The 72,089-nt window shown below is 45.3% G+C and overlaps 1 protein-coding gene across 1 annotated transcript; it reads right to left on the bottom strand.

Moving 5' to 3' along the window:
• Positions 1-21,412: 21,412 nt before the first annotated feature.
• On the bottom strand, positions 21,413-45,751 carry LOC119175453 (forkhead box protein L1). The gene is made up of 2 exons (XM_037426399.2): positions 45,653-45,751; positions 21,413-22,837 (listed from the first exon to the last, which is right to left on the bottom strand). The coding sequence occupies exon 2, from the start codon at positions 22,825-22,827 to the stop codon at positions 21,703-21,705; it is 1,125 nt and encodes a 374-aa protein (XP_037282296.2). The 5' UTR covers positions 22,828-22,837; positions 45,653-45,751; the 3' UTR covers positions 21,413-21,702.
• Positions 45,752-72,089: the final 26,338 nt, after the last annotated feature.

Genomic DNA, 72,089 nt, shown 5'->3' with positions numbered 1-72,089 from the left:
TGTTGTACTTTGGAGACCTTATAAATGTCAAACTTGATTCGGTTTGATATTTTGCAGACGCCCACCATGATAGTCTTGTCGTTTTTATGCTCGGCGGCTGACCAGAAGGTCGCTCGTTCGAATCCCTACCGAGGGGGCCGAATTTCGATGGAGGCGAAAGGCTACAGGCCAATGTACCCCAAAGTTATCATTATGGTTGTATTTTTCAGACGGTTCCTTTGCGGTCGATACGCTTGGCCATAGTCTAGGCATTCTCGCTTCGGCACCACCGGCCATAACTCGGCTATGTTCATGCTTACTCTTTCATGCTGCACGTATGTGCGCTCGGCGCGGCTGCTTAGGATCGAGTTTCCAGCTCAAGTCACCGCTGCAGGGACGGGAAAGGGCACTGCTGGCGCCTAGGTTGAAGGTATGAGTATGGAATCGTGTCTGCAGCTGGCGTTCTGAATCACGTCCCGTATCTGCGAGCGTGATTGAGGCTGACACCCACCACGACGTATTAGAGTGGGCATGCCGACAAAGGACGAAAAGAGCGCGACAAGTGGAGACTGCCTGAATGCGCGCTTTCATACAACACGGCCTCTTAATCAGCTTTCTATAGTATCATTCCTTACTTACATAAACGTCCGTGATTATTCACAGACAGGAATGTATTAAACGTATGGCGTCGACAACGGACACGCAACAAATATTCAGTAAATCATCCAATATTGATTTATATGTGGGGTTTAACGTCCCCAAACCACCATATGAATATGAGAGACGCCGTAGTGGAGGGCTGCGGAAATTTCGGCCACCTGGGGTTCTTTAACGTGCACCCAAATCTGAAACCATCCAATATTTATATGCCATGAAATCGAATAATTGATACTTTAGTTAGGCAGCACCACAGGAATATGTTAGGAATCTCGCTAAGCTTAAGGCATCTAAAAATCTAACGCATGCAATACCATTATTTTTTTTCTTAACGAAGCCTATACATATATTTTGTAATGACGATATGTTCATTGATAATCTATACAAGGAAAAGTGTTCACCCCTGCAAAAGTATTTTACAGCAAAGCTGTTTATGCATCAAATTGCTCAAAAGCATTATACGTATTTTATAGATGTTCTAGTAAAAATATTATGTAAATAATAAATACATGTGAAAATTTGTAAATATACTTTAAAGTGTGCGAGTTCAGTGAAGAGCTTGTAAAAAATTAATTAGACGCACTGACAACCAACGGCTTTGTTAAAACAGATTATACGCTATTTTTCATCACAACAAGTATTTTTCACTGTTTTTACAAAATGAAAGAAAAATTAAGGCACCTTCACACTTGGGGTGTCAAGCCCAAAGGAAGTGTGGATCTGCGAAGCTTTCATTGGTTCTCATCGCTTTTTTTCTCCTGTACTTCTCTCTGACCCGCCGGTCACGGGATCAAATCCCGGCTGCGGCGGCTGCATTTGCGATGGAGGCGAAAATGCCGTAGGCTCATGTGCTCAGATTTGGATGCACGTTAAGGAACCCCTGCTGGTCGAAATTTTCAGAGTCCTCCACTACGGCGTCTCTCATAATCATGTGATGGTTTGGGACGTTAAACCCCATATATCAATCAATCCTATACTTCTATATTTCTATTTTTTCTAATTTCCCTTTATTTTTTGTCGTTTTTCTTCCTATGTTTTATTCATCTTTCTCTTTTTTATCTGTCTTTCTTGATTGATTGATATGTGGGGTTTACCGTCCCAAAACCACCATATGATTATGAGAGACGCCGTAGTGGAGGGCTCCGGAAATTTCGACCACCTGGGGTTCTTTAACATGCACCCAAATCTGAGCACACGGGCCTACAACATTTCCGCCTCCATCAAAACTGCAGCCGCCGCAGCCGGGATCCGAACCCGCAACCTGCGGGTCAGCAGCCGAGTACCTTAGGCACTAGACCACCGCGGTGGGGTTATTCATGTCTTTCTCTTTCTAGCTATTTTTACAAGTGGATTTGCCTGTGTAACGTCAAGTGCACTAATTGTTTCTTTTACTGATTATGATAAGCGATCGTCATCAAGGCACCCGAAGAACAAGAAGAAGAATATTTTTCCCTTGCATCAGCGTGCTAAATATGCTACACGTGAAGCTATGAGCGTGCGCAGAATGCACCTAAGGGATGATGGTAAGAGGTGAAGGTTCGTCGCAGCATATTAAGTCAATTAAAGCGAAACCCCAACTCTTCTTGCCCTCTTTTAGATATGAGAGTGGCTCCGCATTTAAAGGGCCCCTTAACCACACCGAATTCACATAGGCGAAGCAGTAGCTTCTTAATCACCTTTGTTACCCTTTTCACAAGCGCTCTCTCTTATACACCTCCTATTCCTTCAGTAAACACAGGGAATGTGAGCAATAAGCGTTAGGCCAGTCGAGATTTCGTGCCTGAACATATATACTCTGCTGTTTCCGTTGGCGCTGTCGCAAACGCAGAAAACGAAGTGAAATCCGTTTATCGCGCACGATTGTCATGCGAATCAAGGAGAACGGTCATGTGATTGTATGGCAAAGCATGTAGTAGTGGTCACAATTCGCAACACACACCTCTCGTATATTGCCCAATCGAGAACTCATTTCACCCTGACGTCACTTGAGCAAACTGCTGGCATCACGAATGGTGCCGCAAAGGCGGGAAATACCAGGAGAAAATAACTCGCTTCTTTTTGGTATTTTTTGAGGATGTTTAGGGGCCCTTTGAAAGAAACTTAGTACTATCACATACGATAGAATGCCTCAGAATAAATAGATATAAACATCTGAAAGCACGGGTCGCGTGAATTAGAAATGGAACTAAGAAGTTTTATCCATTAATCATACGTGCTTGGAGAGAAAGTATTGCTGAGTTAATTTTACATAGCTTTCTTGAATGCCAAGTGTATACTATAGGGTGAGTGTATGAGCAATGTACGAGAGTATAACGCCTAAAAAAGTCGTAGCTTCAATAGTAGGCACATTTTCGATCCGTATAGCGAAGAAATAATTATTGTTTTTTTCATACGTTACCACGAAATCTTTGGAGAACACTTGAGATTCGCCTTCAAAAGTATAACGCGTTTGCGTAATCGGCCCCGTGTACTGGTGAAGTTGAGGGATTTATGGCGCAAAGGCCATTGATGGCCGAAGAGCGCCAGGCCCCGTGCGAACCAACGTTTCTAGAATAGGTAAGTTGCAAAACTGAGCGATGTTGCGCGGCGGCGCCGCTGCCAGCGACAAATGTGGCGCTGCTGTCGCATCCGGATTCACTCACTGCATGCTCGCTCACAGAACACCTAGCTCGCTCGTGTCATTCCCGTAACATCCATCGCCTGTGCATGTTGCAGTGCGTCGATAACTGTGGGGGTTTCTTTCTGCGTGAACAGTTTTGTGCTTCAGCGCGCCCTGTTCTGCTTTGTATGTGTTGCGTGTTTTCATCATGCCCGGATGTTGCGTTCTCGGCTGTAGAGTAGCTACAGGAAATGAGAGACAACACGACATTTCTTTTGTGGTCACGTGTACCTGAGCAGCGAGAGGTATGGGACCACGCTATTCCTCGTGCGGATAAGAAACTGCCCAGCACCTCACGTGTGTGTGATATGCACTTTCATGAGAAGGACATCCTGAAGACTTTCACTCATGTCATATGGTAAGAATGTACAAATCGCAAGAGGAAAGTGGTACCTCGTCGAAGGATGCGTTCCACGAATATTCCCGAATTTGTCCGCTTACCTTTGTCGTGGGGCCCGCGACAAAGAAGCGAAAGCTGCCCGATAAGAGTGGGGTATTTTCCAGAATATCATCAGCGAAAAATTATAGACTATCTCCGAGCACTGAGCTCGAAGACAGTGAAATAAGTCCCCACATGCCGTCAACTAGTGGCGTCATTTCGCTTCAAGACATAGAAAACGCTTGTTTGCATGCTGGCGGAAAGTTGAGAATGGCGAGAAACACCACAAGACGTCTTGTCTTGTGGTGTTTCTAGGGCTCAAAGAAAAGAAAAAGAGCGCTATTTGTGGAGAAATGCGCTGTGGTCGCCGAAGACATGATAGTCACCATTAGCAGCCGTCACCATCTCTTAGCCAAGTCGCCGGGCAATGCAGATACCATAACCCAATGGGCCGAACTCCTGGAGGGCATAGAAAAGCTGCAAGTGTGTTCATTTTGTCCCAATGCGTCAGCAGGCAGACTCGTGAGTAATGACTACGATGTGCTCACCGATACCCCAATGTGCGGTCTCTTCTCGAAGCTTTGGCTGCAGCTGTGTTAACAGGTTTCATTAGAGGAACTCCAGAAGAAGCAGAAGGAAGACATGCTCGAGAAAATGGCCGCAGGCGTAACTTTTCGACGGTCTAAGTTGCTAAAGAATGTGACTGACATGAAAAAAAAAAAACCTGACTACACAACCAGACAAAAGCCACGAGATTGCGCCACATAGTTGTAATTTATTTTCAAGCCCGAAAAACACAGCCACAAAAAGGATGCCAGACATTGTAATTTGGTTTTTCGCGTCTAAAAATCTATTGCGAACGTACACCAACTAGCAACTAACCGACAGACTCGTATGTTATGCTATACATATCAAACATTGTTTATTGTGGGCAGTTCAGAAAACCATAATTATACTGTATTTGCCCTACACCACTAAATATTCCGCAGTATTAAGTTTCTGTGACAGGACAACACATCTCGATAATATACTGTTGGCAAAGCTCTTTCAGAACGATAGTTATGGCGCGAAAACAAAACGACGACACAGAGACAAGAAGGACACGAAGGACACCTTCGTGTCCTTCTTGTCTCTGTGTCGTCATTTTGTTCGCGCGCTACAACTATCGTCATGCCATATCAGCTAGCCCAAGCTGCCACACTTCTAAGTTACATTTCAGAACGGCCGCCACGGCGTCTTGCCACGACGACTACGTGTTTTTGTCTGCTAGAGGAAGCTTGTTGCGCCGCCAGTGCCACCAAACCGGAAGCTGTCTCGGCGTCGTGTGACGAGTAGTCTGACGCGGAGAGTTTTGTAACTTACCTAGTCTAGAAACGTTGGTGCGAACGACCTTCTCAATTGCTACTCTAACTTCGGCTCTCCGTGCATGCATGCCTCAACCATGCCACAAGGATGTGAACGTCTGAACACGTAAGAGTGGCAGTTTCAAATTTTCCCAGAATGCCTACTGCAAGTACAGTAGGAAGATGCCCACAACGCTATAGTTCTTCCGAAGGACCCACGCGTACTCGTAATAAGGCGACACGATTTTCCTGATGGCGATGATTCAATATGTCTGAGTGCTTTGTCATGGGTGGGCCTTTCAAGGGCATCTAAACAGCCTCTGCAAATACAGGAAACGAGCATCTTATTATCTTCCGGCGTTTTCCGTCCTCGCGGCACTATTCACGACGTCAACAGTTTGTTGACGTGACGCTATTAGCCCCGAGAAGTGTGTGGCGCCACCTGGTTGAAGGCTTGCATGACGTCACGGCATGGACTCTGCTATCTTGCTGTGCGTGCCGGCGTGCGTATACATAACACGTGCTCGGTTCAAACGACGTTGCGCTACCACCATTCACTTTTTGCTTATCTCACGCTTAAAATAAATTACGTAAGCAGCATTGATGATGTTCCCGATAAAACAATGAACAACTAAACATTACTTTTTTTTTCCAGTAGAATCGCCAACAGTGCCTGTGCTCCAGCGTACACGCTTTGATGAGGTTTGTTATGGTGTCGCGCTGCTTACCTCGAAGATGGGTTTGATTTTCGGCAACGGTAGCCGCACTCCTACGGCGGTGAACAGCAAGACAATGCATGTGCAGCGGGTTAAAAAATGTGAGGTGACCACAATTACTCTGCAGCGTGCACGCAATCATGTCGCGCTTCTCAAACGTACACGACAGCGAACTTCTATTTCAGGTTGCGTTGTTCACGGGCGATTGCTTTAAAAAGATGTGATTGTCTCGATTCCACAATTGGTATCTGTATTAGACACATTGGAGTAACTGCTGGCAGCGTTTCTTTCTTTCTTCCCCCCCCCCCCCCCCCCTGAGGGCACGTAGTATCGAGTGTCGCAAAATATCTCGAATGCGCTCGCTTCAGAATGCCGCCGCAGCTGTTGCGTTGGATTTTCTTGTTTGTAGTTGCTCATATTTTATCACGTTATTTAGCTTCACGTTCTTGGGAATAATTTAGGCGCTCCGTTTCACTAGAAAAACAAGTTGAGGTTAGTTGTAGCAACTGCTATACTGATTTCAGATAGTGTTTACGTACAACATCCTAGCAGCTGTGTTGTAACGCTTGTAAGTGCCAGTTTAGATAGCCACTTGACGAATTCATTTTCCCCACGGTTGATTACCCCAGAACAGTATCAATCTGTATATGAACATTACGTGCGAGACCAATCGTTGCTTCACTGAAGCAAAGGGCGTTTCATTATCACGTAAGTCACGAAGCGGCGTGCGCCATCTAAACAGTTCATTTCAACCTTCTGGCGTTTGTTTTACAAACGACTGCTATCAGCAGCGCTCCTACGAGAAGTGAACATTACTGTTTATGAAGTGATGGTATATCGAGTCAGCTGTTCGCGTAAATCAGGGTATGCGACTGCATAATCCTGACGACTGGTGAGAAGAGATTTGTACATGAGATGCGAGTATACCGATTTCTCAGAATTCCGGAAACCATTCTGTGGTTTGCAGTGTTACTTTTATTTCTCACCCTTATAGCTGATTGTTTACAAAAGACAGGTCTGTCTAAAGTTTCCTGCATCCCAAAGCGTAATTCCGTCTAATGAGCTACATTATTTGCAGAGGCAGACATTACTTACATGTTAAATTGCAATGATGTGAGTAAACTGAAAACGTCCTAGTTTCTATTGTAATACTTCGACACAAATGTTTGAATGTTTGATCGCGTGGTCTATGTCACGTTATAATGACGTCCAACCCTCTTAGCACGAATATTTTCTTAGCATTCATTTCGTAGAGTACGTGCATGGTGAAAACTACTGATGTCTCGCTGTCCTGAACCTTCATTTTCAAAGTGGATCCATACTTTCTGCAGCTTAGTTAACTTTTAACAGCAATAAGTACCTTTACTTTGTACCTTTGGTAATCTACTACCCGAAATTGGGAAGAAATCACCTCCGTATCGCTGAAGAGCAGGTACACAACGGGCTCAGAGAGAAGCGACCATCGGCATGCGTCAGTGGCGGAGCAGGCGAGTCCGTGCCATGACGTCAGTTCGCCGCGACTGAAGCGACACCAGTGTTCGTTCACGGTGCTAATACGATGAAATAGGCTCCTGATTATTCAATATACAAGAGATGTGTTGTGTGAATTGTTTCATATTCTGCTTTACCATGCAGTCTCATGCACGTTCCTCCTTGTGTTATATCATGCCCGATGAACTGATGTATCTTCGCTTTCCGGAATCGTGACTGCGCAAGTAGAGACAGCAGCGGGCAGTCGAAAAGCACGAAATTCCAACTGCGTCAACGCTTAGTGGTGAAATCCCACGTGTTTCATGAATAAATAAGTGGCGAGAAGGAGATAGCGCCTGTAGGGAGGGTAGTGAAGGTGAAAAAGAAACTACTGTCTCGCCTTTGAACTCGGGGGTGGTTTAGGGGCCCTTCAGAATTATCTTCCCATTACATGACATCTATAGAGTGTTTATTTTAGAGGCGAATCTCCTTAGCATCGAGTCTAGTGCCCTGTACGTCCGCGTGACACGCTATGGATATATTCATACGAATACTTCTATGAATATCTATATGAATACTCATATGAATATCCATATGGATATTAGTGTGATTATCCATGTGAAAATCTATTCAATCAATCAGTTATAAATGAGTTACAGACTACACTCTGACGTGTAAAGGACAGAGTAGGCAAAAAGGCAAATCAATGCCTAAAAAGGCACCTTCACCCACCCCAGTCAATAAGGCACAAAATGAGCAGTAATGTACATACGTTAAAACACTATTAAACAAAGAATTAGCGAGTTTCACACTTTTCATAACAATTCATTAAACATTGTTAGAAAACACTTATGCTTCGAGACCTCTCTTTAAGACTTAATTCATAGTAATGGTGTAGTGTAAATATATTTTCAGACACAAAAATAGGGAATGCATAGAAATACCCAGACTTTTGAAATAACAACCATGGAAAACAATTCACTATATTAAAATGTGACAGATATTTATATACTTCAATCTTTACCAAAACCTGTGTAATTTCATAAGGAGAGGAAAATTATTTTTGAATCATTACGAAATATGTGTATTTTCTTTTTAAACAGAATTACTGAGCGGATCTCTTTCACTATAACGGTAATTGCGGAATATGCATTCAGAAGTTCGAGGATGATATGCTGTAGCCTTTGTGTACCGCAGTTCGTTCATATTCTTTCGCTGCAGCATGGTATGCGTCTAAAGCTGTATGTATTCTGTCTTCGAGAATATGCATCGTGAAATGCGACCGCGTTACATTTCAATTTATCTCATATGATCATCGATTTGTTTTGTTTAGGAAACTCTCAAACTTTAATATGTGGTGTTTGTGAAAGAGTGGAGTAGAATGCGCTCTAGAATGAGCCCCTTCGATTATTCGTACTATTTTTTTCTGAAGTCTATGAATGCAATATTTGTTTGTCATAGTAGTCTTACACCATATTAATAAACATTAATGTATACGCGAATATACTAAAACTAATAGAGTAGCTTCGCTACCCAAATAGGTAAGAAAACATCTCATTTTTCCAATTACCCAGTTGAGCGTTAAAGACTATAGCGCAAACTTTGTTTACGTGGTGTGTCTAGTCGAGTATTTTATGAAAAATAATACCAAGACACTTTTGGTATATGATCTGTTCAAACAAATCATCTCGAAAGTTTACTTCGATGTCATGGGATATAGATTTTTTTGGCCGAACAATAACATATTTTGTTTTTTGGTGATCAGTTGGTGTTGAGTGTTGTTATTAACCATACTGATAGGTGCTTGAGCCATCTGTTTGCTTGTTGTTCTAGGCTGTCAATATATTTGCTAGAGAAAAAGAGACGTTTGGGTCGTCAGCGTATAAAACCATGTCTGCAGTTTCTGGTATGTTAACAATATCATTTACATATAAAAAACACAGGAGTGGAACTATGACAGATTCTTGAGGTATGCCATACTTCATCTTATTCATTTCTAATACTGCATGCTGCGTTTCACAATACTGAAATCGATTTGTTAGATAGCTACCTATTTATTTAAAGGAAATACCTCTTGGGCCATATTGATTTATTTTATCAAAAGAATTTCATGTTTGATCGAATCGAAAGCCAACTCGAAATCCAGGAATATTCCAAGGGTGTAAGATTTCTTTTAAAAATTGTCTATTATTTTCTCCTTGATAGACCGCGAAGCCTGCTCTGTACTTTTTTCTTCTGAAAGCCATATTGCTGTTTTGTTATTATATTTTCTTGGCTACAAAAGGGTGAGATTCAGAGGTATGAGACTCGTTCTATAACTTTTGAAAATATGGGAAAGACAGATATGGGTCTATAATCATTTAGATCATTTTTATTACCACCTTTTTGAATGATTGAGAACCTGGCTATCTTTAGCTTATCAGGAAATATCCAGGTGCTTAAAATCAAATTACATATATGTGACATTGGCCTACTAATATACTGCAAGATTGCTTTTATTGGCCCTGCTTTAATACCGTCAACACCTGCGGCAGAGTCGTTAGAAAAATTCATAATGAAGGAATGTATTTCAGATTCATCAGTGGGGGACAAAAAATAAAAAATTGTGATATTTTGAGTAATGTATGGTCCACAGCCTGTTTTGGTACTAGCGCAGATTTCGCAAGCACCAGACATAAAAAAATGGTAGTTAAACATGTCAGCGAGTAATGTACCAGAGAAAAATTTGCCTTCTATCATATACTCGTTGATAGTCTTTTTTATTTGATGAAAACAAAAACTCGTTCATAGTATTACAGAGTGTCTTCGGGTCATTCATAATAGCTGCAAGTTTCTGTTCGCAGTACTTACGTTCCCGCTTTATATCAGAGCCTAATTTACTTCTAAACTGCTTAAACTGACGCAAGTATTCAATTTTCACAAGTATTCAATTCGCTTTGTTTTAATTAATTTCCTAAATAGTTGATTCTTTTCTTTCACTCATTTTGGAAGTGATGCGTCTTGGCTTCCTAGCTTTTTTGTTTGTTTAGAGCAATACAACGGGAAAGGTGGGGTCATAGAGTTGTGTTATTTTCACAATAATTGTAGCACAAGCACGTACAGGTTCAGTGATTTGTAATTTTTCACTTGGATCTGTCGCAACAACTATTATTTGAAAAGTTTGAATTTTCTTAGTAGACAATTTTTTGTAATAAGTAGGGTTGATTTTTTTGGCTCCGTTTTAAGTGACTTTATGAATGCAAAGCTTGGAAAGTGGCCCCTAATACAAGGTATAACAACACCAGCACATATTTCATTTTTAAAGTTGCTGAAGCACAAATTAAGAAGAGTTTCAGACACTTCTGTCACCCGGGTAGGCACGTGAGTTTCGTTTTCATAGCCAAAACAGAGCATAGTGTGAAGAAGGTTTTGCTTGTTAACAGAGGTGGATAACATATCTATGTTGAAATTACCATACGCGGATTGTGATTAATGAACAGCTTTGTATAAACTGTACCCATGTGTTGTCACGCATTTGCATGATCAAGTGGGCAATGTAAGAGGGGTTAATAATTGCTCAGAGCTTCGCCCACTCGTCATCATTCACTTCGCACATATACTATGCACTTTTTTTAAAAAATACTTTCACTGTGGGATAGAACACCTGCTTTCAAAGCAGGCGGCCTCGGCTTGATACACAAAGCAAAGATATTTAATATTACGCTGATTTTTCACTCACAAACTATCACTCCCAGGCTGACAGCTGAATACCTGAATTTCTGCGAAACGTGCGTTTTAACGCTATCGTGTCAATACGTTCATAGTTCAATTATGACGGTGAAACAAGTCGGTCATCATGGAGATATTGAGCAATTAAGTTATCCTTCTTGGTTTCTTTTTAGGTAAGCGAATGAGAAAGTCTCATGAAATTGTGATTTCTTTATTTCTCCATGAAAGGGGGGGGGGGGGGAGATTCGGCAAAGATGTCTACTTTGATAACGTATTTTTGCTGTGATATAAGGATAGTAATTTCCTAAAAGATAGTTGCTGGCAGCAACAAAATATTTAGTCTGATCATAATTTATAGCAAGCATAATAAAGACGCAGTGTACTACGCTCCACGAAAAAGCTACAAATAAGTAACAAGTAGAAGCGCGAATGTGATCTCGTTTTCTGTGTTGTTTTTTTAACTGATAATATTTTCACGTTGACGTATCCTCCAAATATATATGTGCTTCCAATATCTTCAGAAAATGTAGAATTCATTGTAAACATAGAAAAAAATTACATATTATGTAATTACAAAGTTTAACAATGTCACAATCTATGTGTGATTAGCATGAATAATTTATTTTAAACCTATTTTGCTACACAAAGCACGCAGTACAATCCCATTTTCAAAGGTGAGACACCTTATGTGGTTCGCACTAGTCTTGCATTAAATGTTATTTTTAAAGCCCTACGGACGATTATCGTCTCCTGCACCAATTTTAATGATCGCATCGCACCCGACATATCCGCCGACTTTGAAGGCTGCGCAATAATTAAATTATGAACGCCTTAGGAAGCTGAAAAGCATAATATGGTGTCAGATTGCACCAAACAGGGGCAACATAGTTCGTTGGGAGAACCTACGTGATGCAGCGGACACAAAGTGACATTAGTGTTATCATATTATTATTGAGATAAAAAATAACAGTTTATTACGTTCTAAATTTCTTCCTCAGGCAACCATGTGACCTAGCCTCCTCAAAAACAACTAAATGGTGTGAAAAGATACTTAATACCTTAATTTTCTACCACAAACACATGTCTTCGTCCCTTGTGCCGAGTTCACTAAAAATGAACAAACAAACAAATTGAATAATTTATTTATATGGCTATTGAACCTGTGGGTAATACACAGCCGACCTTCGCATACGCACTTTTGTTGATGTACGACTTCAATTGAAATGCATGGATGGTGGGGGAGGTCATTTCAGTAGCTTCGCAGATGTGCTTTCAAACTAATAGAAGTTCATTATCCAGACCATAAAATTATAAACGCTTTTTCAGCACTATTGTATCTTCGAGCTTAATTAAAAATGTCGTAAATCTCTAAGAGGAGTCTCGGGGCCTCCTTTGTTCTTTAAGTGGCCCCGCCGCGGTGGTCTAGTGGCTAAGGTATTCGGTTGCTGACCCGCAGGTCGCGGGTTCGAATCCCGGCTGTGGCGGCTGCATTTCCGATGGAGGCGGAAATGTTGTAGGCCCGTGTGCTCAGATTTGGGTGCACGTTAAAGAACACCAGGTGGTCAAAATTTCCGGAGCCCTCCACTACGGCGTCTCTCATAATCATATGGTGGTTTTGGGACGTTAAACCCCACATATCATTTGTTCTTTAAGTGTACTTTGAAAATATACGTAACGCTCGTTTCAGGAAAATTTGCTCAATACTCCGCAGATTGAGTTGATAGTGGGGTCACCATCCTGGACTCAACGCAGAGATAAAAACGTTGACTCCTGGATGGTCATCCTGGAGCACCGACCTCAGAAATTGTAAGCGCACAAAAAAATCAAGCCGATGCTGCCGTATACTTACGGCTATTGAACTTCAAAAGTGAGGAAAAGACAAGGAAAGAAAAGAGCGGAGATTAGATAAGCTTAGCGTCAGCAGTTTTCTACCCTGCACGTAGGAAAAACAAGAATTGGGTGAAAGAGGCAGAAAACACAGTTTATGATCAACCACGCTTGTCATTGTACCAGGGTACCTATACGAGTGCATTCATATGTTAGAGTGCTCAGTTGTAGCGTGCCCTCTTTCTATGCTCGTTCTCTAGCTTGTTCTGTTCTCTTGTTTATATTGCTGTGTTTTATTATCGCAGCGGTGGTCAAGCGCCAGAACGTCCGCCTCCAGTGCTGGAGGTACTGGCTGCAATTCAAGAGTTCTTGAGCACACATTGTATTTTTTAAATCTGCTTTCTGACATTTATTGATGTCACTAATGCGCGGCTTGCATCATACTTCAAAATTAAGGGTCCGTCTCGTACTCTTACAACCCTTTATTTTGTAACAGAAATAAATACACTACAATACACAATCAATGCATTATAAAAATAATAAATACACTATAATAACGGATCCACAGTATATACAATATATATAGCCAGGCCGTCAAATGTTTGTTTTCTCTCAAACGGACGATGAGTGGTTGCTGTGTACCTTTCCGATGTAAACAAATATATAGCTGTTTCTGTTGGATGTAGCCAGCGTTATACCGGGTAAAAGGTGCATATGAGTAAAACACTTTTCTAGTAGGCCGAATGATTCTTGAAAAGGGTAAAAACAAACACATGCTATTGAAGTCTGTGTGTAGGGCTACCCTTGGCATTCATGAATTACGGCGGGGGATGCGGCGCTCAGCTACCGGTGTCTTGAGCTCCTGTTCAGCGAGCCGTATGCGACTGGCAATGATTGCTGAATTCGTCGATATCGCAGCTATCGCTGCAGGTAGATTCGAAGTCATGGATGTGTCGCAGGGCTTGATTGATACGTATAAGGTTTAACAACCCAAAACCACCAGATGATTATGAGAGACGCTGTATTGGAGTGCTCCGAAAATTTCGATCACCTGGTGTTCTTTAACGTGCACCCAAATCTGAGCACACGGGCCTACAGCATTTCCACCCCCATCGAAAATGCAGCCACCGCAGCAGGGATTCAACCACGCGACCTGCAGGTCAGCAGCCGAGTAGTACCTTATAGCCACTAGACCACTGCGGCGGGGCTATGTCGTATACGGAGCGGCCACTGTTCAACAGCGTTTCTCGTTTACTGCACTGGCCGGTCCTGCATGCTCTTAAGCGCCTTCCCACCATCTGAGCACTTGTAAGACACACGATCGGGTGCGGTTGAGTTCGGGTTCTGTTTTTGCACTATATAGCCCCGCCGCGGTGGTCTAGTGGCTAAGGTACTCGGCTGCTGACCCGCAGGTTGCGGGATTGAATCCCGGCTGCGGCGGCTGCATTTCCGATGGAGGCGGGAATTACAAGTTTTAGGCCCATGTGCTCAGATTTGGGTACACGTTAAAGAACCCCAGGTGGTCAAAATTTCCGAAGTCCTCCACTACGGCGTCTCTCATAATCATATGGTGGTTTTGGGACGTTAAACCCCACAAATCAAATCAATCATTTTTGCACTATATAACCTATTTATAAATTATTTCCACGTTTTCTGTGCATATATTATGAATTATAATACCAGTCACAGAAGCGTCTCGGGAACATCGAAATACCGTTATCTTGTCATGGTGAAAAAAATCACTGGAGTTAGGCTTGAACAAACCAAACGCCATATTTTTGAAGTCAAACTATTGAGTGATGTTAGAATATTGAAAAATGGAACTGTCCATCAGGAGTTTGTAGAATGCACAGAGCTACGAGGAAAGACTGTGTGCACTACAAACAGATTTCTCAGAAAGACTGCGTCTTAGTTGAAGAAAAAATCGGTTGGGTCTGGTTATGTAACCTGGACCTAAACCTTTCTTGAAGTATTGATTAAGCTCACCAGGATGCTTTCCTATTAGTTGGCTCAGGTGATGAATTATGAAAGGAAGAAGTGACAACCACTCGGCTACTTGTCAGTTTTCCGTTTCACAACCCAACCGACACCTTGCGGGATTAGGCAGAACCGATCTACGATATGTTAAAACATCGCCGCGTTTGATATTAGAACACGGGCAACGTGATGCTGAAAATTACCCTTTAATACGCCTTCTAATGGCAGGAAACCGCACATCCTTAAGCTTTTAAATGATCCGAAGGCCGTGACTAACAAGTATACTTCAGAGACAAATAACAGTGACTACAGCTTTCGAGAAGGGAGTTCTATTGTTGGGAAGAACTTATTGGCAGTTCATATACATTTGTGCTTCCCCAGTGCATTCGGATTTCTTTGGCGCATAGTGATTGCGCGTCGTGATTTCCGCGTTTCCTTCATGTATGAACCTGTTTCAAAGTTTCATCGTATATGCATTATGCGACCTGTAGTTTTAGCTGTATTTTGCGCATTTATATAGACACACTTCCCAACGTGTTTTGTGTGATTCGTCGGCTGGTCTATTCAGCGCGCTTTTGTCATTTCACTGTCTTACGCTCTCGTTTTTTATCACTTGGTTTCTTAATTGCGAGATTTTTAAGGATTAATTTATACCACTGTGCTAGAAGCAGCAGCTGAAACCACGTAAAGACAAAACATATCCTAAAGAATGTATACAAAAATACAGAGCAGCTGAGCAGTCCGAAGTCGATGAATGTGCCAAGCAGTTCCGCTGAATCAAACCCTCAAGATGACTCAGCCCCAAAACTAATGTTTACATAAGCAAGGGCTCGAGATTGATTTTCACTTTTTTACAGCGTTGTGAGGCTAATATGGACTGAATGGAAACACGTGGTTTGCGAGAGAAAAGCGGATTTGGAGGAATAAATTGATAACTAATGCAACAAAGAACATTAAGAAGAATCCAAAGCCATTGCGTGGTGCGCCTTCCTGCCTTGCTGACCTCACAAACAAGTTATATTTGGTCAGAGACTACAACAAGAGATAAGACGACGAGACGCGTTGTAATTATTTAATGTTACATCGTATAGAAAAAGAAGAATTTGTAGCATTTATTGCAGTTACTAATTGAAACCGACATTCTATTAATAAATATGATATCAACCTCCATGAGTCTATAAAACTTTTTTCGCCAAATCTGTCGTTATAACATTCATCTTTAATGTTTATTTTTGCTTCAATCTAACACATCTACCTAAACGTTTTTACCGCTTCACCACTAAACATATTTGTATTTCCGAGCACCTACTTTGTGCACTGTGTTTTTTAACGAAATATTTTGAATGAATCCTAACTAGGCCGTTGTCCAAGGATGCGGATGTCCGCGTACAGTTTGGAAACATTTCATTAAAGACGATTTCTTGGGGACCTTCGACGAAAAAATTTTGGTCTGTCTGTCTGTCTTTCTGTCTGTATGTACATTTGTCTGTTTGTCTACCCTGTAGCGATACCTCAAACGGGACCAAACGGCCAACCCCATCCGCAGCGCCCACCAATATTGCTCAAGGTTTAGCGTTCATAGTTGTGCGATTGTCAATTAAAAAGCGATTATTGCGCATATCTGAGGCGCCACAACAGTGCTTCGATGTTTTCTATGTCTGCATTTATACTAGAAGAGACACACACAAGTAACTCTAAGGAATGTAGCGTTTAATCGCGCTGCGCTGACAGTGCGACGCGATGCTCAAAAATGTGTTTCCAACGCTTTGCAACGATGTCACGGTGGTGGCACCTGCCCGTCGCTTTGCGTTCTACAACTCATCACCTCCGAGACTGGCGCGCATCTTTCTCCGCGGGCTGCACGCCTTCGTTTTCGAGGATAAGTGCCAGAAGGCACTTGCGTCTAACGTGCATCGATGCGCTCGTTCACCTCCGCTACACGCTCGAGGCAATCTAACGCAGCGCCTGCAGAATATCATTCACCAATTTTCTTGCACAGAACATCGAATAAACGTTTTGTTCACTCTCTCCAGACGCAAGACTATCGTCTTTCGACGACATTTGCGGTGTAACATGCAGATTTGGAAACATTTTTTTTCTAAGAAATTATGAGGAAGATTATAATAATAATAATCAGTCAGCAGTACACTCACAATGATAGTGTACAGATTACATAGATTACGTGCATGCACTGCACACATAAAACGTATGAAATAGGTCGGTCTGAAGGTGTGCCATTTTCAGTAACCGAAGATAGAGAACACCCTTTGATGCACTGAATTATGAAGCCTCAAGCCGTAACAAATGAAGGGACTAATTCAGGCTTTGTACAAAAGGCTTCTCTCATTAGACAAGCATATTAGTGCTATGTATTTCAACAGAAGTGCGGATAGATGGACGGACGGACGGGCCTACCGACGGATGGGCCTACCGACGGACGGACACAGATTTACGGATGAACGGGCAGATGGCCGGCACAGGTGCTCATGTATTGTGCTGTCGTATACTTTATGCACACATAAAGTCGCTTTTTTACACAGATATGTTCTTGTTTTTGCAAGTGTTCAGTTTCAGTTTTGATCTAATGGAGCATAACGGTCAACAAGGCTTGGCTATGCAGTTTGGCCTTTAGGAGCTCCTCCCTTAAAGCTTTCAAGCTCACGAAGTGCGCGTGACTTACTTTCTTCCATCGTGTCATATCTCCCACTGCTTAGCTCTCAGCGCTTTCGTCGCGACGAGATGAGAGAAAAAGCCTTTACAGCATGCGACACATATTTATAATACTGCTCGTAGCGGATGGATGCACAAACGTTTTGCGATGGTCGATTAGTGAGGAAATAGGCTCGTTTAATAAAGCAATTTTACGGCTACGCATAAAGGTGTTGCAGGGCCCCTCTAACATCCACTAACATAGCACAGTTCAAGGGCATCTACAATTTTGACTTTATCGAAATGCGACCACCGCAGCTGGATCGAAACCCCGGCTTTCAAATCAGCAGTCTAGCACCGTAACTACTGTACCAATGAGGCGGATAGCCATAATTAACTGATATTGCAACTATTAATAACGTAGAACTCACCCACTGTTGTGATCAGTTTTATGCGAGGCGTCTCACACAGCAGCAGAAGGCGTTAGCTGCCGCGAGGAAAGAATGGAGAAAGCTGGCACCCTATTCGTACCGTATGCACCAAGCGCCTCAATACACAATAGCAGACTCAAGTATGATCCAAGTAAAACGACGTAGTGCCACTTGATTTGCATTTGCAGACAATTTACAACTTGAAGTGTTATTTTGAGTGACCCTTGAAGCATGCGCAACAAGATGTTTGATGGAGACCATGACTGCGTGCTGAAGTTGCTTTTGCGCAGAAATGATTGATTGATTTGTGGAGTTTAACGTTCCAAAACAACCATATGATTATTAGAGACGCGGTGGTGGAGAGCTTCAGAAATTTTGACCACCTGGGGTTCTTTAACATGAACCCAAATCACGTTTTGCGAAGTATACAAATGTGCTTGTGAGAATAATGCTGGATTTCAGCTTAATGTCGTATTTTCGTATGTTTTGAGTGTGCTTTCTATAGCTTTCTTGTTATAAACATGTACAGCTCTCTTGTTTCATCTCTGCCTCTCTACTGCACCTGCTGCAGTAGTGAAATAGATGGCCAGTTGACAGGTGGAGAGTTTAGCCCAGCCAATTATCATTCGCCGCCATCTCTCCTCTCAGTTCTGATTCGAAGTGTGTAACTTGTGTTCAGCAATAAGCCGGAAAATGAAAAGAAACTCAAATAAGTTTGTCTCAACGAACTATTGGGTGATATGTAACATTTACTCATTCTGCGATGTGTTCAGACGTCATTTTATGATTACAGCACTACTTACGTTCCCCTCCAAGTTCGAGAGGGTCATTCTACCTTTCTTCACTGGTGCCGCCACTTCAACCTAGTAAACCAACAAAAATGAAAGGGAAAATACTTTTAGGACTATTTACATCAAGAACAAAAAAGCGGGAGGAAACGCGCACGTGCACATGTTTTAGCTAAGGGGGGCGACCTACATTAGGGGTGGACCAAGTTTTACTGCAGCGCCCTTCCTCTCACCTCACATTAGTCCAGTCCATAAAAACAAAAAATATAATGGTCTAATCGATGCATGAAAAATTAAAATTTAGGGACAACATGCATCTCACAACGCCTCATCGACAATAAGCAATTTGCGCAATCAATAAATCACGATTTCTTGCAGGTGAATGTGGGTGAAGCTGACACAATGCTTGCCTCTCTTTGTAAGTGTCAACACTGGAGAAAACTATTGTGCAGTATTTAATTTTAGGCAAACATTAAGAAATGGTACCTATACAAGCGTTGAATCTGATGGCGCTCAACTGGCCATGGTGGCCACATTTCACTCGGAGTAAAAATAAAAAGTGCCTTTTCATTTGGTTAAAAACCTTAAGTAATCAAAGAAAATCACAGCATATCCACGAAGTGAATGATGATGAGTGGGGCGAAGCGTCCATCAGCCTGTCCCTGCTTCCGTCCGTACATTCGTTCTTGCTTCCGTCCGTCCGCGCGACCATCCGTGCGTCCATCTATGCGCCCGTCCATCTGTCCATCCGTCCGTGCGTACACCTAGTGAACGCTCCAAGTACCGCCACCTCGCATCTCGCATCCGCTGTGGCACATACCCGCTCTGCGCGTCCATCCATCCATCCATACGTCTGCTAGACCATCCGTGCGTCCGTCCGTGCGTTTATCTAGTGAACACTCCAAGTACCGCCATCTCCCATCTCGCATCCCGGTGGCTACGTACGACAACGATGGAGGATGGACAGACCCGCACCTTCAAGAGCTTCGCCCCTAAAATGAATCCGAAGCCTTTCCGCTCTCCATGCCTCATGATATAATGATTCATCATCGACATCAGCCCGACTACACCTACTGCAGGAGAAATGCCTCTCCCATGTTCCACCAGTCAACTTGGTCCTATGCTATGCTGCTGCCACTTTATACCCGCAAACTTCCTAATCTCACATGCCCACCTGCTTTCTGTCTTCCCCTCACCCACTTGCCTTTTCTTGGAATTCAGTCTGTGGTACTTAATGACCAGCGGTTATTTTGCTTTCGCGCTGCGTGCCCTGCCCATGACCATTTCTTCTTCTTCATTTGGACTATAATGTCAACACCCGTTTTTTTCCTGATTCCCCGTGCTTTCTTCGTGTCCCTTGAATAACACCTATCATTTTTTTTACATTGCTCGATGCGTCGTCCTCAACTTAAATTCAACCCTCTTTGTAATCCTCCAGGTATCTGCTCCGCAATTAAGTACTTGTAAGGTGCAGCTGTTATATACCTTCCTGTTGAGGAATAGTGGCAATCTACCATTCAACAGTGAAATAGGCTTGCCGATTGTGATCCACCCCATCCTTATTCTTCTAGTTATCTCGCTATGGTGATTCAGCTCTACGGTTGCTACCTGTCCTAAGTAGACGTACTTCTTTACAACTTCAAGCGCGCTGCTACTTAACTCGAAGCGCTGTCCTCTTCCGAGGTTGTTGTACATTAGTTTCGTTTCCTTCAGACTAATTTCAAGAACTACCTTCCTGATCTTTTTTTCTAATTCAGTAATCACGAATTGAGATTCGTTCCCTGAGTTACTCAGTAATGCAATGTCATCAGTGAAGTGCAGGTTACTAAGGTACTCTCCATTAACCCGTGTCTATAACTCTCTTCCAATTCTAGGCCTCTGAAAATCTCCTCTAAGCACGCGCTAAATAGCACTGGGGAGATCGTGTCTGCTTGTCTTACAACCTTCTATATTGGTATTACGTTGCTTTTTTTATGGAGCACCATAGTGGCAGTTCATCATCCGCAATATGCTTCGTCGACGCCCTGATTCAGCTGTGTCTGCATGACTGCTGATATCTTTATGAACTGAACTGAATCATATATATATATATATATATATATATATATATATATATATATATATATATATATATTGTGGTAGGGTGTATTTTGAGCATTTTTCTATCACCTGATTGATAGCATGAATGTGATCGATTGTTGAGTACTGTACGAAATCCTCCTTGATTCTTTGGTTGATGATATAATTCTAATTCTGTTAGCAGAATCAATTCTAATTCTGTTATATGTCTTAATTCTCTTATCAATTACCCTTGTAAGTAGCTTGTACACAATGGAGAGCAAGCTGATCGGCCTGTAATTCTTTATGTTCTTGTCGTCCCCTTTCTAAAGGATTAGGATGATGTTATCATTCTTCCATGTCGCTTCAAATCCAGAATTTTTTAGTATTTTGGGCCGAGACCCCTGCAAGCTGCTCGTTTTGTACGGCTACTCTTTTCGCCTGCGTGCTCATTCCAAGATTTACGGCCCACTCAGGCACTCATTTACGCATATTGTGCGTTGAAAGTAGCAACGTGAAAGTAAAGCGGTCATGGCGGAGGTTAAGAAAGCTAGAACACAAAGTCTGTGCCATGTGCAACCACAACGATAGCTGTGTTCGCGTGTTTTCTCCTGCACTACTGCGCCTTCAGCCGCTGACTTCATGTGAATCTGAGGTGACAGATTAGAGACCGTAAAAAGTATCAAAGGACTCTTGTGTGGGGCAGACTGGGCGAAGCTCTTCGATAGCTAGGGGTGTAGTGGTATACCCACATATAGTGGCTGAGACAAATACAAAAAATCAATTTATTGCCATTTCAAATCAATTGGATTGCATTCTTTCTTTTATTATGATGGGCTATATCTGTCGTTTCTTCTTGTGTGCTTTAATTGATTTTGAATGCAAGCCTGGTTCTAAAACTTGCGGTGCCTCTCGTTGGAGCGACTGATACTGATTGTTCAGGATCCGACTACGCGTCAGTTACCTTTATTCTGGTTGAAGACACACCTTCAGGAATATATCATAAATAAATCACATCATAACGAAAAGCGCATATTTTAAATGCACAAACTCCGTGCACGTCACGGCGTGGGAGTTCTTTCTTCACCAAGTTCGACCTTCAGTAGCGGCGGGAAGGCATTGAAGGTCGCCTCCGTGTCAGCTGAGACGAGTGAGCGCTTGCAACTCGGGAGCACCTCGTACCTACTCAGAGGAGAGAACAAGGAAACGCCAGGCTGCTGTTCTTGCATTTGACCAAAGCGCTCCGACGTCAACCAGCTTTTTTCTAAATACATCGGTAACGAGAAAGAGGGCAAACGGTCGAACAACGTGCTGCCCCCGCAGCCGGCGCCCAGTCGCGGTACGTGTAGTAGCGGCGCACCCATTTCCGTTCGATTCGACGTTGCTCTCGAAGGCCGCCTCATGATACTATCAATGGTAAAAGAGCTGTTGAGCCGTCCGTCAGCTTTCGCCGTGTCTGCGGGCGTCGCCGGTGGGCCAAGTTCAGGCCGCGCGAGCATCTCGGGAGACCGCAGCGCGCTAGTCGGTAGCGGCAATCTGACGGGTGTTGACAGGTCAAGCTCGTGGTACGGTCGCCCCGCCACGGCGGCTGCTGCTGCGGCGGCGAAGAGTCGTTCATGCTTAGTAAAGGTGACCTCGGCCGGGCTATCCATATCAATCGCGGGCTGTTTCTTCCTGCGTTTCCTGCGCCTGAAGTTTCCGTTCTCGAACATGGACTCGCAGTTGGCGCCCAACGTCCAGTAATGACCCTTTCCTGGTTTGCCCTTCTCGCGCGGCAGTTTGACGAAGCAGTCGTTGAGGGACAAATTGTGTCTGATGGAATTCTGCCAGCCTTGCTTGTTGTGGTGATAGAAGGGAAACCGGTCCATGATGAACTTGTAGATGCCACTGAGCGTTATCTTCTGCTCAGGAGTGCTGCGAATGGCCATCGTGATAAGAGCGATGTACGAGTACGGAGGCTTCATGGCCCCTTCGGCGACAGCCAGACTCGTGATTTCAGAGAGAGCGCCGACTTCTGGGCGGTAGTAGGAGCCGAGTGGATAAGAGAGAGAGTCCACTCGTTCTGTCGACGAGAGACAGTGCCGGAAGCTTTCGGACGCTGGAAGCAGGCACTCGGGTGGATAGAAAAATTCAGAACTGCAGGCACCTGCATGGTCCATCGCCTGGGTATCAATTGACGACTTCATAGGTGTATGTCTGCAATGAAAGCAAAAATTTTTTAACAATGAAGCCCTGCGCTAGATTAAGGGGAGGGAGGTGGCTATAAAAGGTCTGAAAGAAAAGTGCAGAATTTCGAAACACAAAACAAGTGTGGTGAAAGGACGCTCAAGGGCACCAATGCTTCAAGAAAAGTAAAAAGGAAGTGTTAAGGCACCATCAGCTGCCTCCCTTAGGGATTACTTGATCCTGTTCCCATTAAAGTCAGAAGTAAAATTCACGTACCAGGCTAGCAATTACGTATTATTTTCATGTTTTAGATGCAAAGGAGCTTAGGGTCGAGCTCAATCCTGCAAACAAAGTGAACGCCCTTACTGCGCATGCATGTCCGCTCCTCCTCTCTTGCCTGCTAACCTACTCTCGCTCCCCCTCTCTCTTCTCATATACGCTCCCCCTCTCACCTCGCTACGCCGACGCAGGCAGCGTCTGTTAGCGTTCTTCTTGATTAAGAAAAAACGAATTCTCGAGCTGCAAGACTGGTCACTGGCCACCCGTATATATATGCACTGAATCTTGACACTGCTGCATGTAACCATTGCGGCAGTGACGAAACAACTAGGCATATTCTGCGTGAATGCCCACAATACTGCTCGCAGAGACAGTCACTCTCCAACGCACTAGACGAACTAGACAACCAGACTCTTTCGGAAGAAAAAATCCTGTGCTACCGACAAGACGTTATGTCACAGAAGAAGACTGTGAAGGTGCTCCTGCACTTCTTGCGTTCAACCGGCCTCTCCAAACGACTGCGATCGTAAGGCCCTGCATGTGTGTGCATAAGTAATTTTCTTCCTAATCTATTTAATATCCGTCTATCTGCATCCTATTTTCAACCCTTACTTCCCTACCACCGTACAAAGTAGCAAACCAGTTCTTCTAGGTTAACCTCCCTTTCTCTTTCTTTTATTTATTTATCTCTTGGATTGACCTCCAAGGTAGTGCCGGTGGGAGATTTCTGCTGTACATTGTTGAACAATAAGAGTTCATAGCGTGCGTGTTAAGTAAAAGCGGACTGCGGGTCTCTATATCCAATTGGAGTATTCTGCCTCGGATTACCTATTAGCAGCGATTGGCATGTTCCAGTAGGAAACATCGGTACATTACTGCGAGCTTTGCGCCTCCCCAGGTTTCTCTCCTGCGCAACGTCCCGATGACTGCCAGCGTCAACACAACCGCCAGTGTAAGCGTTAGCACCCGCTGCTTCGCTTCTAGACACGGTTCCCTTTAGCAGGCGATGGTACAATTTTTTTTCTATACTGCGGGGACTTTTTTCTTAGTTCTCCGTTGAATTTATTCATGTTCCAGCTGTAACTTCGTGTTTCACAGGAATGAGGACACAGGCAAAATGCAACGATATCTACACGACTAAAGAGTATGTTATTTGATGGCTTACATTTCCAAAAAGAGTAAAAAGCACACGTTCGTATAGCAGTACTCGAAACAATTCATTCCGCAAGGTCATTCCAAACTATAAATTTTATGCCAGACTGCTGAAATATGAATAACTTGCGAAAGGTGCACTCCACTTTCATTATTTTTGAAACAAGTGCGTTGCACGTCTTCGTAGAGCCGGGAGTTGGAAAGACAGCATCACGAGCTCTTCGCGTCGTATTCTGAAGTGCGAAAAAAAAAAAGATGGCAATCTATCAAGCATCCAGCTAAAAAAAAGAAAAAAAAACAACAACACGGTGGACCCACAGTTTGCTCGTATACTGAGTCTGGACAGTCATCATGAGTTCTCTTAAACAAGAGAGTCCCTTCGCTATTTTTCAGGGGACAGTTAGAAATTAAGATGATCGCCGTTATCTGTGTATATTAAAGGTATCACCTGCTTTTATTGAAGAACAGAAAACCTAATTGGCACAAGTATGCTTCGAAGTATGGTTTGAGTAAACAAGCGAAGGTTATCTCATACGTCGCGTGTTCCTAAAAGAAGGACTTGGCTATACGCCCACGGCAATCTCTGATAAGAAAGTGAAAAACACACCATCTTGTATGATATGTGTCACTCGGGTGTCCAATATGTTGATCAGGGCGTTTAGCACTGATATCTTAGATCTTGTGGCGACACTTCCAACGATAATCCGCCTCATGCGCTGCTGCTGCTTTGAGGGGTACCGTTGGCGCCACCAACAGCGAATGGTGGCGAAAAGCGGATCGCGCTGCTTAACTTTGCGCAAAGTGCCCACTATACTAACCGTATTTTTTTTTAAAATTCACTTTATGTCCTGATTTAATATTTTCGCTGCCGTCACTGCTCCACTAGACAGCCATGACGTTTGTTACGTCGATGGTTCTCTTATATTTGTTTGAAGATTACGGGGTTGTTTTTTATTACTGTGCGCGAGCGCTGTGCGATGCATGCGTTTCTAACGTGCATGCGTTGAATATGTTTGCGTGACCAGCTAACACAAGCGAAACAAAAGCTGTTGCAACGCAGAAATGCTTTTTCGTTTCATTGAACAACCTGAACAGTCCAACAACAATGCAGATCATGGTATTATGCATGCTTAAGAAACGCACAAAAGACACATTTTCATCTTCGTCCAGCACTTTCACCTTGACCGAGCTAACTGTGAATAAGAACAACAAAGGGAAAGCTACGCAACGTTTTAACATGCGTCACAGATGCATAATAATGTATGACAGCGCTAGAGAATATGAGTAACAAACATTCACATTTTTTTTTTATTTCACAGACCGTAGAAACATTATGCGGAACTTCAAACTGTAGTACGATCACGTACTTCTGAATATCCCATCAATAACACTGCTGAAGCCACAGTTCTCCATCAAATGCCTTTCAAATTAAGCACAAAAAACTGAGGCTTGTGCAGGAAGTTCGCACGCGTGGAATGACTCAGATATAAATAGGAAATGCGCACGTGCGAAGTATGTACGCATCGTATGCTAGATTCTCCTCTGGTAGGTGAAAATCCACATAACACGTGATTCCAGAATTAATGTTTCGTGGAATAGCGAGCATCTAGAAGAGCGACTTACAGGCTCACTCACTTTTGAAAAAACAAAGTATTTAACCTGCAACTCAACACTTACCAACACAACAATGATAACAACGCACTTGTTACCGAACACTGGTGTCAAGTAGACGCACAAGGCCGAGCGTGGTGTTTAAATTGTAGCACAATCGTGCGCGTACAGTAACATCTCAAAAGTAGCCGTCATACGAGCGGTACCCAAGATGTAGCGCCTGTTTTCCTCGTCGGGTCAACAAACTGCCACGACGCCGAAAGCTACACACACAGCTGACTCACAAGAAAAACCGCGGTCTTGTAGGAGGACATCTTGCACAGCGACCAACAAACAAAAGTGCACGTCGGAATCTGAAGCGTTTCCGTGGATGCAATGGCAGCTGAGCGAAATCAGGGCTCATATTCCAATGTGTGGCCTCGACCTTTAGGCAATTTAAACGTTGCAATGTCCAAGAAGGACGCGACCGCGACGAAAGCGACGAGCCGCCGGTCTTGTTGGGAACGCTGCCGTTAGGGTGCCTCGATGCCAACTAGTTGCCGCACCTTATGGCTGCCACCTGCAAAGCACGCGGTCCGAAGTCAAGCAAAATAAATTTTAAAAAGTGGAAAGAAGGATTAACTTGGAGCATGCCAAGGGCATAAAGGCGAAAGAGTCTCGTTGGTGTGAGAAACCTGCGAGAAATGGTGCTCGGTTGTTTTTTTACAATGAATGCGCAAATTTAATTCGGAATGCATGGAATTCTATAGGGGTTGGGAGAGTCTGCAACCGCTTTCTCCGCACTATACGAGCGGCAAGACGAGCAGTGGCGCCACCATAGCAAAACACAAGGCGGATAAGATACACATAAATTGGCCTATGTGAACAGCCCTTGCGTAAAAATAAAGTGATGAAAACGCAAAAAACGGGAGCGGTAGGATGTATGGTCCGGTGGATATTCCTTAAATGAGAACATTTAACATTCAGCAACTGCGACACAACGCCTTTGCATAATTAATCGATATCTAGACTGGCGTCAGCCTATAAATCTGCGGACAACAGCTGCGAAACAGCGCCGTACTGCATGCTTCCTTCATATACTAATACGCTTTGTTCGAGGCTAAGTAAGATGAGGAGCAATAAACAACGTTTACCATACTATATATACAAGATGTCTTATTATCGCCTGAAAAATTGCTACAAATAGCGCCTTTGTGCAATATGTAAACAAACTTCACGGGCGATGCGATGCGATGAAAAGATGTAGACACGGATGTATCTGTGTGTCCATGTATTTTTATATTTGTCCTGTCTTTTATTTACTAGTCTGTCGTTTATCATCCGCTCTGCGAGCAGGATCACCGGAGTGCTGGCTGAGCGGTGGGCCCTCCAGAAAAAAAAGTCTTCGTTCTATACGTAAAACAATTAACTTCTACTGAAATTTCGTTGTGTAAAACACCCATTTGGAAACTGTGGCTTATATAGGTCTTCGGTGCGCGCGAGCTCACCGAAAATTCTAGGTGATGAGCCGAGCTCTACTGTACGTAACGGCGCGATCAATGTACGGCACGAACCAAGCATGCAGTGCAGCAACTCTCTGATTGATGTTCAGAAATAAAAATGTTTTCTACCGCCACCATGACCAAGCGTGAACAAGGAATCCAACATATATATATATATATATATATATATATATATAGAGCTCCAAGTGTTTGAACCCGAGTTTGTACTTGACGCGTACGGCTTTTAAAAAAGAGGCCATGCATGTAAGCGTAATTCAGTATATAATACACTATAAAAACAAAAGGAAAGAAGACAAAATCACGAAAATATAGTATAATGTCACGCATATGAATGAGCAAGACGAAGACGTACTTTCAACGCTGAGCACTGGTGCTCTGCGTTCGCACATGCACACATACACTAAAGAGAATGAAACTAACATTACACCGCATTTCAAAGCAGACTGTTCAATGTTGTACTCCGCTGTACTCTTTTCCTTGCCCTGCAAACGACAGATGCATTGACTGTGCCAGCGCACCAGACTCGTCTAAGACCACATTGCTAAGCTTGTTTATTGAAAAGCACTGGTAAAAGCGAACAGAGTGACACAGGAGAAAAGAGCCCTTGCGTGAAATTCTCGCACATACGCAGTTTTAATGCACATTGCTCGTACTTGAAAGGCTGATCGAGAGTGGGCCTAGTTAAGTGCTGAAGGCAATCTTCCGGGCATGCCGAATTTCACGTGTGAGCCCCACGAAGACGATCTTGTCAGGCAGTGCCTTCTTGATGCAGGTTTTGACGCAGAGTCTGCGTAGGTATTTCGAAACATTTCTGGAGGCGATCAGCAGTCGCTATTCTTCAAGTCACGTTGGCGAGCCAAAATAGGCCGTCTTGGAAAGCATCTTCCTCGCCTAAACCAACCTTGCATTTTTCACGCTTGCACAATGCCTTTGTCCACGACCCATGAGGTTTCTCATACTGGTGGCCTTCCTTTTCTAATCCACAGCGATTGGTACTTCTGGTGCGGCTCTCACGTCACAAACGTACGCCGGTTCAGCTGTCCTGAAGACTTGAATTTCCGGACGCGACGTCTTGGTCTTGGGTGGTTCACCTTTAACACCAGCGTAATCGGTGGTAGTGACAGTACTTGGCTGTTTAAGGTTCCCTCCCATTCTCGTCGTGTCACCGGAGACGAGCTCTTGGAGTCCAGGGGCCATTGTCGTCCTCTCAGAAAGATGAAGCGCGTAGGCTTCCGGTACTTCTAAGTTAACGGCAGAAATGTGACAGACTCGTCGTCTATTCGTAGTGGTGACGCGATGACGCCTCAAGACAGCCAGCTTACTGTCCGAGATAGTTTTTCGAACACTGGGTTCGAACGCGCGCATGACACCCATTGATGGTCCTGCCATGACGTGCCACCACTCTGTGCTAAGCAAGTGTGATGACGGAACGCCGCTGCATCGGACAACGACACGACGGCTTCGTGCATCTTTCGAGCGCCGTCGTACAATCACCAGTGCTTTTTTAGGAACGCTCTGTAGTCACCCATAGATGGCTATAGGCACTGTGATTGTAGCGGAAGGTTGGCCGGAACTGCGGCATGCTCTAGGTCGCAAGAGTCGTTTCGCCCATCTAGTAACGGAGCGACAGTGACGATCTCGATGCTGGTTTGTCACTGCATCTGTCCTCGACGACCCGACGACTTCGTGCGTATTTAGAGCCTCAGCATCTAGCCGCCGGTACTCTTCTATGAACTTACCGATGTCACCCGGACACGACAGAACACCATGGTCGGAGCGGCACGTCGGCCGCAATGTCGGCATGCTCTTGGTCGCAGCAGTCGTTTCGTTCATCAGGTCATGTCATCATCGCACAAGCAAACAATGGCAATCCGGGCATCGTGCGCCACGAGCTCGTGCGCCAAAGATGACGATGATTCTTATACGAGTAGGCTCGTACATTGGCCGCTGAACGTTGTAGCGATCGGGCTATGCCTTGACCCAGCGAGTCATTTGCCACGCCGGATTAGTGCAAAAAGGACAGTCTCGCCACGTCTGGACCGAGGAAGCAACAGAGGCCGGCCCCACGAGACGTCGCCTGCTGATTGACAGCGGCGCCAACGGGGTGGAATGTCGCCAAAGAGGGTTTTGGAGCCGCCACTCTATCTCCCGCCTGGGCCAGTCACGCATCGTTAGCGCGTTAACCGGCAGACGACGACGGCGCTGGTCAAAGGGCTCTCCCCAGAGGTTTCCACGAACCGGGCACCTCTCAAAAGATCGGCGCTTGTTTAATCCATTGTCAAGTAGCCGACCGGCTGACTGCCTATGCCCGCCAGGCATTGTCCCGGAGTACGAGACGTAGTGTCGCCAAGACGCCACCAAGAGGACAACAGGGACGGCGTCTTCCTGGGGGAGACCGCGGCGGCTGCCGCGGATCGCCCCGCTAATTGAGCGAACATAATCGGCGGACCCTTTGAAGTATGCGGCCAGGATTGTGGGCACTCTCGACTAAAGGCTCACACACGACGAGGAAGAGCCCTGCTGGCGCCACCAAAGTGCAGTGTTCACGTGGACCTTGCATGCTCGCCCCCCCCCCTCACCTGTGTGTGCGTGATTGGTGGTCGACTCGTAGAGGAGGAACCCGACAGGGCATAAAACGACGCGGCAGAGTGCTGGACGTCGCTCTGAACCTTGCTCTGAACTATGTAAAGTTTAACCACCACGCTCGTGGTTTGTGAAACCACTAGTTCTTATCTTCTCTTCTGTCATCTCGACAACTCCCTGTAAAGATGTAAATAAATCCGTTAAGTTTGCTCAAAGCTCTCCCCTAGTCCTTGGCTCGACGGAGAGACGTCGATCGGCCCCGCTACCCGCAGACTGCGGTCGCCGCGACCCGCAACAACTGGTTGGCAGCAGGGGGATGCCAGCAGCGACCTTCCTTCCCATCCATAACAACTGGATGGCAAGCGATTGGATGTGAGCCTGGAGGACGGAGAATGAACAACACGCCGAGATCATGGAGACTGGCAGCTGTGGACTGGTGAGTGCTGGCTTTGGTTTTTTGGTTGCCAGGCTGATAAGATAGAAGTGCAATCTTTTCGCTGGTAGAGGCTACCACAGAAGCAGATTTTCGGAACTTCTGGGTAGAGAGTGAGCTGCACCACACTAGTTCTCTGTCATGGATTGGAAGCGTTTGTTGAAGAATCAGCTCCTGATTCTGGGGGAGGAGCTGGGAGCGGAAGTAGATAAGGGGATGAAGAAACACGCAATTGTTGGCGCTATCGAGGGCTTGAATCTAACCAGTGAAGACGTGGAACGAGATTCAAAAGCAACAGGAAAGGCGCGAGGAAAGGCGTGAAGAACGGGAGCGTCAGGAAAGGCGAGAGCAAGAGAGAGAGCAGTGGAAGGAAAGCCTTAAGGTAAAACTGGAAGAGACAAGAAGATCAATACAGTGCCTTAGATGGTCTCAAGTAAATTCGAGGATCCATCCATTCGAAGAGGGCGAGGATATAGAGAGTTACCTAACCTCTTACGAGAATGTTTGCACAGACCTAGGGCTCGACGAAGACTATTGGTCTATCGCCTTATTGAGTGTCTTTCCATGCGACTTAATTGGTAGAATAGGGTACCTTTCCGAGGACGAGTTCAACAGTTACAATGTAGCTAAGGCAGCCTTACTGCGGTGCTTCGGCACCAGAATTGACAGAAAGCAAATTGAATGGAAGCTCATGAACGCTCCGTTGAAGAACGCGCGGCGGTGTGCTGGTATTAACACCAAGCCTGAGAGGGGTCCGCGTGTCTCTCATAGCACCAAGGTGAATAGTGAGAGCAAATGGGAGATAGAAAAACGGCAGCGAGGTGAAGAGTTCGAGCGAGCACTCAGCCTAGATATTGAACTGTCGGAACAAAAAGTCGAGGCAACGCGGTGGAAGATTCAGCCATCCGCAAGTGTAGAGCACGAGAAGTGCGAGGTGCAGCCCAGAGCTTTAGAGAAGGCTAGCACGTGTGAACATAGCAGCGGATTCAAAGGCGAATCGAGTTTGAGTGCTGCGAATGAAGCTGCGCTGAGTAGCGAGTGCGACGAGGTGCTTTGCCAGTTAACTGTTAGCGAAACAGCTAGAATAGCTGTAGAAAAACTGGTACAGACCTCAACTGGGTTTGTCGCGACGGTGGATCTTGCAAATGAGGTCGAAGTAGGCAAGAACACCAGAGAAGGCTCAGAAGCAGCGAGCGTACAGAAGGGTATCAGTGCAGTTGCAGACAGCTCTCAGGAATGCGAGCAAGATTTTTCGAAGGGAAACAGCTGCATTGTTCCTGAGTGTGTTAACCAGTCCACCGGTCTAGAGGGTGAGAATAAAGATGACCAGGGCGAAAATCATTTAGACCGCGCGACTGAGACAGCTGACGAAAGCTGTGAGAGGGTTCACGAGTGTGAGATGCGATCGGGAGGCTCGGAAGCGACACGCAAAAAGCGGCGTAGACGAAAGAGACGTCGCAAATCCGCGAGAAAGACAAACAGTACTACGCGTGTAAAAGAAGGCGCAAAACCTGTCAGCGTAGCAAATAAGAGCTTTGCAGCAGCGTCAAAATTACATTGCATGCGTCCGAGCAACCGGACGAAAGGTAAGAGGAAAGCGGGTTCGCGAATGGAATTGCGTGGAGAGCGCCGGTCTTTCCGTTCTATCCACAGAACGTTTCAGGGCGCACCTGAGTACAGCGTTAGCACAGGTGAATCGGCCGGACAAGGCGACAGAACCAAGAAATCAAAGTGCCGAAACGCTGTGGCAGGTGGTGCAGAGGCACCCTTGAGCGGTAAAACCATTGATAACTCAACCTGCAACGAATTTCCAAGCAGTGCAGGACAGGTCGGTCGCAGACGTCGCCGGAAACGAGAGAGGCGTACGCGAGCGACAAAGCGAAGGGGTGAAAGAGGGGGCAATCAGCCGGGCGAGCGGCCCAAGAGTAGGTTACCAGCCAGTTCAAAGAAAGGTCCTTTGTGGCGTAAAATAAGGTTCCAACTGCGGATGGGTAGGCCCCAACGCGCATCCCCGCGACGGAATGTACGCAGGAGATTTAAAGCTTTGCGGGAACGGGATTGTAGAAGGGGTCCTAGAGGAAAGGGAAAAGCCACAGTAGCTAAATACCACACGCGAGCTAGCCCAAAGAAGGCATGGCCACTCTGTCCCACGCATCGCTCCGGTCCCCTACGCCGAACTGACAGAAGCCCGCCAAAATCGCGAATGAGGCGTAACGCTGCAGTTCAGCTTGTTGCTCGTGCACGTTGTAGTCTCGCGCGTTTTCAGAGTCGAAGACCACGACCGCCGCGTGTACGGCTGAAGGGGGAGCGACAGCTGTAGGAGGGAGAGTGGGACACAGGAGTTTATTTTGAAACATACTTGTTTGGTTATATTTGGTTTTAAAGTGGTGTTCCTGTGTCATCTCCACAGCTAGTTTGCTTGGACACTTTTTTCTTCCCTCTAGATTTTGTTTGCGTGTAAGCTTTGTCAAAATTTCGAGTTGAATTGTTCAGCGTTATGAGAAAGCAGTGGCCCGCATCAGTCAACCGACTGCGTGAAAGGAGTTTTTTTAAGATACGAGCACGCAAGTCGCAAATGAAGATTTGGTACGCCCGCTAGTTTTGAAAGCGCGGTAGCGTAGTCGAGCGGCGCCGGAGTTTCAATGCTCGTGCCCTTTAGTTAAGCGCGGCATCGCATGCCGTCTTCAATAGAGTAAATGAGCAATGTTTGGGAAGGTTTTACAATAAAACTAAACAAAAGCAATTTTCGAAATGCTCATGGGGAGAAACATTCGGTACAGGAGTTTTAGCGCAAAATTAACGCCTGTTTTGTTACGCACTCCTGACGTGTACCTCAAGTGTGATTGTTCCTTGCGTTTGATCCTCGAGAAAATTCACGTTCAGATGAGGGTTTAAGGATACCTAGGTGAGAGAGATATCGCCTATGGTTAGGTGCGTGTGGGTATGCTAGCGCTCTTTGGATGAGAGTAAGATGTCATGCTAGAGCGCACAGCAAAGTCTTGTGCGTTCTTTAAAAACATGGGCTGACATGAAACTACATTCAGCAAATAAGCGTGTTAGTATACGAAATTGCATTACCTTCTGTTATTTTGGTATGTGCTCAGGGATCAGTTGAATTCTTTAGCTGAGCGTCGTGTTATACGGAACGTTGAGGGACGTTTTCCGTAATGATTTTAAGGGGTATTTGGAGTAATCGAAATTTTTAGCTATGGGCAAGAGTATTAGTGTGGTTGCCATTTAAAAAAAAGCGTAAGTGCATTGTGGCACAATTAAAAGACCAGCCTGGTTGCCGAAAACTCATTGCCGGCGCTTGCTGGTTCTAGCGGTTGGTCTTCGTGGTTTAAATGGTGTTGGGAGACTGCGGTTACTGTGATCTCTCTCGTCGAGCAGCTGATACTACCCGACGTCCGAGATCTTCCCGTCGGCGGAGGAGCTGTAGCGATCGGGCTATGCCTTGACCCAGCGAGTCATTTGCCACGCCGGATTAGTGCAAAAAGGACAGTCTCGCCACGTCTGGACGGAGGAAGCAACAGAGGCCGGCCCCACGAGACGTCGCCTGCTGATTGACAGCGGCGCCAACGGGGTGGAATGTCGCCAAAGAGGGTTTTGGAGCCGCCACTCCCGCCTGGGCCAGTCACGCATCGTTAGCGCGTTAACCGGCAGACGACCACGGCGCTGGTCAAAGGGCTCTCCCCAGAGGATTCCACGAACCGGGCACCTCTCAAAAGATCGGCGCTTGTTTAATCCATTGTCAAGTAGCCGACCGGCTGACTGCCTATGCCCGCCAGGCATTGTCCCGGAGTACGAGACGTAGTGTCGCCAAGACGCCACCAAGAGGACAACAGGGACGGCGTCTTCCTGGGGGAGACCGCGGCGGCTGCCGCGGATCGCCCCGCTAATTGAGCGAACATAATCGGCGGATCCTTTGAAGTATGCGGCCAGGATTGTGGGCACTCTCGACTAAAGGCTCACACACGACGAGGAAGAGCCCTGCTGGCGCCACCAAAGTGCAGTGTTCACGTGGACCTTGCATGCTCGCCCCCCCCCCCCTCACCTGTGTGTGCGTGATTGGTGGTCGACTCATAGAGGAGGAGCCCGACAGGGCATAAAACGACGCGGCAGAGTGCTGGACGTCGCTCTGAACCTTGCTCTGAACTATGTAAAGTTTAACCACCACGCTCGTGGTTTGTGAAACCACTAGTTCTTCTCTTCTCTTCTGTCATCTCGACAACTCCCTGTAAAGATGTAAATAAATCCGTTAAGTTTGCTCAAAGCTCTCCCCTGGTCCTTGGCTCGACGGAGAGACGGCGATCGGCCCCGCTACCCGCAGACTGCGGTCGCCGCGACCCGCAACAACTGGTTGGCAGCAGGGGGATGCCATCAGCGACCTTCCTTCCCATCCCTAACAACGTGCTTTCCATGCGGAGATGGAGAATTAGAAGACGAACTGGAAATATCTGATGAGACCCTTACTTATAAAATCAAAATTTTAGTTACTGAGATTGTTAAATAACCAAGTTCAAGACCAGCTAGTACAAGATTACTAAACAAACAGATAATAGCCATAGACGATTTCCTGTATGATGAAAAGGCAGGCGTAAAAATTGTTTCGCATTTTTTCGCTGGTAATTTCCTTTGAGACTCCCAGATTTCACTCCTGCTTTCAAGCCTCAGCTCGTGGCTATAGTTTTTGCGCTACGAAAAATCTATTCGAGTGAAATCAGTACTTATAAATGACAGCTGCTAGGGGCGTAGCCCGAAAGTCTTTCCAGGGGAGGTGTGAAACCTCGTTTTTGTAAGTTAGTGCGCGTGTTTGTATGTGAGCGGCTGGGTATACGCAAGCAAAATTGAGAATTTTGGGAGGGGGGTTGACGTTGATCCCCCTCCCGCTATGCGATGTGGCGACGCGTGCTCATTGCGCCATCTTGCTGGTTATGCTGCAAACATAATTTCTCTCGAGATGCCCGTCAGCAGCGGTAAGTGGTAGATATAAATAGCTTGCCGTTTAGACGTTGAAAGACGTGCTCCTCGATGGCGCAGTGGTTAACGCCTCGCATTCACGAGTCAGAGAACCCAAGCTTGATTCCGCGCGCCGGAATCGTTTTCTGGTGTGTGTGTTTTTTTCTTTCTTGCATTTTTACATACATAATGATACATATACGGTGAGTGACGGCGACGTCAACGTCGACGCCGGCGGTAACTTGAAATCAAGCCGAGAGCCCCACCGCGGTGGTCTAGTGGCTAAGGTGTTCGGCTCCCGCAGGTCGCGGGATTGAATCCCGGCTGCGGCAGCTAAATTTTTGATGGAGGCGAAAATGCTGTAGGCCCGTGTGCTCAGATTTGGATGCACGTTGAAGAACACCCTGTTGTCGAAATTTCCAGAGCCCTCCACTATGGCGTCTCTTAATCATATGGTGGTTTTGGAACGTTAGACCCCATATATAAATTAATCAAAATCTAGCCGAAAGTGCCCATATAATTGCTGCCGCAATAAAAATTGACGGTGATGTCGAGAGTGATGAGCGGCTTTGCGATAAAGGGAAGTGTAGATGGCGGGCAACAATTACAAGTCATAACTTACCTTCACAAAGAACAGTGTTTGTGTATGCGAAAATTTTCACAAGTGTGGTGTAAGAGGATGCGGATTTTGCTGCTGTGTGCAGTGGTGCTTTAATTAAGGGATGGCTTCTGCCTGTACTGCAGAAATACTGCGCCAGAAGGGCGAGGCTATTTTCCTTTAGAGAATTTTCGCGTCTCCCTTCTCTGACCGGACGTGGAGGCCGTCAAATACAAGACACAGTAAATCGGCCGCCACAGCCACCCAAAGGCTTTAACACTGTGTCCCATCAGCCTAATTTATGTGAAACTCTGACCTTGCTCGCGCTTGTCTGACAAGCGCTAGGCCGAGACGAGGCTCGGGAGACCACTTCGGGACTTCTGAAGGTGTATATTCTATTTAGCCTTTCCGGCCGGCGGCAATCCTTTCTTCTTTGCCATGGTCCGGTGGTTACGTCGTCTCGTCGAAGAACCGGCCTTTGCGCGCACACACCTTTCCATAGTCACGAAGTCCCGATGCAGCGGCTCACGATCGTATACTGTCTTTTTCTTTAAGTTTGGTCACCGGCGATGAACTCCTGGAATTCAGGTGTCATCGACGTTGCCTCGGCAAGGTGAAGCGCGCGGGATTCGGGCAATTCTGAGTTAACGGTAGAACTGTCATGTATTCGTATTGGCGACGCGACGACGGCGATTCCCCTGACCGAGATGGCTTTTGAAGCAGCGCATTCGAATGTTGCGATCGAGACCCATTGCGGGCCCAGCCATGAGCTGCAGAAGCGATCCTCTAAGCAACTGCGAAGTTGGTTAGCCACTGCATCGGTCATCGATGCCACGACGGCCTCGTGCATCTTTCGATCGCTGTCGTAGAAGCGCCGCTACAGGGACTTTCCATCACCGCACGAGTTTTGTGCAATCACCCAGAGATGGTAGCAGTATACGGTTGTAGTGGCAGGTGGGCCAGAACGTCGTCATGCTTTAGGTCGCAGGAGTTCCTTCATCCATCTTGTCGTGTGAGGTACACGGACGACCTGTACAATGATGCATCATCTTACCAAACAATGGCGTTACCGCCGTTACAGGAACCGCGAGCCACGAGCGCATGCGTGAATAATGACAATGATATTTATCCAACACGCCATAAACGTACAATCAACAGGAAAAGTTTGCGGGTTGTTGGATCCTTAACAAATGCGAATTTCTGCTATATCAGTGCTTGTAATCAAGCTGGTGACCGTATAGGTCGGAATTACAAGTGCACCATGGAACAGTTATTTATACATTACATCCCCAGACAACGCGCTAATTTAGCTTTATCGAACATTTCGCACCCTTTGCAAACTTTGCTGTTGATAGTACATTGACCAGTGAACGCACCGGTTTCATGGCGAATCCCCCGTTGTGGATAGGATTGATTGATTGATTTGTGGGGTTTAACGTCCCAAAACCACCATATGATTATGAGAGACGCCGTAGTGGAGGGTTCCGGAAAATTTGACCACCTGGGGTTCTTTAACGTGCACCCAAATCTGAGCACACGGGCCTCGACATTTCCGCCTCCATCGGAAATGCAGCCGCCGCAGCCGGGATTTGAACCCGCGTGGTGGATAGGAACCATAAATCAAAAAACAAGCAAGCAAGCGTGACTCTACCTCGTAAGTCTAAATTTCAATCGCTGACATTATGATACAATCAGCGAAAAGATTACCCAGTGCACGAGCGAATTTATTACCTAATAGCTCCAGATGCTTCCGTGTATGATGAAAACGCAGGCGGAGGAATCGTCTCGCATTTGCTTAGCGGCTAATTTTCTTTCAGACTGATTTCAAAGCCGACCTCATGGCAAACACTTTGGCGTTGCGAAAATTCTGTTCGAAAAGATCACTGTGCTTATAACAAATTCTAAAAGCGTAGCCAGAGTTTTATTTGGAGGGGGGGCAAAGTACAGGCAACTCAATAGCCTTCCTACACTCTTTACTTTCTTGTTATGACAATCACTACCAGTGGTCACTAGCGCCGTCAGTTCCGACCCGAAAAGCTGGCCCTTAAGTGGCCCTGCGACACTATTTGAGCATGTATTTTTAATCGGTTTATTTGTTGCCACTCAATTGGTTCATCTGTTTGGAATGCGTTAACCTCTAGCATTAAGCGTTGTATTCGGTTCTTTTTATACCATGTTGCGTGTTTTGGCTTGAGTTGTGATGTAAAAGTTTATTTTGATGTCCATATATTGAAAGAATTTTCTCTTGGTCGGTATAAATTTTACCGTCATTTTGTATCGACAAACCGAGGGTCCTACTAAGGTCTCTGGCTCTGGGACCCTCGTCTGTATATTCTAGATATTGTAACTTGTTTTTGCAAATAATAAAACTTTAAACTTGAAACGCACCGATATCGTTCCGCAAATGGCAACGCCGAAATGGACGCTGTTATAATTTTAATTCACGGAACAAACTGCTTTGCTTTCCGACTACGGCGACACACATCGGCTATTTTTGTTATGGGAAGTGATGTTGGGTCTTGTGAAATGACGAGAAGGACCATTCGCTTTTTATTGGCTGGATGTTACAAAAGACGTGCAATATTCATATGGTGGTAGCTAGGCCATAAGTGTGAATTCCCGAAACAGCGAAAACCCTTTTTACACTTTCTCACAAGGAAATGATTTCTGTTTCTAAATGATGTATTTTCAGAACAACAAGCACAACACTTAGCCTGCGAACTAGGCTATGGTACGCCAGCAACTTAAGGTGAAAACGCATGCCGCATTTTTAGCATGCCAAAAATACGAGAGGTGGTCGGCGCTGGCGTTGCCGTAGAGCGCGTCTTGCAAGCAAGCCGAAAAGTGACCCCACCCAAAGTGCACGTGTGTATCTCACACAGTGTGACCGTGGTAGCATCTGCTATACCCGACGCACGTGGTTCGTAGTAACCAAGTTAACGACGCCGTCAAAGAGAGCGGTAGCGAGGTGTTGTGTGAAGGCCACCATGAGGTGACCTTTCCGGTAGGTCTTTACCAAACGCGCGCTGTGTTTGGAAGTGTTCTTTGATGTCAGCAGGCTAGTGAAATGCGAAATAGACGGTTTCTCGTCGTCGTCTGCTTGAGACTTCAACTTTGAGGACTCATAGCTTGCCTTTCCGTGCACCGATTTCTATAATTATTGTTGCATTCATCTCAGTACTCACAAGTACACGCGCCCCGGTGCTAAATGAGGCGGTCAAAAAAGTTTCGCACGGCCCCTTTATTGGCTGACTAAATGCCCACTTCTTTGGCCAGTAAGTACGACATATGGGCAATTGTTACACAGGCTAGTTTCTTTATTAGACATAACTAATAAAATTAACAGACTAAACAAAGCATGTTGGACATTATACGATGTTCCTTTATGACTGTATGACAGGGCTACGCCCCTGCCATACAGTCAGTTGGATCCGAACCCAATGCCATCGAATTAGACGTCCGATGCTCAACTCGCTAACACTGCGAGGAATTACATATAAGTACTCTGCAGAAAGTTAAAGCGAGCGCACCCCCCCCCCCCCCTCCACTTCCCAGTCATGAGTCGATTTTTTTTCCTGCGATTGACAAGCTCTCCACTCTTACCAGAATGACATGCGCTAGCGACAAGGCCAGACGCAATGTGTGGCATAAGCCCCAGTTTGTCAGATGTGACACTTACATATTCTCGAGAATTCCGCTATCGTGCAGTGAGTGTTACATTGAGCAGCCTGGAAGAAGCGTCAGCGCGAGCACACATGTGGCGCTCATTCGAACGCAACAGCAATGATGGTTTCTTGTTTTCATCACATGTATGAGCGCCATTTCGGTCGCTTTATTTGAACATACAATTTCATTACTTAATCAGGCAAACCGTCTATGATTCTTTGGTCTGTGACATTGCCATGGTGTTGTGTAATCATGGTGATCCATTGGGGTGTTCGGTGATTGATTGATATATGGAGTTTGACATCCCAAAACCACCATATAATTATGAGAGACGCCGTAGTGGAGGGCTCCGGAAATTTTGACCACCTGGGATTCTTCAACGTGCACCCAAATCTGAGCACACGGGCTTACAGCAATTTTGCCTCCATCGAAAATGCAGAAGAAAGAAATGAGAAGAAAGAAAAGTGGGTGAAAAGATTCTCATTTACATTACACTTGGCCTAATAACTTCCCCTATACCTTCCTTGGCATTATTGTCTGTTAGATTTCATTATTATTGTGTAAACACGAAAAACGAGCCCTTCTGTATACACTTGTTTCCCTGATTCATTAACGAGGGTCTCGTACTGGCAGACTTGGTGCCTTTAGGTTGTATACGAGGGACTCTTGGTCAGCTGCCAGTTAGTAATAAGTTCACGTGTTACGTGACGCCGAACAGGCTCATAAAGAGTGTGCCACACTCGCCGCCATGGCTACTAGTGGCGCTGACTAACACTTCCACGTTTAAATTGACATATATACCCAATAAAGTGGCTGGGGGGATAGCTGTCGTGGTAGCTCAGTGGTAAAGCATCGAACGCGTTATTCGAAGGTCGCAGGTTCGGATCCTGCCCACTGCAAGTTATCTTCTCACCCACTTTTCTTTTTTCTCATTTACATTACAATTGGCCTAATAACTTCCCCTATACCTACCTTCCTTGGCATCATTGTCTGTTAGATCTCATTAATATTGTGTAAACACGAAAAACAAGCCCTTATGTATACACTTGTTTCCTTGATATATATATATATATATATATATATATATATATATATATATATATATATATATATATATATATATATATATATATATATGGATCAATCCACATCAAGTCTACCCGGTCAATTTTTGACCGTCTCTGATTATGTTGAAAAATCGTGCAGGTATACGTATATGAATGTGAGAATTAGTTATTGAAACGCTATATTTTACCAAAACATTTTTATTGCCAAGAGGGCGCTCCAAACTTTAGGCGCCCAAGTGAAACTGTGTCACGCTAAATATTTGTATATTATTACTGGTTAAAGCAATTACTATGAAACAATTTTTCCTAAACTTTAAGGCGGTTGTCTTTCATGACTGTGGTAGTTTATTCATTCTTGTTTTAACTTTGCTTATATTTCACCTTGAAGAATAATTGCAGTATGTGGCATGTTCCATTTTTTATCAGAAACACACATTTCTCGCCAGTAATATATTAACAATTTCTGTTTGAATTGTTTTTACATTAAATGAATAAAATACTTCGGGAGCGAGTGATGCAAAAGTGTTGCCTGAATATTGTGAGAAAGTTGGAAAAAATAGCATTTTGACTCATACTGCGGCTTCATATTCGCAATGTAGTGGTACAAGTAAAAATATGGCTTTTGTATTGTTGCATAGTATACTTTGTTAGTAAGGGATTATGAAAGTTTCCAAAGAGTAGAAAAAAAATTTACATCTGAACAACCACAAGGTAGTACGAAGGTTGCCTTCACCTCACCTTCACTGCATTACCTGTCAGCTTGAAGTTCCAGCGGAGGCTACTCGGAAGCGAATAATGCATTTTATACGACTGCTTGTCACTTGTTCTAGAAATACGGCTCTACAGAACGATTAAAAGGGCTATAGTGCTAAAATTATGGAACGGTATTTTCCCCCTTGGACCATTAAAGGGCAGGGTATATTCAACCGTTTCATAGTTCCAGGGGGCAGAATTGTAATGCAGTGAATGGCCTGTAACACAGTGTAGGTGCTTTTTTTGGCATCTGATAATTAATACGCATGGTCTTCATAATCATCATTAGCGAAATAATTGCGTATAGTTTACCTAAGCTGATTGTATTATGTCTCGGGTATATAGGCCTCTGCGGGATCGCTTACTACTGGTGTGCATGATGAAATGATGCATCTATGTGTACACGTTCAAGATGATTCGATGTCGTGCCCAAAATGCCGCTTCACCGTTTCCGGTTTTGATTAAAACTCTTCATACATAACTTTCTCAGAGGTCCTAGCGTGTTGAAAACGTTAAAAACAAATCACCCTGACTGGACGGGCGTTTAATTAAAACGTTTTCTGCACCTACGGACCATTCCGAAACAGCAAGATGAAAACGTTAAAACCCCTACGGAAATGGTGACTCAATGGTCATTTATGAGCATGACATCGAATCATCTTTAACGTGTACACCTAGGATACATAATTCCATGATGCACACCTGGGGTAAACGATCACTATCGGCTTATACCTGAAACATCAAAAACCCACCTTAGACAAACTATACGCTAATTATGACGTTAAACATTATTAATACCATGTGCTTTAATTATCAAAAGCCCAACAGAACGCTCTAATACTGTTTCGCAGGCCATCGACTAGATACCGTTCCATAATTTTAGCACTATACTCATTTTTGACGTTATATACAGCCGTATTACTGAAAGAAGTGACAAGCAGTCGTATGACATGCATTATTCGCTGCCGAAAAGACCCGCTGGAAGTTCCCGCTGACGTGCTATACTATGAAGGTAAGGCAAAGGCGAGCTTCGTGCCACCTTGTGGTTGTTGAGATGAAAACTTTTGTCACTCAAAATGAAAACTACTTCTTTCAAACCTTCTTAATCTCTTCCTAACAAATCATACTATGTAACAATATATAAACCATAATTTTACTTCAACCGCTACATTGCACAATGAAGCCGCAATGTGAGTCAACGTGCTATTTAACCACGAAAGTGTATTATGCCGGGGTCCACCACGGCTCCACTGGCATATTTCCATCATGAATATGACATCATACGCTGATAGCTTGCAAAGAAAAAAATGAAAAAATAAAGCTCCATCGCAGGGCGTACAAACAGCGACCTCTGGATCCTGAGCGCGCTTCGCCGGCCACTAAACCACGTAGCATACGCTGGCAAAAGAGCTAACGGCAAGCTATTTATATACACCATGAACCATCTGGAGGTCCCGGACGATCCTCATGGCTCCGAAACTTAACACGTTTTCTTCATCCGTAACGAGGTGGCACGCGCATTGGGTAGCGTTGGACGCAGCCCAAAGGTCGTCGATTCTCGCGTTTCGGGGAGCGCCGCCTCCACGTAACATGGCATCTCCTGCGGGGGCGTTTATCAGACGCTCTATATGGGAGAGCACGAAGGTCACTTCGCTCGCTGCCGCAGCCGCGTTTACGAAAGGAGCACGCTGCTCACACACATGAAACCGATTTGTGACAATGGCTCACGCGTGTCCTGTGTGTGATTGTGGGTTGCTTTTATGCGTCTTTCTTTTTGTTGAAACAGCGCACTTTAGGTGTCGAGCTGTGACAGTTGTTAGTCTGCGTTCGCACCATGTATGCTTGAGGTGTGCGCTGTAAGTTTTGAGCTGCTTGCCGTTCTTCGCGTGGCATTGTAATTTGTTGCTGTAGCATTCATCCCTTCGTCCTTGTGGCGAAAGAATGCACAATAAACACTCAACTACTTTTGTGAAGATGCGCTTCACTTTCGTGGTGTACTGATACTTAGAAAAATGTATCAGCCACGTTTTTTTTCGAATTTTTCACAACACTCTGGCAACAATTTTGCGTCATTCGCTAGTGATATATTTTAATTGTTTATTGTGAAAACATAAAACATGAAATGCAAATATAATACTGGCAAGAACATGAGAGTTTTTCATTTAAAAAACGCTAAGCATACCTCATATTGCATTTTATCTCAAAACGAGCCCTTAGGTATTTAGGTATACACTTCTTTCCCTATATATATATATATAACATGCGCAAAAATTTGCAATGACTTGCACTGCACGCTTTGGATGAAGGCGAAATGGTAGAGCCCACTGTACTGTACGTTGTCCCCAGGTGGACCAAAAGAACCCCAGGTGGACCAAAGTTCCGGAGTCCTGCACTACGGAGTCTCATCTTGGTTCTGGGACGTAAAAACCCTGATATTGTCATTCGAAGCGACGCTGCCTTAGCGGCATCGAGTGGCCCCTGTGGAGCAGCGGCGCATGCGCACAGAGTGCACGCATGCGGATCAAATTGCTGCGCGCAAACACGCTCCGCTCTCACCTTCCACTGTTTACAGCGTGCGTTGTGTTTACGACTTCATGGTCGCCACAGAGGGAAAATATTTTATTAGAAGTGTTTCAGGACGTTCGCAGTGTCACTATTCTGTGATTAAGATAATATTACCAGTATGTTTTGTGTTGCGCTACATGAAATAGGTATTATAAATATTGGTAGGCAGTTAATTTATCCTATACGCAGTCTCAGTCAATCTTCTAGGGAGGATGCGTGTCGTATACTGCTGAGCAACGAAATCAAACCAAACCAACTTGCCGGCTCACATACAACACAGCGTAACAAGATCATTCACACACACACACACACTATATATATATATATATATATATATATATATATATATATATATATATATATATATATATATATATATATATATATATATGAAATAGATGATCAGAGTTTCTTCCGGCTACCGTAAAAAAAGTTATAAACTTCGAGAATAGTGCAGTATAGGAAACAAAACAATAAAATATTTATTTAATCCTAACAGTTTTGGCAGGTGGACCAGCCGAAGAAGGCTGGTCCACCAGCCGAAACTGTTAGGATTAAATAAATATTTTATTGTTTTGTTTCCTATACTGCACCATATATATATATATATATATATATATATATATATATATATATATATATATATATATATATATATATATATATATATATATATATATATATATATATATATATATATATATATATATATATGACAAAGCAATGATGTTTTACTGTTGTACTATACAACAGAATAAAAGTATATCTGCATGGTATATCAAATGCGACAATATTTACATATTTCCTTCAGCATAGGCGATAAGCTGTTAGTGTTCCGTAAAGGTGCTAATCAATTTATGAGATGGCCGTTTATATGATCAAGCAACGTGACTTTACGGTTGAACACAGCGAAGTCATATCGAAGCGATGTTGTTCTTTGTGCAACCTTACAAATTTAAGGGAAACCCGTTGATGAAACTGATCATGATAACAATGATCAGCTTTCTTCACAGGGGTTCTCTTATATAATCTAAAAGTCGTTAGAAAACACACCAAAATAATAGACAAAATTAATACGCCATAACATCGGTTTCAAGTTTTGAAATGAAAGGTGGCGGAAACCCATATTTTTTTCCCTTGCACAGCGTTCACCTTCGTTTTGAATTTTTCGTCAAAAATGCACACGCGATGCACCACAGCTTCCTTTTTTTTCTCAGGAAACAAAAAAAAAAACCAGTATGACGTTGAGTTACTTTCTAACGCGTACTTAGGAAGACTATACCTCACTCGCAACTGCTCATCAATCAGTAACACTTGAAGCGAAATGCCCAAGCGAACGTATATTTTAAACTTCAATTTACCTGCGTTGTTATATCGCGGGCGGCACTTGTGTGAGCAAGCATGACAGGAGAATAAAAGTGGAGCTATGAGGACGTCCTAATCTCATTTTCAAGTCACGTCGAAGTAATGCCTCGTAATATCTCAATTCGCTAATACGCCACATGTCTCTTCTTGAACTGCGAAAATAGTTGCTCGTGCAACTCAACATCCCAGATGGGATGGTTAGCTCGTTTACATCGTCAACGCATGCGCATCAGCACCTCGCACGCGAATAGAGTCCTTCACGCAGACGTAAGCAAAGTGCGCGCACGGCTGGTGACGTCGGCCAGCACTCACCGTAGAATGCGAGCAGACGACGCAGGGAGACGAGCTCGGCGGCCGAGAGCGCTCAGCGAGAGGCGCGAGCCAGCAGTCCGATCAGCGGCGTGGCGGAACCGTTTCTGATTAAAAACCACCCGGCCTCTTCTTAACAGCGCAGTTTATATATCTGTACGTCGACAGAGGGACTACATACACAAACAGTCACCCCCCTCTCCACCTCCTCTCCCCACGCGATAGAGAAATATAAATGTTTTCGCTTCTGCTTCCTTTATGCCGGGCGCCTAGGAAAAATAAAGGTTCCCCCCTTCCGAACACATCCCTCTCGACGAATATTTATGTTTAGATACATTTTATGAGCCTGCTCGTTCCGGTCGCCCGGTCGGCGGCGTGAATCAGCACACACCGTGGGCGGCGTTTGTCGACGGCGCCGAGAGATGTCACTGCGGCACGGGCCCTGCGCGCGGGTCCCGCGCCCCACGCTCGGCGCGAACTTTGCGCGTTGGCGCGGTGGCGTAGCCCGGTAGCGCGAGTCCAACATGCCGTACGCTCTGTGAGTCCTCCACACGACAGTTTCCCTCGTTCGTAACACCAAAACCTTAAGCAAGCGGTAATAAATGTGATAAAATTATTACTTGAAACGGTGTGAGAATGGGCTTGTTGGTGGTGAAACACCGTGAAAACTTGTGGCACACGAAACAAAGCACAAACAAGATGACTGGACAAGCGCATCGCCCCGTCTTTTTTCTTCGTCCATCTGTTTTGCGCACTAAGTTTTCACGACAACAGCATGTCACATACCTACACACCTTATAAACTTCATTCTCATTTGCTTAGCGAAATAATAAATTGTTCTTTTGTTAGGTTTACTTCGTTTTAAGCAAGCCAGAGTCCCATATTGCAAGGTTAGCCTGTACAAAAAGACCAACGCTGAACGAAACACGCCGGACCACTGGTTCGGTCTGAGCTTGTTTGTTTCAGTGTACGTCCTTCTGACCTGTTAGCCTTGCCTAACATTTGTGTGTGTGTGTGTGTGTGCCAAACGTGTGTGTGTGTGTGTGTGTGTGTGTGTGTGTGCGTGCGTGCGTGTGTGTGTGTGTGTGTGTGTGTGTGTGCGCGCGTGTGTGTGTGTGTGTGTGTGTGTGTGTGTGTGTGTGTGTGTGTTCGATAAAAGCGGCATACCGATTGAATTGCAGCGGTAAATGTCAGCGTCGGTAAATCCCGACGGAACGAATTTCGACGTGCACATCTTCTCTTGTTGGGATTTAACATCCCAAAACTACAATATGATTAGAAGAAACGCCGTAGTGGAGGGCTCCGGAAATTTCGAGCACCTGGGTCTCTTTGAGGTGCACCTTAATCTCCACCCACGAGCCTCAAGGATTTTCGCCTCCATCGGAAATGACGCTGCCGCGGCCGAGATTCGATCCCGCGACTTGCGGGTCAGCAGCCGAGTGCCTTCAGCATTAAACCACCGTTACGGGTGAAGCGTACATTTTCTGGGTTGCGATTCGTGGATGGATTGTCTTTCTGGTTGTTTTAGAATAGAATATACCCGTTTTGCCACATAATCATTTAAACCTCAGCAAACACTGTTATAACTAAAAGCGTTACTGCTACGGCGGGAACTTCCATACGGCATCGTCACTACCTTTATATACGTTTCTTCGTCATCCCTGTTTTACTGAGTCCGCTATCACCGCGACGATGGCTGTTATGCAGCTGCGGAAGCAATACTATGATTGTTATCTTTAATGCCCATTTCAAATGGCTAGCTGAAAAGGTTTCATTCAGAGGTGCCAATGAACTAATAAATAAATTATTATACAGTAGATTGTGAGGTGCACACGCTGGAGTAAATTCATCCCTACAACCCGTGCCTCAACCCCTCGCCATGGCGTAGGTTCTGGCTTCGGGACACGGTAATAAAACCTATACAGCAGCCTCGTTGATAAACATTTCGTTTTTTGTTCCTGCCCTGAAGTGTCTTATTCTTCACTCTTACTTAATATATTGCAGAAATGACTATAGAAAGCTTGAAAACACGCACCGAATTTAGCTATACGCAACGTTAGAAACGACGCAAAGATATCGCATGTCTGCCTCTTGGCAGTGTGCTGCTTTCGTAGTTTTCCAGTATATGATTTAGTGGGCAAATATTTAACTGAGAGCCTGGCATGCGTTTGATCCCATCTCTGTTCCTTTGCTACTCGGTCTCTCCTCGACAGAGCAGAAACATAATTAAGGCTGCATGACAGTTTTCCACGGAAATCGCATGCTCGGAAACATTAAAAATAAATGTTCCGGCGCCACAGATCACAACAACAATATCGCTTTGCAAGTATTTCGTATCAACCTCACAGTGAAACAGCGCTGTCGATTAAAACGGCGTGGTCACTGTTCGAGTAGAAGAGAATGATGTAGAAGTACCTCAATTTATATCAGGGTAAGAAAGATATGCTTAGGTAGACAGTACCTGGAGTCTTGACGACATCTGGACAACAATGTTCTAGCACCGTTTTCCACCCGCAAGTGTGTGCCAGTTATTGCTGCCCACAGTTCAGAGCTGGTTGATCTCATGGGCAGTAATATCTAAATTATCGTATTGACTGATCGCCACTCCGATCACTTACGACGCTAAAAGGAATAACGTCAGAAAATATATCGCTGCCGATTCACATCCGCGGACTTCACTGTACGTGCGCACCCAGAAGGGAGGTTAATCTCCCCCCTCCCTTTTCAACTTATTTTTTAGTTTTGCATGCGTTTATATAGACGTTCACACATGAAATCAACGCACGCACGAAAATGTTTACGATATGGTTGAACCTGCACGGGAAAAAATATATTTCTGTCTACGCTCCTGCCGGACTGTCATCCCAACTACATGTGGTGCAATAACAACCACAAACGGCGCTCGTGCCAATCACTTTCTTCTGCTCCCTTTTTTTAAATACAAATACGTACGATGTGCGTTCACATAAACCATATTCTTTAAAAACTAATTATTGTTAAACCTGACAGGTCATAAAAATGCTGATAACCAACGCTCTTTGGTTTTGCTTTTACACACAAGCGATTCGCGTTTTCCTTAAGGCTTTTTGTTACCCACTTGAGGTGCGCATGCCTAATTCACTGTTCGCGCCAGAGGCGTAGCCAGGGAGTGGCACACCGGGCACGTGCCCCCCCCCCCCCCCCTTCCCGAATTTTTGTTTTTGCCATGGCATGGAGAGTGAAACGTGGCCAATTTAAGGGGGGGGGGGGCTCCCCGTAATCAAGGTGGTGCCACCCCCCCCCTCCCGAAAAAAATTTCTGGCTACGCACCTGGTTCACACAACACTTATGTGATTATTCAAGCCTTTCAGGACGCGATAGGGGGCACAATGCGATACAAAGTAGAGGAAGAACACATTTTTAAAACGTGGATTACCTTGAGAACCCATCGCAGCTTCGACTAAGCCGTGCGAGCCGAGACCATTGGTTGGTAATGTTCGCAACAAGCAACGGCAGTTGGCGTCCACGTTCTGCGCGAGACTCATAGAGACAGCGAGTGTCTCTTAGAGATATGCAAAATATTTGTCGGACACAGGACACTCGGGATACGAAAAGAAAGCGGCCAGAAAGCGGCCGAGATACGTAGACCTGGTGCACTCGAGATTGTTGTATTTGGAACTACTTCTTTTCGAGTGTTGTACGCTCTGTTCGAGTGCATCACCGACGCGCCTGTCACCCTGTTTTTTGTGTGTGTTACAGCGACGCCAGCGACAGTCCACCGCACGCGCAAGGCCTACTCTCGAAAGCAGCGGCAGAACACTACAAATTCGGCAATCTTCTAGGAAGTCCTCGCGTAGGGCGTATTTGTAAACAGAGGCCGTGTTGTCGTACTTCTTGTGCCCCGATATCGGGTATCGACAAACAACCATCACCCGACGGAATTTTACGAGACATGCTCTGGAAAGTGGGCTGCGCCCTTTGCACACGTTCTAACCAGTCCGATCATTCCGATGGAGACACCAGAAGGAGGATCCACTTTTTTTTCTCCTTTTGTTTCCGTTGTATCTCCTTTGCCATGGGCGAAATTATGTGCCGATATTTCCTCGCCAGACAGTGTTTCGGAGCATGGCCCTTCCATTTTAGCCAAGAAGCATTTTGTTTCTCCTCCAGGCTGACAGTATAGTTGAGGCACGCAGCTCGTAACGTGTCACATCTCAATGCGGGCCCATTTCGCGCGCATTTTCTTTGTACATTTTCTCCCGCGCGCACCAAAAGGGAACGGCGCGCAAGAAACGAGCAGACGAGGCACGCAATGTTGACGACTAAAGAGAATGAGGGTCCTCTAAGAAAACAGCCGTTGGAACCACGCACGCACAAAAGATACGGAGACACCGAGTTGCTACAGGCAACGAAAATACGGCGCCGACGGGCTGATAGAGATGCGCGCTGAGGCATCTCCACCCCCCCCCCCTCTTTTTTTTTCTGTCCGTGACGAAACTAGACTAAAAACAGTGCCAGCAAAGAGACACCGGAGAGATGTGCGCGTGTGTATATATCTCCGGAGCCTGGCAGGCCGAAGGCACTGCTCTCGCAGTTCTTCCCCATTACAATCGCGCACCCTGTATTTTGAGATTCAACACCAACCGGCACACCCGCTGAATAAACTTATACGGCCGGAGGGTGGAGCGCAGCAAGAGAGAAACAAAAACAATTCGCAAGCCACGAGCACAGTCTTGCATTCAGAAGACTTCTGTTATATTCTTTCTTTTCGGGGAAGAGCGTTTGATTAGTCACGCTTGTCTCGACGCACTTTCCCAAAAAGAAAAACAAGAAAGAGAAAAAAATTACACGCGCACATAGTGTAGACGACTTTCGGGTCACGAGGATATACGGAGGGTCTAAGGACAAGTGACATGGCGTGACGTATGCGTGCGATGCGTATGCGCGCGCAGATGGCCGTTTAATTTAGGCCTCCGAATTCCACGCCCCCATTCATGGGGTACAGAAGTGCGCGAATTGCCAATAATTTACGAAGCGCTGGACACCCATTCCTCGACAAGTCCTCGTGTTCAGGTCAGATGAGTGGAAAGAAGCATTAGTTTCGAACAACGCGGTACGCTGTTTTGGAGAGAGGGAAACTATACATGTGCTCCTGCAGAGGAGGAAGGTTCCTAGAATCGCGACGTGGGAAGGAAGTGAGTGCACAAAGGAGAGAGATACAGTTTAGTATATAGAGGAAGGTCATGAAGGATATTTGAAACTACCGAGAAAAAAAAAACAGGTACAAAGCCACACGTTTCTTTTTTCTGTTTCGCCTTACCAGTGTGCCCTTATACTCGTATTCCGCAGAGTGTGAGCAGTTCGAGCAGCATTAGTGCTAGTTGTTTTAGTTAGCGACGGTTGCTGAAAACTGACAACTTATTTATGTTTAAACATTACACATATGTTGTTCTACCTAACATTGCAGTCAATGATCATGGGGGCCGCGACATTTGCCATGTTACAATAATGTACAACATTCTATGCAGGTTCTTTCGTTATTTACACACACTGACGTGCCTGCTTCGTCATTATCACAGCCCGCCTCGGCAGAGCAGTAGCTGTATGGTGCTCGGCTGCTGACTCGAAAGTCACGGGTTCGACCCCCGCCATGGCGGTTGCATGGCAGTGGGCGTGAAATGGTGGAGGCTTGTGCACTGTGTGATTTCAGTGCATGTTAAAGAACACCAGATGGTCAAAATTTTCGGAGCCCTGCTCCACGGTGTCTCTCATAATCGCAAACCACGAGCATGGTTTTGGTACGTGAAACCTCGCATATTATTATTCCGATAGCAATTATATGAACACTCTTGGCTGGATTTCACCGCCGGCTTCAGCGTCGCCGTCACTCACCGTATATGTATAGACGGTTCTTTTTTTTTTTTTTGTGGGCGCCGCCATTTTGCTAGCGGGTGGCCCCTTTCTAGTCTGGCAACCCATCTCAGGGCATGCGGGAAGCTCGCTGTTCGCATAGAAGGTAAGCGTGCGGCTGCGGCTTTATCGTTCTTTTCGAGATTTTACGAGGTGAATTTCAACTGAAGTGATGCGTGTTCTTTAGAAAAGGAGTCTATGAGACGTTCTGACAGGGTTCAAGTTGTTAAGGGCCAGTTGTTTTATTATACAATGCCGCGAATGAGTCCGCCTCTGTTGATGCAGTATATTCATAGCACCGACTTTCTGCTCAAAGAATGCGCAGTATTCTCAGCACTGTTTCTTTTTACTTTTTCCAGAATGAGCAACAGCACTTCGAGAACACAGTGAATATCAAATGAAATCAAATCATTTTTATTTTGCAGAAAAAGAGACTGTTTCTGGAGAAGTTCACTGGCTAAAAATTGTTTATGGGCAGCTTGACGAGGCCAGTGAACCCTATGCAAGGCAGTTGGAACGATGACAAAGATTTGTAACTTAAGATATCATTAAAAGAACAAAACACGCTGTAAGAAAAAGACATATATATATATATATATATATATATATATATATATATATATATATATATATATATATATATATATATATATATATATATATATATATATATATATATATATATATATATATATACATTGCTACCAAAAACATACTGGCACATAGCACAGAGATGTGGACGCGAAAAAAAAGAAAAAGACAGGAACAGAAAAATTCAACAACCATAACACCACTATCGCAAAAAAGTATAATGACAAAATACCAGGGAAGATATATACAAAATTGCTTCTTGTGTACCTGCATAATACAATGTACATCAAATTCGAGACAATCAAATTATGCATACATTATTATTTTTATATATTTTCTATCATACAACCTATTCGGTATGGTATGCATGCACACACTGAAAGAAAAATATATATTTTTTGAGCTGTAGTCATCCGCTTTCGCAACAATATTTTTTTTACGCCAAGCCGTCGCATCGGCTACCGCTCTTGCATGAAGCCGTGCGTTGGAGTGTAGTGGTTCGCCTTTATTTCGTGGCACTGACAGTTTTTTCTTACCTGCGCACGAACTGTGGTCTAAGTTGTTTGTCAACTATGAAGGAATCACCACATCTTACTCGCTCGTTTGTTTTTACAGCTGTCCACTTGAATACAGCTCTTACATCGAACGACGCTGACGTGCCTTCGCGTCCCCTTTTTATTGTCTGTTTTTTATCATGATATTTGAGTGACTCTCGGTGCCACGGTACTTTGACCGACGATAGAAAGAATTGTTACGTGGGGCTGTTAATAGGGAAAGTGTTGTCATCGTTTGAATAGCTGTATAGGCTGCGTACCGTCCATTCATAGCCGAGGGTGAGCATCGGTGTCGAAGTCGTTGCGGGTAGTTCACCTAAGAAGTGCTCTGAACGTACCCGAGTACCCGCGGAAGGTGCAAAGTTTTACCTTTTTAAGTTTGCAAGCCATAGAAGCCGCTGCTTCTCGTCAACAGGAAAACGATGCAACTTGAAAAGTCCACAGCCACAAAAACTCCGCGTCTCGTGATGCACATGGCATATTTCTTCCGACAGCAGTTTCCTTTTTCTGTAGTGGTTACTCCACCCGAAAACAGCGGTTCCCTGATGACCAATTCATGACCGTCCTAGGAATAAAGAAAAAAATCCGCAGGTTGGCCTAATTCTCGCCAAATCGCTCGATAACGTTACACATACCAGCTTCAACACACGCACTCCTATCCTTCACCCGCATGCCAGAGGAGAAATGCGATGGTTGCCAGACCAGACCTCCTCGCCCGATGCAAAGGTCTGTCTATACGTATCTATATACAAACTGGGCAAGCTGTCCCAGGAAACGAAGAATCTCACTAAAAAGAGTCAAAGCATGAAAGCCTCAAGTGCAACAGACAAAATAGCATTGGTAGAGCTTTCGAAGTTGATTAATAAGCGTAAAGTATCCGATGTAAGAAGACATACACGGAGAGAATTCAACACGCTCCGAAGAACGGACGAAGTATCAAAGCAGTCAAGAGGAAACTTGAGATAGGCGAAAATCGGATGTATGCACTAAGGGACAAGGAAGGCAAAATAAATACCAATATGGATAGCATAGTTACAATAGCGAAGGAGTTTTACAGAGATCTGTATAGTAGCCGGGACAACCACGACTTTAATACTATAAGATCTAGCAGTAACCCAGATGACACCCCACCAGTAATGATAGAAGAAGTCAGAAAAGCCTTGGAGAGCATGCAAAGAGGCAAAGCTGCTGGTAAGAATCAGGTAACATCAGATCTGCTGAAAGATGGAGGACAGATTGTGTTAGAAAAACTAGCCACCCTGTTTATGAGGTGTCCCCTGACGGGAAGACTACCACAATCTTGGAAGAATGCTAACATCATCCTAATACATAAGAAAGGAGATGACAAAAACTTGAAGAATTACAAGCTTATACAATACAAGCTAATTACAAAGATAATTGCTAAAATAATTAAGACAACATTAGAGTTTTACCAACCAAAGAAACAAGCAGGATTTTGGAACAGGCTACTCAACAATCTACCACATTCATACTATCAATTGGGTAATAGAGAAATGCTCAGAATATAGCCAATCAATATACATAGCCTTCATAGATTACGAGAAGGCGTTTGATTCAGTAGAAATATCAGCAGTGATGCAGACACTGCAGAATCAGGGCATCGACGAAGCATATATAACCATCCTGGAAGAAATCTACAGGGGATCAAGTGCTACCATAGTACTTCATAAATAAAGCAACAAAATACCAATCAAGAAGATGTAAGGCAGGGGGACACAATCTCTCCCATGCTATTTACTGCGTGCTTACAGGCGGTTTTCAGATGCCTAGAATGGCAACAGTTAGGCATAAGAGTTAATGGAGAGTACCTTAGTAACCTGCGCTTCTCGGATGACATTGCATTGCTGAGTAACTCGGGGGACGAATTGCAACTCATGATTACAGAGTTAGACAAGGAGAGCAGAAAAGTAGGTCTTAAAATTAACCTGCAGAAAACGAAATAATGTACAACAATCTCGGAAGGGAGTAGTGCTTCGAGATAGGTAATAGTGCACTTGAAGTTGTAAAATACTACGTCTACTTAAGACAGGTAGTAACCGCGGAGCTGAACCACGAGATTGAAGTAAGTAGAAGAATAACAATGGGGTGAAGTACATTTGGCAAGCACTTTCAAATCATGACTGGTAGATTGCCACTATTCCTCAAGAGGAAGGTATATAACACCTGCATCTTGCCGGTACTTAGCTATAGAGCAAAAACCTGGAGACTTACAAAGAGGGTTCAGCTTAAATTAAGGACGACGCAGTCAGCAATGGAAATGAAAATGGTAGGTGTAACCTTAAGAGACAAGAAGAGAGCAGAGTGGATTAGGGAGCGAACCGAGGTTAACGATATCATAGGTGAAATCAACAAGATGAAATGGACAAGGGCCTGGCGTGTAGCACGTAGACAGAATAACCGCTGTTCATTAGGAGTAACTAACTGGATACCCCAGAGAAGGCAAGCGGGTTAGGGGGAGACAGAAGGTTAGGTGGGCAGATGAGATTAAGAAGTTTGCGGGTATGAATTGGCAGCAGCGAGCACAAGACCAAGCTGACTGGCGGAACATGGGAGAGGCCTTTGTCCTGCAGTTTACGTAGTCAGGCTGATCATGATGATGATATATATGAAAACGCAAGAAAGAAAAAAATTTCTAGAAAAGATAGACTCCAACGCCTGGAATCGAACGTGGGACGTCTGCAGTGTGAGTGCAAGGAGCTAGCCACTGAGCTACGAAAGAGCACCTCCTTGAACGTTCAAACGGCAAGCTATTTATATCTACTACTTACCGCTAGTGAAGGGCATCTCGAGGGGAACTATCGTGTTTTGAGCGTTACCAACAACATGGCACAACAAGCACGCGTCGCCACATCGTCACGACGCGGCGGCGCGTGCTCTCATCTCCCACGCGTAGTTTGTTTGCCCCGCGGAGAGGAGGGGCTGGCCGCTCCTTCGCGCTCCCTTCTCTCACGGTGGGGAGGATCGTACGTCTTGGCTGGCTTTGGGCTTTCACCGGAACAATTCTATTGAAGTTACCGGGCGCACATACAATCGTTGTACAGTCTCCGTTGGCGAAAAGAGTGCGCTTTTCAGACATAGCGAAGTAACAACTGAGACGGTTATTCGAGTTCAATGGTACCTGGGAGTATGTTTCGTGTGTCATTTGTACGTGAGAAACGCGGGGAACGTTTCGATCTGCTTGCAATTCTGCACGTGACCTTCCAATTTGTTGCTATCGCATTCACTGCTTCGTCTTTGCGGCAAACCTTTAACTTTTATTATTATTAGGTTGTTATCACATAGAAGCTGCTCAGCGCAAATTTTTCGCCTGATCTCCTCGCAACCTTGTTACGCAATAAACTCAATTAAGTTCTATTCAAGAGCAGGTTAACCGCAATTTTTTATCATCATAGCCGCCATCGTGGAGTACCAGCTCGTTCAAAAGCATGTGTCCATGACGTCAGGCGTAGGTATGTGCGAAGGCACACGTGCACGCACTTACTCGCTTTACACCTAAAGCAGGGGACGTAACAAATCCCATATTAGCCATCACAATCATGGCATCGGTAGAAAAATGAAGCCACGCGCTTCAAAACGTGCAGCGTAAGTGTGATATAATGCCAGCGAAGACGTTACGATGAATATGGAAGTTACGGGACGATTCCGTCGGCGGAATTCCCTTTACGTCTCTCATCGCAACTTGGCGCTATACAGCGGAGTAGCAAGAGGGGGGCGCTGACCAGGCTACACCCGTCCCCCCTCCCCGAAATTTTTTCGTACTGCCATGTACCACCGACGAAATTCCCATTTGCGCCGGAAATCATGTAGAGTTTTTTTTTTAAAAGGCTCCTTTTCAAAGTAGAAGAGTCACTTCGGTGCGAGCATGGCTGACTTAGGCCCACAGTCCACGCTACGCCCATGGCGGCCTTCTAAAGGACTGCGCAGCGCATGACCATCAGGAATATTGTGCAAATAGATGGTGCGTTTTAACAAGTTTGAGCACGCTGTGTCTAGCGATTGCACAGATGCTTAAAAAAGTTACTTTCACCACAAAACTTGCCTCAGTGCTTGCAAGGCGTGTGAATCTTGCAGCTTGCCTCTTTTAATGATGATTGCCACGCGAGTTAATGAAGGAGTACACACAGATTCCCAGAGCGCACAGGGTCTTCATATTTTGAAAGGGCCCCTATAGGCCAGTCAGAGGTCGAAATTTAGCAGTGGTATTACCGTTGCGCGTGAGCCCGGAACGAACACGTAGGCGTGGGAACTTCTCAAAACGGTGCTGTAATAGCGTATCATTTATGATAGAAAAGAGGCCCTCACTCGTTTCGCTCTTTCGTTCGTTTGTCGGCTCGTGTCTTGATCTAGCTGAATGCTCTTCCCCACAGTGTAAAATGGAAGAGCGGCGAGCGCACGTACCTGTGAGCGGACAAACAGGTGTATAGACGACGAGTCGGTGACATGCTGACATCATGGCCACCATGCAAGGAGATGAACACTGCCGAAAAGACCGGAGAAGAGATGGGATTGTTCCTTGAAAGTTGCGGGCCTTCCGCAACTCCTAGCGCTACCGTGTTTGGCATTGTTCATCATGAAGACATTGTGATTACGATGCACACGTTTACTTGAAGTATAAAAAATTGATCAGAAAGAAGTGGTCCAGAGGCCCTTCAAAGTTCAGATTACAATCTCGAAGCACAGTTTTTATGTTTTACTAGGTAAACAATATATATATATATATATATATATATATATATATATATATATATATATATATATATATATATATATATATATATATATATATATATATATATATATATATATATATATATATATATATATATATATATATATATATATATATACATATATATATATATATATATATATATATATATATATATATATATATATATATATATATATATATATATATATATATATATATATATATATATATATATTCCAACTATACCAATTTACGTCTGACTGTCACTGATATGAAAGGTAGATTTTAGGTAGATTTTTGGATTTTTGAAAACTTACCTGTGCTAGGTAAGTGAAATGCTTGCTAGATTATAAAGTGAATCTAGAAGCTAGAAACTTAAAGTACGTTTGCATTCAAGTTGACTGCTGCATACGGATTCCAAACAATTTCAGCATACACAATAACAGGCACGAAACATTCGGCAGATCCTACTTATTTTGAGAGTCTTTATCACGTGAAGCAGAAGGCAATAAGTGGCTTTTACCACATTTTTTTAATGCTTTTAGTCAAACGTTGCAATCTGGATCAACTTCTTTGTGTATTTTGAGAGGTATGTGTATACGTACTTATGAGTAGTTATGGATAATCTGCGACACGAGCTCCATAACGCGATAGCGTAAATATTTTCGGAAGTATGCATGAGCGCTGACACTGAGTTTGTATAAACTGCGAATTATCTGTGGCTCCTACCCGCGTTCCATGGACTACGGTATACGGGAGTGTGCCACAACTGATCGGGAAAAAAAAACAGGTTCATGACGTACGTGACAAGTATCGCATGCTACCGATGTGATGGCCTGTTAAACTTGTTCGTCATGAACTATATGTCATTCCATGCAAATTTTAATACCTGTCAAGTAAAGGAGATGAGCCCAAGAGCACCAAGACATAAGCGGCTGAATATGCAGACAGAAACGGTCTGCATATTCATGTAGCCTGCATATCCTTGTAAATGATTCTCATTGCATAGGCTGGCGAACCAGTTGATCTTCTTTAGGCTTGGGACCCTGACCTAGAGCACACCTCAAACACAGGGAGCGGAGTTTTTAACAAAATAGCGTAAATAGCTCTACTAACAGAAACTTCGGTGTCGGCATCGGTGTCGGTGTTGTTCGTTGTGAGCGAAAAATCATCATTTTATGCGTGACCGAAAAGTCTAGAAGCATGCAAATGATTTAAATGAATAATGAAAAATCCTGGAGCAGCGTTGGGCCTGAACCAAAGTTGTTTGGGTCAAGGGTAAGGATCGAACCCGGGTCGCTCGCACGGCAGGTGGATGCTCTACCACACAGCCAAGCATCTGTTAGTTGAACCAGTCAAAGAATTTCCTCTGCTTGGAAACACAGAGGAAGTGTACGATTCATGCTTGACCAACACACGCATCCTGTGTACATGCCGCCCAATGCAACATGAAATATTGCCGTAATAATGCGTGGTACAGGCTTCCATTGCCAACGGGCGTCAGACAATGTGATTATCATAATGGCTCCATGGTTGAAAGCCGGTAACCCACTACAAAAGGCACACACGCTACTGCGCCTATTCTCCTAAAGTTACGCATAGCGGGTGTATAGCAAATTCAAAAAGGTTTCATGCCCTTCGTGTTTGAAATACGCACTACACAGGATGTAGCTGTTGCGTTCAACTCCTAAAAGGGAAGCTTTATAGCGTCTCCTAATTTTCGTGCTTTTCCAAACCTAGTTCTTTGCTTATCGGTACTCATGGCCACCAATTATATATTTTAAATTGGCGTACTGTGCACTTACTGTCGACCAGTTGTAAGACAATTGTTAACTTCCATGAAAATCTTGCTAAATATGCCTCCCATTCGGAGTGTCTCTTCTGAGGTCTCCCTCAGTGATCCCGCGCCAACTGTCTTTTACCGCAGATTGCCCAAGCTGTAGTGAATCTGCGGCCGATCGGTGTTTGGCGAGAGACAGTGCTCGGACTCACGGTGGTGTTCGGCACACACGGCACAGAGTCACGAGGACATGTGCAATACAGTAGAAATAAAAAAGCAAGACAACAAACACATCACAATATATGTATATACATATATAAATTGTCCCACATATAGACGAACAAAACGAATACAGGAGAAAGTTCTTGCCATATGAAAAAAAGATGTAAAGTGGTTTAAAGCGGCACTGATGATAAAGTAAGTTTAGAACACGCGATTTTAACACTGAAAAAAAATTAAACACAACAGGCATTGGACAACCTGAAACAAAAACTGATGGTTCTTTGTCCACAAACCTAAACATGCGCAAAATATGGTACCGGGTCACCGTTGCATCCGTCGCAAACGCCCCGATGGCTTTGTGCGTGCTTCGAGCGCCATCGTGGTACCCCCAGTGTATTTCCAGGCACGTTTCAGGGGCGACTAGATATTTAACACTGAAAAAAATGTACCACAGTTCGCACTAAACATAACAGGCATTGGACCACCTGAAAAAAAAAAAACTGACGGTTCTTTGTCCACAAACCTAAACATGCGCAAAACATGGTACCGGGTCACCGTTTCATCCGTCGCAAACGCCCCGATGGCTTTGTGCGTGCTTCGAGCGCCATCGTGGTACCCCCAGTGTCTTTCCAGGTACGTTTCAGGGGCGACTAGATATTTAACACTGAAAAAAAATATACCACAGTTCACACTAAACACAACAGGCATTGGACCACCTGAAAAAAAACTGACGGTTCTTTGTCCACAAACCTAAACATGCGCAAAACATGGTACCGGGTCGCCGTTTCATCCGTCGCAAACGCCCCGATGGCTTTGTGCGTGCTTCGAGCGCCATCGTGGTACCCCCAGTGTGTTTCCAGGTACGTTTCAGGGGCGACTAGATATGGCAGAACGCCACGGTTGGAGTGACACGTTGGCCGGAACGGCAGCATGCTCTTAGTCGCCGTTGCATCCGTCACCGACACCACGACGGCTCCCTGTCTTCCTCGAGCACCGTCGTAGTGCCACCTTTGCTTTTCTAGGTACGTTCTGCAGGCACCTAGAAATATTAGAGTGCCGCGGTTGGAGTGGCACGGTCTCCGGAACGGCGGCATACTCTTGGTTGCAGGTTGCAGAAGTAGCTTCGTCCATCTGGTGACGGAAGCGACAGTGACAACCTCGCTGCCGGTTCCCCTTTGCTTCCGACGTCGACGCCACGGCGACTTCGTGTATGCTTCCATAGCCGCCCTGGCACCACATGTGCTCTTGCAGGTACGTTCTGCAGGCACCCTGAGACGGCAGAACACCACGGCTGGAGAGGCACAATGGCCGGACTGGAGGCATGCTCTTGGTCGCGTAAGTCGCTTCGTCCATCTAGTGATGGAAGTGACAGTGACAACCTCGCTGTCGGTTCGCCTTTGCTTCCGGCGTCGACGCCACGACGGCTTCGTGTATGCTTCAGTCGCATATTTAGAACCACCTGTACTTGTCTTGGTACTATCTTCAGGAACTTGGAGACCCTAGAACGCCGCGGTTGGAGCAGCACAGTGGCGGAAGCGGCGGCATGCTCTTGGTCGCAGAAGGCGCTTCGTTTATCTGCTGACGGAAGCAAGACTGAACACCTCAATGCTGGTTCGCCGTTGCATTCATCGTCGACGCCACGGCGGCTTCGTTTATGTTTCGAGCTCCGTCCTAATACCCCCTGTGCTCTTCCAGGTACGTCACACAGGAACTTATACACGGCAGAACGCCGCGGTTGGTGCGGCACGACCGTAGGAGCGGTGGAATGCTCCTGGTCGAATAAGTCCTTTCGTCTATCTAGTGACGGAAGCGACAGTGACAGCCTCGCTGCAGGTATGCCTTTGCTTTCAGCGTCGACACCACGACGGCTCCGTGTACGCTTTGTGTTCCAACTTGAAACTGCCTGTACTTTTATAGGTACGTTCTGCAGGCATTTGGAGCCGGCAGAACGCCACAGTTGGTGCGGCACGATGGTTGGACTGCTGGCATGCTCTTTGTCGCATAAGTCCCTTCGTCCATCTAGTGACGGAAGCGACAGTGACAAACTCGTTGTCGGTTCACCTTTGCTTCCGGCGTCGACACCACGACGGCTCCGTGTATGCTTCGAGCGAAGACTTAGAACTGCCTGTACTTTTCTAGGTACGTTCCGCAGCCACTTAGTGATGGTAGAGAGCCGCGGTCGAAGCGAAATATTGGCCGGAGCGGCAGCATGCTCTTGGTCGCAGAAGATGCTTCGTCCATCTGCTGACGGAAGCAACACTGATGACCTTGCGGCTGGTTCGCCTTTGCTTCCGGCGTCGACACCACGACGGCTCCGTGTATTCTCCGAGCGCCGACTCAAAACCACCTGTATTTTTTTAGGTACGTTCCACAGGCCCTTCGTGACGGTAGGGAGCCATGGTTGGAGCGGCACGGTGACCGGACTGGAAGCGTGCTCTTGATCCCAAAAGTCGCTTAGCCTATCTGGTGACAGAAGCGACAGTGACGACCTCGCTGCCAGTTGACCACTGCATCCATCGTCGACGCCACGAAGGCTCTGCGTATGTTTCGGGCGCCGTCGTAGTATCACTTGGATTCTTCCAGGTACGTTCCTCTGGTGCCTAGAGACGGTAGACCACCACGGTTGGGACGGCACGTTGGCCGAAACAGCGGCATGCTCTTGAGCGCAAGGGTTGCTTCGCCCCTCTGGTGATGGAAGCGATTCTGACGACTTCGATGCCGGTTGGCCGCTGCATCTGCCGTCAACGCCACAACAACTTCGCAGATTTTTCCAGCAGCTTAGTAGAACCGCCATAGCTCTTTCAGGAACACTCCATAGTAGATAAGAGACCACAAAGCGCCACGATTGTACCGCAAGGTTGGCCGGAACGGCTTGATGCTCACGACCAAAGGAGTCCCTTAATCTATCTGGACATGGTAGCGACGCTAACGAGCTATAGAGTGATCCATGGTACGATAAAAAATGGCGTTCCAGGCACCACGTGCCACGAGCCTTGTACCAATGTTGAAGGTGACGATGATATTCCTATAATAGGGCAAGTAAATTGACCGGTGAGCGTGCTTGTTGTCCCGAGATAAAAAGGTAGATGATGAAGTTGAAATATCATCAAAATAGTATTCAACGGAGCTGCCTTGTTCCCTACTAACACGTTTCCATGCAGAGAATTGGAACTAGGGACAAAGAGAATGTATTTTTGTTGTGTGGATGAGGCGAGTAGCTAGAATTTTATTTCGTGGAAGGGGGGGGGGAGGGGGCTAATAGTTCAAAAAAGTATTTTCATGGCAAATAGAAAGAAAGTTGCTCAGAAAAATTAGAATTTGCCTGATGACTAGAAGAAAACGAGAACAAAGTGGAATGCAGCACGCTTCTTCACTTAGACTTTTACAGTATGAATTCATTTCCAAACGGAGAACATATTTTAATCAGCCTTAGTGTATGGTACATAGGCCTCAAATTTTGTTCGCTGAAGAGCAGCTCGAACCTTCAAACTTTAACATACACAGCATTTTTTTCAAATGACACATTGGCAAAAACCAAAACTGAATTTGATGATATAATCCCTCTTAATGTCAAACTTTTACCTAAGAGATATCTAAAAGGTTTATTATAGGACTATCTTCTTCAATTAGCGATTATTAATGTAATTACCACGGATGCATCAGTGTGTGAAGGGAAAGTGGAGGCAGGCATCTTTTCAGAGACATTGTCTTGGTCATCCTCAGTACGACTCCCGGATTACACTTCTATATTTGAAGCAGAGCATTTACCAATATTTTTGGCCCTTATAGAACTTTAAATCAATGATTCGGCATTTGTTATTGTTACTGATTCGGTTTCGATATGCAAATGCATAACCTCAGCTTCTTCTTTCGTGTCTTCCCCTCGGAATTCTTTCGCTTCTTTAGTCCTAAAACGCTTTAGCACAGAGGGTTTGGTGTGGGTGCCAGGTCACCGAGGCATATTTATAAATTAAATGGCTGACATTCTTGCGAGGTCGTCCCTAGATGGTATTGTAATGGCCGGTGTACCTGATATCAGTTTTGTCACTGAATTCCAATTTCGTAAATATTTTTTTACTTCAGGATTCCATGAAAATTAGATTACCAGTTCAAGAATAAGGTCATCATTCTTTTTCTTGAAATAATAAATGATGCCCCTCTCGCAAATTGGAAGTGTGCATCACGATATTTCGATGCTAGATTCTGCCTAATTTTTATTTATACAAGTCTGGGCAGGTACCATCTCCCCTTTGCTTTTACTGTCAAGACTCAGAAAACATCGACCGCTTTTTTACTAATTTGCCGACGTTTCACAAGCCATAGCTTGATTTGTGGGGTTTAACGTCCCAAAACCACGATATGGTTATGAGAGACCCCGTAGTGGAGGGCTCCGTAAATTCGGACCACCTGGGGTTCTTTAACGTGCGCCCAAATCTGAGCACACGGGCCTACAACATTTCCGCCTCCATCGGAAATGCAGACGCCGTAGCCGGGATTCGTTCCCGCGACCTGCGGGTCAGCAGCCGAGTACCTCAGCCACTAGAACATCGCGGCGGGGCTTCACAAGCCATAGGAAGAAACACTTAGAAAATATATTCGGAAAATTAAACATCACTCTTAACTCTGAAAATATCCTTTCCACTGGGGCTTCTTTTCTGGGCCACAGCAACAGAATCGTCTGCATAGCATTTTGTGAATTTCTCTAAGACACAAGAAGGTTTGCTTGTTAGAATTTTTTACGAATGAAATTGCAGTTATTTGAAATTACCAATCATTTATACATTTCAAATAATAGGTATTTACCTACTTTATTTGTAGGTCACCGTATAATTGTCCACTTTTATATTCCCTCGATAACTGAATAACTAATTCTTCTTCATCGAAATTAGATCTTCCTTTTTTCCACATTACAATAACCACCGGTTTAATGGCCTATCCCCCTCGGAGTGGGTATGAGCCAGGGAATAAAGCAAGCCAGCAAGCAAGGAAGGAGCACGTTATCAGCGATAGAAAGCAAATTTTTACATTGAAAGCTAGTGTGTGTTGACCAGAAGGAATGCTTTCCTACCAAATAATCTTGATCAAGAATTCCCATACAAAGTCAGTAAGAGGAAAACAAATGACAAACGGGGAAAAAAAGGGGGGAGGGGGGTTGCAAGGGAATCGGTCTTCCACTTACGCATGTGCAGCGAAAAAAAAAAAACATCGGATGCTTTCTCCACCGAACTTCTCACATTCTGTCTTAACAACAGGCCTGTAATAAGTTCGGAAGCCATTTTATGACAGGTATTTTTAAAAAGGAACCCTCACATTCGCGAAAAGAATTTTATTAGACAACGAAAAAATTGGGGGACCCTTAAGCTTCGCCTCCAAAAGTTGAACGCGAAAGCGAAGTCCGGCCCCTAGTGCGCTCTTCAACCACTAAGCTAACAAAACATACTTATTAGTATGTTTTGTTACACGCAAACGCACACGAACACGCGCGCACGCAAGCGTGACGTATCTATAGTAATGGTACATGTTTTTGACCTATTTAACAGCACTTTTATTACAACTTCATAAAAGTATTGTACAGTGATATAGTCACATGGTCTTGTATTATAAACTGCGCGTAGGCGTGATCCTTGTATTCGTGAATGGTCACATTCTGTCGACCGTCTTGCGTTAGTAATCTGGCAATTGTTCGACATGTTCTTCTGGAGACCTCTTCCGGCCAACTGCAACGAGTATCGCCTTATGGTCGGTGATAAGGCAACTGCAGTACTTCACTTCTTTATTGGTGTCGTGAGAAATAAAAGCTAAATCTATGCAAGTGTTGTGGTTTGTTGAAATGGCAGTTCTTCGAAGGGGTATAAAAAGTCTCACAGTGCCTCACAAATGGCAGCATATTATTCAACATTCACTGTTTGCTTGATCAATGCCTCTGGAAAGGCATGATATGTTTTCCCTTAGATGGACATAGTTGTTCATTTTCAGAGCTGTTTGAAAGTTGCCGTGTGTTTTTAGCGGCGATGGCTACCCTATCCCGGCCTCTTTCGACGTAGTTTGATGGCCTCCCAAATGCGCCTACAAATAGCCGAATGGGCTCGTTTTCGTCCTGGCACCTGTCGAACAAAATTCGTTAAGGAGACTCCTTCTACTACAAGGTATTGATGTAGTTTTTTTTTGAAGCAGCTGCAAGTAACGTCGTGGATTTTTAGTAGGACACCTGCTTGCCACGCGAACGACCCGGGTTCAATCGTCAATGGGACCAAAAATTCTATTCTTTATTTTATTTGCTTCTTTTCTTGATTTTTCGCTCACCGTCAATTTCTCACTCAAAACCAACGGTGCCTACGCCGACGGCGGAATTTCTGCGACACGAGCTCTCTAACGCTATCGCACAACACGGATGCTTGACACAAAAGAGGCAGAACGTCATCATTCATTTTAGCAAACAATTGATGAATGGAATTGCCCATGGTTTTGTCATCTAGTAAACATCAACACAAAAGAATCATCTTCCCAAATAGAACCCTGATTGGGTGCGAAGCAGCAGCGTTGCGAACGGGTGCCGTCACAGGTTGAACGGCGCTAACGCGGGTGCTGCGGTGAGCGCTGGAAGTTTCTTTTGAAGCGATGGCTGGCGTAGGTCTTGCCGTTTCTTTAGACGACACGGGCGCTGGATCGGAGCTGGCCCGCGTTTCGCCATGACTACCACGGCCTTGTGATCGGTGAAGTTCACGCTGAGAGGTTCCTGCAGACATTCGAAGTCAAAGTTTGCAGCGACCAGATCGATGTACGTTACCCTTATTGTGGTAGATAGTTTCCGTTCCACCGACAAGCACCTAAGCGAGTGCGCATCGCACATGTAATCGACGAGCCATTATTCTCTTCTTCCGATGACGTCAAGATTGAAGTCTCCCCCACTATAAGAGGTGCGTGCCGCCACGAAAGCCATGCCTCGCCGCAATCAGTCAGCGTATCCTCCAGACAGCGCTGAACTTGTTCCTTCGGCAGGTTGGGAGTAAGGTACAGCGCAAGGATCGCGACGTCACCGACGCGCACGGCAACGCACTCGGAGCAGGAGCGTCTTTGAGAGGTTCCGGATCGCTCTTCAAGGTCGACTGCGGATCGGCCAACGTAGCCCGGCGCTTTCGGGCGGGCGTTTCAGTAGAGGACACGCGGCGCTTTCGAGATGTTACGAACGACGGCAACGTGGAGGATTCACCAGCGTTGGCCTTCCGCTGTCGGTGCTTTCTGTTGGGCTTCCTTAACTCACCTCTCGTTGGTGTTGCCGACGCATTGAAGACGCTTACGCTCGGCTTCCTTGGCTCACGTCTTGTCGGTGTTACCTACGCGCCGACTACGTTCTCGATTACGATCGGAGAGCTTGACTCGGACCTCGTTGGTGTCATTGGTCTTCCCCTACCGACGCTTGCGTTCGGCTTCTCCTGGCTCGCAACGCGTCGGTGTTCACGAACGTGGTCGGCTCTGCTAACCCTTGCAACGCCAGCACCAGCCGGATTAGACCAAATTGCTTCGGCGTATGTTTCAGTGGGCGAAGGAATTTCGTTTTTTGGCGCCTCTTCATCGCAGATAAACGAGCCGAAAGAGTGTTCATTCGATGTCAGCTCAAAGATTGCGAGCGGTAGAGAGGGCGAAGCGAAAGACAGTTGATACGCGGTAAGGGCGCGGCAGGTGAGGAAGAGAGTGACGTCCCTATGCACTGCGAAGAAAAGGTGAAAAAAGTGACCTACTGAAAGGTGACCTACTTGGCACCACTCCAACACCTGCGGCGAGGGAAGCCCGGTGCGGCACGTTGGCATGGAGACGCGGACAGACAGCACTATATAGGCTAGTCAAAGAGCTGCTTCGCATCTGAAAAACGAACATGTAGCCTGGCCGAAGAGAACTGTTCACGCTAAAATTTTCATGCGTTGCGGTTTTTCCAGAAACACAGCGATAACTTCGTCGACACTGACTTGTATCCGGTGAACGGACATTAGGGCCAGACCATCAAGCCGCTCTTCAGCCGCCCGGTTCCTCTAATACGGCTTGACTCTTCTCAGTGTCGATAAGCTGCGTTCTGCAGCAGCTGTGCTCACTGTGAGCGCTGCCAATATCTTGAAAAGTGTGTTATTGTTCGGGAAGAGGACTTTGTCACATTCAGCTAAAGCGTCCGTCGTAAATCGAGGAAATTCATCCTCTTGCAGAGCTTGTCATGTACTTTTCCAAATTTCCCATTCACCTTTTAGTGTAAGGATATGAGCTGTTGTGTTATTTCTCAAATAAAAATCGAAGGCCGGCTGCACAGAGTCAAATTTTACTTTGGAGGCGTACTTCGGCAACACAAATTGCAAACTTAGTAGTGTCTTGCGATGGTTTTCAAAGCGCTAGTTGAGAAGCTTTCAGGTCATCTATGCACGGAATGAACAAGGCTCGCCTGTAGTACTCTTTCACGGAACTAAAATCATAATTTGCCCAATATCTCTGCGTTCCTACCACTCATGGAATCTCGCACTTCACTCCGAATTGCGCTGCTATGTCATAGAGAATATATTTTGTGGAATTCTGTCTCTGCATTAGTTCCCATCTCTTCCAGCTTAGTCAGCACCAAGTCAACCTGCTCCAAGGTGACGCTCATGTCAATATATGGGCTCTGCAGATACACAGAGAAAGTGTTTGAGACCTAGATATCTCTCACTAACAGGGAGACATATAAGAAAACAGTTGGACGAACAGGTTCGCTGATGGAGGCGATGAGCGGTGGACGCTGTTGCGTTGCCACGGAAAGTTTCCATGAACTCTTCAAGTGAGGGAACTTTCTAAGAAAGTGCTTCGCCAAACAATGCAAATGAATCGTGACGTTTCATCGACCTTGTTTCACAATGTCGGCGCAGCCAGCCGAATGATATTGTAGACGCTGCTAAATGTTTTTTTCAGGACTGTTGTTCTTTTGGGTTTGGGTGACAGTCGAAAGAAAGCACGCCCTTAACTAATTGTGCTAAAGGCCCATCGAATGTCTTGGACAGCTAAGGCGTCAGTCAAACAAAGGTTCAAGGAGTGCAACGAGCGATGCTTGACAAAGTAATTGGGAAGTCATTCCGGATGAGCGTCTGCACCCCTGGAGATCAACGACACTCTTCCCTTCCCCTTCACCTTGTCGGACTTTCATTCTCGCCGCTGTGTCGTTGAGTCATCCGATTGGCGGGAGCTGCGGACACCGGGTGCCTCAGAATGGTCCGACGGTTGGTTATATAAGCCGAAGATTGTTGTACCACATTAATCTCTTCCTCTTATCTTCTTCTTTCACTTCTTTTTTGTATCTCCATGAGCTGTAAATAAACCTCCGTCTGTCCTGTTAGGGCAAATCTTCTCAATACAAAGGATGGGTCTGCTGACGAGGGTCACCTACCAGTCGTGAATGGCTGGACCCGGTCCCAATAAACTGGAGGCAGTGGTGGAATCTCCCTAACCTCCGAGACCCACCACCAAGCTAGATCGAGGTAACTCGAGAAATCGAAGTGGCACCATCTTATTTAACGAATGAATGTGTGAGAAGAATCGGTCCCTTTCCCCACAGCTTTCGCTGTGCTACGCATACACGAATCATACAGAAGCGTTCCTGGCTTTCCGGCCCGCGCCCAAGCACATGGCGACGAAGGCACGGAGTCAGTCAGTGAGGCGTCAGTTAGCGAAGTCTGTTGATCAATGGATAGCGTGGTTCACTCGACCAGTGAAGACGTGTCTGATCATGTAGTGCGGTCAGTCAGACTGTTGAAAAGTATCAAAAGATGACGACGCCGTGAAAGCAGTGCCAAATTTTGAAGACAGTCGCCCAGGAGGCACGTATTCACTTCCTACTGCGAAGGAAAACGAGCCGTCAGCGCAGCTGTCTGGGTGGAGTGAATCGTCAGGTCGGTGAATATAGGAGCTTATTGCAGACCAGTGTACCAATTCCCAGATATGAGGAGGAGCTCGTGGTGAACATCCGACTTGTTTTGATTACAAATGCGATGTTTAAATCACTACTTGTTATTTCTGAAATGAACAATTGCCGAATTATTGTTTCTGTAAATCATAATTGCAGAACATTCGAGCAATGCGCCCTAGCACGGTGCTCGAACGAAACGAACATATGCTTAAGCTACGCTAACTTTCGTCGTTTATCAGTGCCAAAATGATCGAGTGCATCGAGTGTATCGACACGGTCGTGAGCCGATACGGCCTTACGAGAACAAGACGCGACGCATTACCTCGCCCAATGTCGGAGCGGCTCTTTTGTCCCAACAACGCACGGTGGTGATCTATTGATTCCGTCGCTCTTTCTCATAAGGTCTTGTGGTAATTAATAAAATGTGTTGCGGGCGATATTTTGTAGGTGTTGAGCGCCCCACTCCTGAGCAATTACGAGACGTCCCTGGAAGATTCAGCCAGCACAGATGCGAGGAACGTTGCTATCTTCTCACGAAAATGGAAACGCGAACAACGCGGTACCACACGTACAACGACGTAAATAACAATGGTGGTCGTCTGCTTGCTTTTGCGAGAGTGATGAGCAAGTTCACCTATTATGGCGCTTCCGTCGGCGTGCAATAGACGAATATCTGGAGAGCCGCATAAACACTCACTCAACAGGTGGGTGTCTCAACCTGTACAAATTGTTCATACTGCTTACTTTTTCCGCCACGAAGGCGCCTGCCCGAAGACAGAGGCAGCGGACAAAGGGTTGCGGGGTTCGCATAGGTACCAGTGGGGTCGGACGGGATAATGGGCTTTCGGGGCCGTCGGATTGCGCACTAAAGTTCTCTTTTCCAAGCTATTTGGCTGTCTCCCTCGGTGGACGGTCTTTAGCAATATGTAGAGAGCATGTGGTCGTAGGCTTGTGAGTCTCTCGAACGTCTTCTTTCCTATACGAGCAATGATTTCGATGACGGCTCACACATATGAGTGAGTGGTTTTTATGTTCTAATGTTGATTTACGCCCCGGACGCTGAATTTTTCGGCGAGCGTTGCCATGCTTTCCGAATAAAGGTTTTTTGGTAGGTTATCTTGGTTAGTTCCTTAAAGACCGTTTGTTTTTTTCTTTGTTCAAACGCGCACGCAGCTACTTGTACTTCAGCCTCTATACTGTGGCGTTATTAACTGACTGGACGAATTTAGGTTGGGGGGGAGGGGAATGCCAGGTATTTTCTTGCCTACGTGCCTGGCGTTGATTGTGCCAGTACCGGTTTTGTTAATCAAGTCGCTGGGGGGCACCTCGTTCAGCGACGACGATGCATGTGCCATTAGGGGCGCTTAAGAGGCGTACTGTGAATAAAGTTTTAGAATTTGTGACGAGCGGTTGAGACGGACGGTCCTCTTCAGAGCTCTGCGCCACGTTGTGCCCGTGGCTAGCTGGCGTTACCACGCTCGCGTCGACCACCCACTGCTCCGTTTCGTCATCTTCCTCGCTAGAGCCGCAAAGGCACGACACTACAATGGCGATGATGAAAAGGTAAGAACTCTTCCTGCAACGTTTCTAAGCCTTCCTTTCACATTTTACCATCAATTTTCCCTCTGCGTCTGCTCACCTTCTTGTTCCTTTGTTCAGCTTCGTCGCTCCGCTTCTGTTATTCGTGTTCGTCGAGCCAGCGGCTCTTTTTCTTTTCGGCTACTTGAAATAACTTTTTGCACTCGTCGGCGTCGTTTTCTACTCTTTTCCTGGCTTCTCACTGATTTCTTGTAAGATGGAGTCTGCTATTCCGTCTCCGTTATTTCTTCTACGCCCGATGACCCTCCGATACCGGGCTAGTTAAAAGTTGATTTTTCAGGCGTATGAGGACGTTGCCGGTGATGATGCCAGTAACGCCGGGCGGCGCAAAGCCCTTTTGCTGAACGCATTGGGCCTCGCCGGGATAATACTCTTCTACAAATTGGATGCTGCCAATGCGTTGGTCACGACAGCGTCGACCGTTGTTTTCAAAGACCCTATACCGCTGTTCAACGCGCACTCCAATAATACTACTTGCGAATACATCACAGTGTTAAAATTATAAGAACAATGGCAGATTCCGGGTGAGCCCGTCGCCGACTTTATCGCAAGTCTTCGGGCGGTGGTGGTGGTGATGTCGCCTCAGGCCAGGTTGGCATGGCAGACCTGGCTGTCAATTGCTCCACCTGAATGACTCTTTCCACGTATACTTCGGCTCACAATACATCACCTAATCCTGTCACTCGTATATGATCGAAAATTACGTTAGTCATTTGCTTTCGCGTCAACCGCACACCTGCCGGAAACAGAATGTCTTAGCAGCATCCATGAGCGAACCCTCCTTTCTCCATACCGTTCATTAAAGTCTCTATTTCACAGCAAAAATGATTCCATTACCAGAGGTAGCACTGAATATTTGCGACTTCATTGCATTCAATTCACAGTGGGGAACGAGTGGCCCTGACTCTAAATAAGCATGCAGGAGTGTATGCTGATTATGTTCCTATTCTGTGTTGTACAGTTAACTCAGCCCAAGGAAGGCCTGTTGTGACACAGGGCTGATGGCGTGAATTCTACAAAGAGCAGAAATGGCATGGAATTGTCTGTTTCAGCAGTTTCTATTTCATAGGAGCTCTGATTGTCGGTTGTCTTGAAAGTGACCAAATGTGAAGCTATCCTCTCAAAACATGTTAATGCTTTTTTTGGGGGGGGGGAGG

Source organism: Rhipicephalus microplus, chromosome X (genome assembly GCF_043290135.1).
Source record: "Rhipicephalus microplus isolate Deutch F79 chromosome X, USDA_Rmic, whole genome shotgun sequence".
Lineage (NCBI taxonomy): Eukaryota > Metazoa > Arthropoda > Arachnida > Ixodida > Ixodidae > Rhipicephalus > Rhipicephalus microplus.
This window is presented reverse-complemented; position numbering and strand designations above follow the sequence as displayed.

Excerpts from the sequence above, each read along its gene's own strand:
- LOC119175453 (XM_037426399.2), bottom strand. The coding sequence starts at position 22,827 with ATGAAGTCGTCAATTGATACCCAGGCGATGGACCATGCAGGTGCCTGC.